The sequence below is a fragment of the Phyllostomus hastatus genome, unplaced genomic scaffold, assembly GCF_019186645.2.
Source record: "Phyllostomus hastatus isolate PE091 unplaced genomic scaffold, TTU_PhHast_1.1 phas_scaffold_28, whole genome shotgun sequence".
In the NCBI taxonomy this organism is placed as follows: domain Eukaryota; kingdom Metazoa; phylum Chordata; class Mammalia; order Chiroptera; family Phyllostomidae; genus Phyllostomus; species Phyllostomus hastatus.
Window position 1 is genome coordinate 19,234,051 of NW_025334022.1, and position 72,089 is coordinate 19,306,139.

Sequence of the window (72,089 nt, forward strand, 5' to 3'; positions counted from 1 at the left end):
AGTCAGGGCACATGCCTAGGTTGCAGGCCATGGCTCCCAACAACCGCACACTGATGTCACTGATGTTTCTCTCTCTCTCTCTCTTTCTTTCTCTCTCTCTCTCTCTCTCTCTCTCTCTCTCTCTCTCTCGCTCTCGCTCTCGCTCTCGCTCTCTCCCCCTTCCCTCTCTAAAAATAAATAAATAAAATCTTAAAAAAAAAGAAAACACTAAAATCAGAAGAAACAAGACCTAGGGTCTCACCCTTGCTGTGCCATTAACTTATTGTTGTTGTCAAAGGTCCCTTCCAGCACTGAATTCTGTGATCTCCAAAAGAAATTTAAGTCTTGCCAATGATAAAATGTTATAATGTATGAGTATGCCTCTGAATCTGAAATTTGCATGGAAAAGGTTTTAGAAAATTTAATTTGCAATCCATTATGATTCAGATCTTAAAACTTAGATCTGAACTTAATAAAGGAATAGTTTTTCTGATTAAGATTGATAAAGAGCCATGAGTGTTTTTTTCTGATTGGTGCCACTCACAAATGCAAACAAATCTGTTCACTGACAGCAAAGGAGGTTACATCTGCTTATATGCACAAGTGACTTGTGTTTTATTAAAAACCACAGCTTGCTCATAAGTTTTATAAATAGCATAAATAGATTTGCTTTTCTCAGAGATTTAAGAAGGAAATTATATTTATAACACTGGAATGGTGCAAAAGCATTTGATTTAACAGTAAGGAATTTTTACATCTCAAATTTCACAGGCTTTTGGTTTTTAGAAGAACTTCGTTAAATGGATTGTAACCATATATCCCCAACTTAGTCTGCATAATAAGCAATTCTATAGTCACCTTTCTCTATACAATTACAAGATATTACACAGAGTGACGTGGTGTCATTACTATTATGTATTTGTGGTAATTGAAGAATCTTAGTTATAGAGATTTCACTTCATTAGTCCAGTAGAGAACACTTGAATGAGAAAGATATGAGGATATGATGAATTATACTTTTATTTATATGACCTAATGGTTTTCTTAAAATAAGGACTAAAATGTACTGGCTTAGAACTATTCCCAGTAACAGAGTGACAACTCAGTATATTCCTTCTAGACACTTGTTTTTATAATGATACTAACTTTATTTCATTAATAAAGTTAAATACCCTGAAAGTTGTCCCAATAGTTGGCAACATTCAAAATAGCACCATCAGGGGCAGCTACCTTTGTCAATCTTTAGAAACAGTAATTTAATTTAAATGAATTCCCCCCTCAAATCTCATATTCCATGCCAGAAGTATTCTTTGTGGAGACTTTTTTAAACTAAGTTAGACAGATGGTTGTCTCTCTTTGAAAGACAAGGTAAAAGCCAAAATACAAATTTCCAAAATAGCATGCTTCTCTTACAAATAGGAATTTTGGGATTTTCTCTGTTTGGCATATATTGGCTGGAGACTTAAAACACCTTTTTAAAGAAAAATAAGAGTATAAGTCCAAATGTAAAATACAGACACATACATTGTTAAACCTGAAGCTCAAAGTACTATATGCATAATACTAATATGAATTACAAACTACTACAATCCAATCAAAATGTTATGGGTTCAATTACCTACTTCCAAAACAAGGTATGTTGAAGTCCTAACCCTCCCTTACATGTAATGTGACCTTATTTGGAAATAAGGTCTTTGCAGATATAACCAAGATTATATGAGGTCATAGTGGCTTAGAGTGAGACCTGAATCCAATAACGTGTGTCTTTATAAGGAAAAAAACTGAAGAATAGCATGCAAACAGGTAAGAAGGCCATGTGAAGATAGAGGAGTAAGTTGGAGTGATGTCACATGAAGTCAAGGAGTGCAAAGGATTGCCATCATCCTCTAAAAGCCAGGAGAGAGGCATAAGACAGATTCTCCAGCAGAGACTTAAAGCACCAGTCCTGCCAACACCTGGATCAGACTTCTCATTCCTGAACAGTGAGAGAATAATTTTTTGTTATTTTAAGCCACACAGTTTGTGGTACTTTGTATGGCAACCCTACCAAATTAATACACAAGATATTTAGTAGAACCATACTAAGGAACTGAGTGAGGAAAAAGAGAAAGAGAATTTAAGTTAAAGATTATATATGTACAATATTTGTTCACCTGTGACTGGCTTATTTCACTTACAATAATATCCACCATGTTCATATATGTTGCCAACAATGGCAGGATTTTCTTATTTTTTAAGGATAAATATATTATATGTATAGATGATACTTTGCTATTTTTTTAGTGTTTGTTTATTGATTTTAGAGAGAGAGGAAATGGGGAGATAGAGAGAAACATTGATTTGTTGTTCCTATTAATGCATTCATTGGTTGAATCTTGTGTGTGCCTTGTCTGGAGATTGAACCCTCATCCTTGGCATATTGAGACAATGCAACAAAGAACTGAACTACTCAGTTAGGGCTATCTGACACTTTCTTGATGAACAGTTGGGTTGTTTCCATATTTGACTATTGTGCATATTGTTGCAATGATCATGGAAGAGTAGATATTTCTTTGAGATCATGATTTCAATTTTTTTGGATATATACCCAGAAGTGGGATTAATGGATCATAGGGCAGTTCTATTTTGAATATTTTGAAGAGACTACATTATTGTTTTCCATAGCTGCTACACTGTATTACATTCTCACCAACAGTGTACAAGCTGCTTCATACCCTTGCTAACACTTTTCTCTTTTTTTAATAATACCCATCCTAAGAGGTGTGAGGTGATATCTTGTTGTGGTTTTCATTTGCATTTTTATAATTATTAGTACTTGTTGTGCGTGGGTCACCGGCCAGCAGTGACCATGGAACGCTGTGGATGGCTCATCGAAAACACGCGAGAAAAAACACATGCACAGAGACAGACTAGTTTCTGTGGGGAAGTAGGGATGAAATGGCCACCCCCCCTAGTGGGGAGCGTGCCGATTTACAGTCCATACCTGCTTTTATTGGGCTCATTCTGCATAATAATTCAGGTAAAGTACAGTACTTATTAGGGGGAAGTAAGGAACCATAGAAAACAAAGAACTCTGCCGGTCTATTTTGAGTTGGGGTCAAACAGCTGTAAGACTGAGGAACAAAATAACTTCCTCCTAAGACCCTTCTCATTCAACTGAGAGCATTCTAAACAAAGAAGGTTTCACAGTAATTTACATGTTCTTTCTTAGGCCTGATCACCCCGGGAATCCGCACTTCTCAGTACAGAGCTGCACCACCCTGTCATTGTTTCAGGCTTAGGTGGAGCAAGGGAACTAAAGCAACTGGGAGACAAGGAGGTTTTTTCCCAGACGCTGAGAACTCAGGCTCTGTCAAAGCCGAGGAGCGAGGGTCCAACACCCCCTTTTGCTGCAGCTCCCCAAGTCCTTCTTTTGGGGGGCCTCCCAAAGTGATTGTGCCTGTCTTAGGTCATTCCCCCCGTGGGGAATCTTACCCGTCTTTGGCTAACCAACCAAGCTTTTGGGGGTTCAGTCATGAATAAAGCAGCAGAAGCAGCATTCCTGCCAGGAAGATAAGCTTTTGTCTCCTTGCCGGCTTATGGTACCAAGGGTGTTCCCTTAGCCTTAGCCTAGGCGGGGGTTTCAGCTTCTGATACCAGTCAGGGCGGTTCCCAACATCTCCCCCTTTTTTAGTTTTTAAAATCAATTGTGGTTGTTAAGCCTGTGAAACCTACTTTTGCTGTTTTCAAATGCACATCAGAAGAAAAGCAACATCTACATACATCATAAGGCAATAATAGAAATATAAAGCAGAAACTAAATTCTATGGGTTGTGAATACCTAAATTTCTAAATTCAGTGCAAGAAAACATATTAAGGGAAAAACAAAAGTAATAGGTCTGATTACATTTCAATCTTTGTGAGAAATTACATAGATATCTGGAAAGGCAAATCACATGGCAGTTTGAGCATAATGCAAGTCTGACTTCTTACGAGAGGATTTCTTAACAGGTGCAGTTCTGCGCACCGACTCATCACCTACTTTCTTACGTGGGTGTTGAGTTTTAATTTTACGCCTGCCAGAGTGGTTTCTCATACCTTCTCCCTTGTTTTCAGTTAGGACTGCTAAGGGTTCCATAAAGGTGGCTACTTGCTGGTCTCTGATACGACCCTGGGAAAACAATTTGCAAATACACCGAAGTACACAAATCAGTATTACAATCACTAAACAACCAGCAGCTCCAAAAACCCAAATTCTCAAATTAATTCCATCAAACCATGTTTTAGGATTCAGCCAATTAATATTTTCATTAAGGGCTGGAAAAATGTCCTGTTTGGTTAAACGTTGAATGTCCTGCAGCTGCTGATGTAACTCCAACTGCAATTTATCAACTTGTCCTTTCAAGTTAGTGGAGAAAGCTCCCCTCAAGCGATGTTGTATATCAGTCCAAGTATGTTGGCTGGAATTCCACTGTAGCGGCGTGACGCACAGTCTGGAGAAACTAGGGTCACAGGTTAGGTGCTGACGAGTCACGAGAGCATCCTGGCGTTCGCCAATCCAGTCCAGTGCTGATTCAACTGCAGAAAGGCGGGTCAGGATCTCCTGATCTATTTGAGCCTGTTGGACTAATTCTAAAGTAGCACTGATTAAACAATAAGTGCAACCAGGTGTTAAACTGTCAGACTCATAAGGAGGGCAGTGCATTGTTAAATGCTATAATGCCATTTGGATTCATTCATTTTTGGTCATATTCTGGAGATGACAGATTTGGAGAGAGTTGGAAGGCACAATTAAATCATAACCACTATTAACAACTGGTCTTGTTAGATTTATGCAAAGAAACCTTATGTCATTACTTACTCCTTTAGAATGCCAAATTCTGGAGGGATCAGGTAGGGAGAAAAATATAAAGTATGAAGGAAAATCCTTTTCCTTCTGATATCCACCAAGCTTCTTAAAACTTTCACTTCCACATACCTTCTGCAACATTCACAAACTCTCTATTCTTTCTTTCATACACCTTCTGATATCCACCAAGATTGCATCTCCATGCCTTATACCTTCCATTACTAACACACACCACATAATTCTTTCTTAAAACATTTACTTCCGCAGACTTTCTGCAACATTCACAAACCCTCTAATCTTTCTTTCACACCCCTTCTGATATTCACCAAGATTGCATTTCCATGCCTTATACCTTCAATTATTAACTACCATCACATAACTTCTTTCCTAAAACCTTTATTTTTCCATTTATCTTTACAGTTTCCCATTTACATTCCTAGAGTGTGAAGTTTCAACCTTCCCTGGAATCCTCAATTTCCTTTTCAGAGCAGATACAGAGCAAACTCCATCCTTCTCTGTGGGGGTGAAGGTGGGGCCTCCGTGATCTGCTCACTCAATTTGCACACCGTTTCACTGTCAGAATCAGATTCCTCATCATCTAGTTCTGTTTTGTTTGTCCAAATGAACTCGAGAGGATTTCTGACAAGCCTCCAGGTTACAAAGGTGTGCACACCAATAGATATACCACTGTTTTGCAAAGATTTCAACCTTTCACCCACTTTTTCCCAAACATCAATGTCTAACGTCCCTCTATCAGGAAATGAAGGACAATATTTTCTTATAGATTGCAAAAGCTGAACCAGATGCTTTTCTTTCACCTTATATTTTGCTTCTTTAAAAACTTCTTGTAATATATGCAGAAAAGATTTCTGCCCTTTAGATAAGTTACAACCCATGTTTACCTTCCTTCCTTTTTTTAAAGAAAAAGCTTACTTTTTTTACTTTTAGTTGGCCAAAATAAATCACCTGATTACTTTTTTCAAGGCAAATCGTTTGTTCCCCCAAACTTGAGAATTAAATTACTATTTTCCCAATTATAGGCGGTCGCGAAGAGAGAAACGACCTAGAAAAGAAAGACCTACTTCCCTGAAAATTCAACGCATCCTACGACATGCCTGAGAAAGAGTACGGGGTCCTTGGCCCTTACCTGGGCTGGTTGTGCGCAAATCTACCCAAAGTTGATGCGTTGTCCACAGCGACGGCTCGTAGCCGCTGGTTCCAAGTGGTCTCAAACGGGGTCCCACCTCTGTGGTCCCGAATCGCTGCCCCACGTTGGGCGCCAGCTGTTGCGCGTGGGTCACCGGCCAGCAGTGACCACGGAACGCTGTGGATGGCTCGACGAAAACACACGAGAAAAAACACATGCACAGAGACAGACTAGTTTCTGTGGGGAAGTAGGGATGAAATGGCCACCTCCCCTAGTGGGGAGCGCGCCGATTTACAGTCCATACCTGCTTTTATTGGGCTCATTCTGCATAATAATTCAGGTAAAGTACAGTACTTATTAGGGGGAAGTAAGGAACCATAGAAAACAAAGAACTCTGCCGGTCTATTTTGAGTTGGGGTCAAACAGCTGTAAGACTGAGGAACAAAATAACTTCCTCCTAAGACCCTTCTCATTCAACTGAGAGCATTCTAAACAAAGAAGGTTTCACAGTAATTTACATGTTCTTTCTTAGGCCTGATCACCCCGGGGAATCCGCACTTCTCAGTACAGAGCTGCACCACCCTGTCATTGTTTCAGGCTTAGGTGGAGCAAGGGAACTAAAGCAACTGGGAGACAAGGAGGTTTTTTCCCCAGACGCTGAGAACTCAGGCTCTGTCAAAGCCGAGGAGCGAGGGTCCAACACCCCCTTTTGCTGCAGCCCCCCAAGTCCTTCTTTTGGGGGGCCTCCCAAAGTGATCGTGCCTGTCTTAGGTCATTCCCCCCGTGGGGAATCTTACCCGTCTTTGGCTAACCGACCAAGCTTTTTGGGGTTCAGTTATGAATAAAGCAACAGAAGCAGCATTCCTGCCAGGAAGATAAGCTTTTTTCTCCTTGCCGGCTTATGGTACCAAGGGCGTTCCCTTAGCCTTAGCCTAGGCGGGGGTTTCAGCTTCTGATACCAGTCAGGGCAGTTCCCAACAAGTACTGGTGAGCACCTATTCATATCCTGATGGTTGGCTATTTGTATGTGTTCTTTGGAGAAATGTTTATTCAAGTCCTTTGTCCATTTTTTTAATATCTTTAACATTTTTTAAAAGATTTTATTTATTTATTTTTAGAGGGAGAAGGGAGGGAGAAAGAGAGAGAGAGAGAAACGTCAATGTGCGGTTGCTGGGGGTCATGGCCTGCAACCCAGGCATGTACCCTGACTGGGAGTTGAACCTGCAGCACTTTGGATCGCAGCCTTCGCTCAATCCACTGAGCTATGCCAGCCAGGGCCTTTGTCCATTTTTTAAATAGTTATTTTGAGTTTTCTTGCTATTGAGCTATAGGAATTTATCTATTTTGAATATTAACCCCTTATCAATTCTATGGTTTGCAAATGTTTTTCCCATTCTAGAGATTGCCTTTTCAATTTGTTGATTCTTTTGTTGTGCAGAAACTTTTAATTTGACATAGTTCCAGTTGTCATGTTTCACTTTTGTGGCCTGGGTTTTAGGTATCATATCCAAGAAATCATTGCCAAGATCAATGATGCCACTCCTATGAAGTACCTAAAATAGCCAGACTTCTATGGAAAAAAATACAAAATAAATTTAAAAATATGTTTATAAACTAAAAAAATAGACTTGTAGAAGCAGCAAATAGAATGGTCATTCCCAGGTGCTGGAGGGAGGGGAAAAGCAGGCTTGTAATTCAATGAATATAAAGTTTCAGTTATGAAAGATGAATATGTTCTGGAGATCTGTGGCACAACATAGTCTCTATAGTCAACAATGTTGTATTGCAAACTCGAAATTTTTCTGAGAGTGTAGATCTTCTATTAAATGCTTTTACCAAGAGAAAAACAAAACAAAAGCAAAAGAAAAATAACAAAGAACCTTTTGGAAATAATAGATATGTCTGTTACCTGATGGTAGAGATTGTTTCACGGGTGTTTGCATATGTCCAAACTGATCAAATTGTATATATTAAATATGTGTTTTTTAAAGCTTTTATTTATCTATTTTTGACAGAGGGGATGGGAGGAAGAATACAGGGAGAGACACATCAATGCGTGGTTACCTCTCATGCATCCTCCACTGGGGACCAGGCCCACAACCCAGGTGTGTGCCCTGACTGGGAATCGAACAGCGACCCTGTGGTATTCAGGCTGGCACTCAACCTACTTAGCCACACTACCCAGGGTAAACATGTGGTTTTTTTTTCTTGTTCAGTTATATCAATTATACCTTAAAAAGCTCTTAAAAAGAAATAATATATTTCCATAATTAAAATATTTAAATATTTAATTTATTTTTTATTATTTTTTATTTTTTTAATTATTTTATTGTTGTTCAAGTGCAGTTGTCTGCATTTGTCCCTAACATAACCCCCACCCCAGTCACCACCTCCTCCCTCCCCTGATTCCACCCCCCCTTGGTTTTGCCTATGTGTCCATTATAGCTGTTCTGGAAAACCCTTCCATCCTTTCCCCCCAGTATCCCCTCCCACCTGCCCTTTGGTTACTGTCACATTGTTCTTAATTTCACTGTCTCTGGTTATATTTTGCTTGCTTGTTTGTTTTGTTGATTAGGTTCCAGTTAAAGGTGAGTTCATATGGTATTTGACCTTCACTGCCTGCCTTATTTCACTTAGCATGATGCTCTCCAGTTACATCCATGCTGTTGCAAAGGGTAGGAGCTCCTTCTTTCTTTATGCTGCATAGTATTCCATTGTGTAAATATATCATAGACTTTTGATCCATTCATTTACTGATGAGCACTTACATTACTTTCAGCTCTTGACTATTGTAAATTATGCTGTTATGAACATTGCGATGCATAGGTTCTTATGGATTGGTATTTCAGGGTTCTTAGGATATAATCCCAGCAATGGAATTGCCAGCTCAAAAGGCAGTTCAATTTTTAGTTTTTGGAGGAAATTCAATACTGTTTTCCACAGTGGATGCACCAGTGTGCATTCCCACCAACAGTGCACTAGGGTTCCCTCTTCTCCACATCTGCTCCAAGACTTGTTGTTTGTTGATATGCTTATGATGGCCATTCCAACCCGTGTGAAGTGGTATCTCATTGTGGATCTAATTTGCATCTCTTTGATGGCTAGTGATTCTGAGCATCTTTTCATATGTGTCTAGGCCCTCTTTATGTCCTACTTGGGGAAGTGTCTGTTTAGGTCTTTTGCCCATTTTTTAATTGGGTATTTCGTCTTCCTGGGGTGCATTCATGTGGGTTCTTTACATATTCTGGAGATCAAACCCTTTCCCAAGGTACCATTGGCAAATATATTTTTCCATACAGTTGGTTTTCTTTTCATTTTAATGCCATTTACTTTAGCTGTGCAGAAGTTTTTTATTTCGATGAAGTCCCATTTGTTTATTCTTTCCTTTATGTTCCTTGATCTAGGGGAAATATCAGTGAAAATATTGCTGCTTGGAATATCTGAGATTTTCCTGCATATGTTCTCCTCTAGGACTTTTATGGTATCATGAATTATATTTAAATCTTTTACCCACCTTTTTAAAAATTTTATTTTAATCATTGTTCAAGTACATTTTTCTTACTCCCATTCCAGCCCACCCAACCCATCCCTCCCCACTTCCCTGCCATTGCTACCCCCCCTAGGGAGTAAATGGTCCTTTGCCCATTTTTTAATTGGGTTGCTTGTCTTCTTAGAATGGGTTTGTGTAAGTTCTTTATATATTTTGCAGATTAAAGCCTTGTCTGAGGTATCATTGGCAAATGTGTTTTCCCATACAGTTGGTTCTCTTCTTATTTTAATACTGTTTTCTTTAGCTGTACAGAAGCTTTTTATTTTGATGAGATCCCATTTGTTTATACTTTCCTCTGTGTCCCTTGCTCTAGGGGACATGTCAGTAAAACAGTTTCTGTGTGAAATATCTGGGATTTTCTTGCCTATGTTCTCCTCTAGGACTTTAATGGTGTCACAGTTTATATTTAAGTCTTTTATCCACCTTGAATTTATTTTTGTGTATGGTGTAATTGGTGAATGAGTTTCATTTTTTTACATGTGGCTGTCAAGATCCCCAGTGCCATTTGTTGAAGAGGATATTTTTACTCCATTTTATGTTGCTGCCTCCTTTGTCAAATATTAATTGAACATAGAGACTTGGGTTTATTTCTGGGCTCTCTGTTCTGTTCCATTGGTCTATGTGCCTGTTTTTACGTCAGTACCAGGCTGTTTTGATTACAGTGCCCTTGTAATATATTTTGGTATCAGGTATTGAGATCCCTCCTACTTTGTTCTTCTTTCTCAAAATTGCTGCAGTTATTTGGGATCATTTATAGTTTCATATAAATTTCTAAAATGTTTGTTCTATATCTATGAAATATGTCCTTTGTACTTTAATAAGGATTGCATTGAATGTGTAAATTGCTTTGGGCAGTATGGACATTTTGATGATGTTATTTCTTCCAATCCATGAATATGGTACATGCTTCCACTGGTTTGTTTCTTCTTTAATTTCTTTCTTCAGTGTTGTGTGGTTTTCTCAGTGCAGATCTTTTACTTCTTTGATTATGTTTATTCCTAGGTATTTTATGTTTCCTGTTGCTTATCATATGGGATTTTTTTTCTGATTTCTGTTTCTCATATTTCATTGTTGTTGTACAAAAATGCCTTTGCTTTCTGAATATTGACTTTGTGTCTCACTCTTTTGAGAAATTCACTTATCAGTTTGAGTAGGTTTTTGTGGAGTCGATAGGATTTTCTATGTACACTATCCTGTCATGCAAACAATGACAGTTTTGTTTCCTCCTTTCTGATTTGGATGCCTTTTATTTCTCTTTCTTGTCTGATCACTGTGGCTAGGACTTCCAATACTATGTTGAATAGGAGTGGTGAAAGTGGGCATCCTTGTCTTGTTCCTGATCTTAGTGGAAAAGCTCTAAGTTTTCCCCATTGAGTATGATGTTGGCATAGGTCTCTCACATATGGCTTTCATTATGTTGAGGAATGCTCCCTCTATTACACTTTGGTCAGTGTTTTTATCATAAATGGGTGCAGTACCTTATCAAATGTTATTTCCACACCTATTGATGTGATTTTGTGATTTTTGTCTTTGCTTTTGTTTATATGATATATTACATTTATTGATTTGCATGTGCTGTACCATTATTGCATCCTTGGGTTGAATCCCACTTGATCATGGTCTATGATATTTTTAATGTATTGCTGGATGTGGTTTGCCAATATTTTGTTGAGGGTTTTAGAGTCTATGTTCATCAGCAATAATGGCCTATAGTTTTCTTTCTTTGGTGTGTCTTTATCTGGTTTGGGGATTAGGACAATGCTGGCTGCATAAAAGGAGTTTTGGAGTCTTCCGTCTTCTTGGATTTTTTGGAACAATCTGTGAAGGATAGGGGTTAGCTCTTCCTTAAATGCATTGTAGAATTCTCCTGTGAAACCATCTGGTCCAGGACTGGCTTTTGTGTGTTGGAGGATTTTTGATTACTGCTTCAATTTCATCAGCTGTTACAGGGCTGTTTATGCTTTCTGCTGCCTCATTCAGATTTGGAAGATTGGATTTCTCTACAAATTTATCTATTTCACCTAGGTTTTCAAATTTCTTGGTATGGAGTTCTTCATAATAATTTATTACAAAACTTTGTGTTTCTGTGGTATCAATTGTAATCTATCCTCTTTCATTTCTGATTTTATTTATTTGGGTCCTCTCTCTTTTTTCTTGATATGTCTGTTTAGAGGCTTTTTTATTTTGTTTATCTTTTCAAAGAACCGGTTCCTGGATTCATTGATCTTTAGAATTGTGCTTTTAGTTTCTATGTCATTTAATTCTGCTATGATCTTGGTTATTTCCTTCCTTCCACTTGCTCTGGGCTGTCTTTGTTGTTGTTCCTCAAGTGTTGTAGGCATAGGGTTAGGCTGTTTATTTAAAATATTTCTATCTTTTTTAGGTGGGCCTGTATCACTATGAACTTCCCTCTCAGGACTGCCTTCACTGTGTCCCATAAGTCATGGATTGTTGTGAATTCATTTTCACTTGTTTCCAGAAATTTTTTGATACCTTCCTTAATCTTATTCTTGACCCATTCATTGTTTAATAGCATGCTATTCAATCTACATGAGTTTGAGTGTATTGGTTTTTTTTTCTTTGAGGTTGGTTTCTAGTTTCAGTCCCTTGTGGTTGGAGAAAATGCTTGGTATGATTTCAATTTTCTTGAATTTGTTGAGGCTTGTTTTGTGTCTTGTCATATGGTCTATCTTTGAAAGTGTTTTATGTGCCTTTGAAAAGAATGTGTATTTTGCTTCTTTGGGATGAAAGGCTCTATGTATATCATTTAAGTCCTTTTGATATAGGACATTGTTCAATGCAGCAATATCCTTGTTGATGTTTTGTTTGGAAGTTCTATCCATTTTTGACAGTGGGGTGTTAAAATTCCCTACTATAATTTTGTTGCTGTCAATATCTTTGTTGAAGTCCTCCAAGATTTTCTTTATGTATTTGGGTGCTCCTATGTTGGGTGCATATATGTTTACATTGTTTATATCTTCTTGATGGATTCTTACCTTGAGCATTATGAAGTGACCTTCTGGGTCTCTTTGTGTCTATTTTTTTAAGTCTATTTTGTCTGATATGAGTATTGCTACCCCAGCTTTTTTTTTCTATACATTTACTTGGAATACTTGTTTCCAGCCCTTCACTTTCAGTCTATGTACATCTTTTTTTCTGAGGTGGGTCTCTTGTAGGCAGCGTATGTGTGGGTCATGATTTCTTATCCATTCAGCTATTCTATGTCTTTGGATGGAAGCATTTAATCCATTTATGTTTAAGGTTATTATTGATAGGTGTTTATTCATTGCCATTTTTTCATACCTGTGTTCCTCTCTCTTTCACTGGTTTTCTTCCTGCTCTTAAAGCAGACCCTTTAGCATCTCTTGCAGAGCTGGTTTCAAGCAGGTGTATTCTTTGAGGCTTCTTTAGTCTGGGAAACTCCTTATTTGGTCTTCCATTTTAATTGAGATCCTTGCTGCATAGAGTAGTCTCAGTTGCTGGCCTTTGGTGTTCATTACTTGGAATATTCCTTGGCAATTTCTTCTGGCTTAATGTGGTTTCCCCTCACTGCTCCATTATCTTCCTTTATTAGTTGTTGGTGGTTCCTTTGTTGGTGGGTTCTCTCTTCCATCAGGTATATTGGTGTTCACATTTCCCACCGACTCTTTTATGTGATCAGTTGGAGGCAGAAAGAAAGGTTGATTAAGACAGTGGGGGTGTATTCTATAGGATTGAAAGTACCAACCTCTAGAGAAGAGATAGGAGATTGTTTGGATAAGTATAGTGTTAACTGTACTTATAAAACTCTTGTTTTATAAGTAACAACTCTTGCTAATTGGGGAAAAGATAAAACTCTTGTTAATGGGGGGAAGGATTGTGAGTTGAATCCAGAAAATTGTGAGCTTGAGGGAGGTCATATTATGAGATATAGTGAGGGTAAAGGATAGAAAATAGGTGTAATGTAAGAGAATAGAGTTAACCACAACAGTAATAAAGTTCCAGAAGACAGTGTAATGAGCATAGATCTGGGAGGGGTGCTGTGTAGTATTTACAATTGTATGGAACAACAATTATGTACAATAATAGTAGAACAACAATCATATGAGAGAAACTATATGATCTGAATAACAAGAATAAGAAGTACACAACCCAGAGTAGTGTGCTATTGGGACACAAGTGAAGTGAAAGAAGGAAAATTAAAAATACACTATGAAAGAGAGAACAAGGAAAACCAGTCAAACAATGCAATTAAACAAACAAATAAAATGAAAAAAAAAAACTAAACAGAAAGAAGAGAAATAAAATATACTAATAAAATAAAATAAGTAAAAATAATGGAAAAATAATAACAATAATACAAATAAACAATAACATGCAAGTACTCTGGTACAGCAAAGTGAAATTTGTCTCAATTTCTCAATTGTTGGGATTAGCCTTGTGATCCCTCTTTGGGCCTCACTCTAGTACTTTCACAACGCCAGGTCTTATTGTCTCACTTGGGGAAAAAATAAAATGAGTAAAAAGAAAAAATACATAGAAAGAAAAGCTTCCTGCTGAGTTTAAACTGGCCAATCAAGTCTGCTGTTCTTCCTGGCTATAGCAGGCTGTGGGGGTTGGGTTTCACTTCTCTCCCTTCCTATGGTTTTGGGAGGATGGGAACCAAGTTGCATCCTCCACAGTTGGGCTGCACTCTTCACAGTTGCCCATCCTCCAGCCCAGTTCCTCAGTTCACTTCCAGGCCCCCAGTTCCTTTCTGTGCCCAGCCTATGCCTTCAATCTACCAGTTGTGCTGTCCCTGAGATGCACCAATTAACCACAACTCACACACCACCTTCCGCCTCCTTGCTGTCCAAAGTGCTAGACACTCTCAAAGTCTCTTCAGGGTAGTTCAGTTCCCCCACTGAGTTAAGTCTTTCTGGGGACTGCTAACTCCCTGAGCCCTGATGGATATTCTCCTCTGTGGGGGCCACCTCCTCGCCTCCTCCTTCCTCTTAGAGAGCCAGTCCAGCCCCATGAGGCCAGGGCGCTGCTGTGTGTGCCTGTGGTTGGAGCATCAGGGCAGGCTTATGGCCAAGGCTTCGCCTGCCTGTGGGGGCACAGCCCGGGGAGGCAGGGTCAGCTGCTGCAAGAGAGTTCCCTCATCAGTCACAGAGATTCTCTTTTTCAAACAAAATTCTCCTGTTCAAGCCTGCTGCTCCCACCAAGCGCCTAGCCTCTCATGCAGCTGAACCTCCCAACCAGACCAGAGACTGTCTGGGTCAGGGTCTGTCATGGCCCAACTCTTCTCCCTTCTCCAGGCATCACCCAGCTCCCCAATTTCTCTGGTAATGACCCAGCCCGAATCCATAGTTTCAGTGAGTGAACACTGTCCCTGTGCGTCTGCCACTTCATCTCTATTCCCCGCCCCCAAAACTTCAAGCATCTGGGTCCATTTCTCTGGTGCTGCTCTATCTTCCCTGTTTGGCAGGGGTGGAGCTGTTGACCTGGCTATCTTCCAAGACTCCTGTGTCAGGCCTGCAGGCACCAAGCCTGAGGCTGCAGCAGCTGTTGTCCCTGCACTGGTCCCTGGTACTTTACCATCTGAAAACAATCTCCTTACCATCAGATTTTTCAATATCCTCTACAATTTTGGCCCCCAACCTTCATATATGCTGGGATACCATTGGATGTTCACTCTGTTCCTTAGAAGATCCTCCAGGTGTTCCACCTGTGCTCAGGGGAAAGTGGACTCTGCTCCCACCTACCTCCCTGCCATTTTCTTCTACTTTATTTTATTTTTAGAGAGGGGGAGGAAGGAAGAAAGAGAGGGAGAGAAACACTAATGTGTGATTGCCTCTCACATGCCCCCAAATGGGGACCTGCCCTGAAACCCAGGCATGTACCCTGACTAGGAATTGAACCAACAATTTTTTTGTTTGCAGGCTGTCACTCAATCCACTGAGCCACACCAGCCAGAGTTAATTTTATAATGATCATTGTTTTGGGATGTTTACCAACAATTTTACTATATTGGGGTTGAAAGAAAAAGTGTTATAATTTATAAATATATTTTTATTTTGGGTGACCTTTGCCCTATACATATATACTTCATACTTATTGAGAAGTTTGGCAAACTCAAATTCATAGTCATCTATGAAGCATTTCTTACTTCCAATGATATAAAATTACTTGGACTGTGGAGAGGCTATGAAGTTGACCTAGAAAACCCAAGCCAAAAAGTAATTTGTCTGTGTCTGTCTATTCCTCTATCATCTTTCTTTCTTTCTACCTATCTATCTATCTATCTATTTATCTATCATCTATCTATCATCTATCATTTATCTATCATCTATCATTTATCTATCATCTATCATCTATTTATCTGTCTATCTATGTGAGTTTGGCGTTTTGTAATGCAGACTGTTCTGTATTTGGGGTAAGGCCCTTAATAGGGTTTCCTGTTCCACTTTTAAATGACCTCATGTAACCACTCTCCATATTTACCATGTTCTTGAATTTCCATCTGTAGATGTAAGAATATCATAGTTAATGTGCTAGCAAAAATTTATTGAGTGCCTGTTGTGGTCTAGATGCTTTCTAGGTGCTAAAGATCCCATGCTAAGGATCCAAGATTGACAGAGGGTAGACAGAGAGTAAAATGCAAATAAATCAGAAGATTTCTGATAAATAGTAAGAATAAGAAGAACTGGGTTACTTTGAGGGAGAGTGACTAGGTGACCAGTTTAGCCAGGGTAAGTGGGGAAAGCTTTCCTGGAGAGGTGGGGTTGAGACTTGAAAGACAAGAAACAGGCAGCCATGAAAATATTTGGGAGAAAACTCATCCAAATACAATTAAAAATGTCTATATCTGTATATTTCAAAGTTCCTGAAAAATAAATAAGCTTAATATATAAGACTACCCAGTCTGCCTAGAGCATAATTAATGAGGGAGATGGTGGAGGAACCTAAGAGTGGAAAAATAGGAAGATGCTACATCATATAGTAGCTTGTAATCCATGCAAAGGGGTTTGGATTTTATTTAAGTTTAATGGAGAGGCAGTGAAAGGTTTTAAACTGAGAAGCTTGATGTTTTCAAAAGATACTTTAAGTGCTATAAAGAGAACAGGTTGTGAGGGAAAATAAGTAGAAACAGGGAAACAAATAAGGAGAATATTGTAATAATCCGCATGAGCAATGATAGTGACTTGGACTGGGGTTTTCCAACACACAAATGAATCTGAAACATTTTAATGATAGAATTATCTTAGGAAATAGATTTTTGAAGGTATGACAGCACTTACTAATGAATGAGACCTGAAATTTGAAGGAAAGAGAAGAATTGAGGATGATGCCTACATTTTGTTTTTAGCTTCAACAACTGGGTGTTTATTCACAAGGAGAAGGCTCTTGGCAGGGAGCAGATTTGGAAGTGGAACGCTGTGGTCCTGTTTGGGATCTATCAATGCTGAGAGGTCTGTAAGACTCTTCAAGTGGCAATGTGAAGTAGGGAGCTGTACATATTATGTGATTTCTAAAGTTCAGAAGACCAGTTCAGGGCAGAGCTATATTTGAGAGGCATCAGCATGTAGATTTAAACTCATGTTGATGGGGGAACTCGGGAGTTAGAAAATTTTAGTTTTAGGTTAATAGTAAGCTTAGTAATGAATCCATGTAAAAAAAAAACTATTATTTCTGGAACTGAAGATATGACTCACCCTGACTCAGGCAACCACAGGCAATTTGACCTTCATGCCCAACTAAGACTGCAAGCAATCAAGATGGTTTCTGAGCCATTGTGTCCCGGAGTGGGCATGATCTGTGCCCCCCACCCTGGGACACAGATAAAGAATCACCCAGGACACAGATAAAGAATCACCAGTTAACAGATGAATGGATACTAGGGAAATTGCTAGACTGCAGCTTTTATGTGATTAATCTTTTTCTTGAGTTCCAAATCCCTTACCTACACTTTTTCCTCCTTATAAAATGGCTGCCTAGAAATGGAATGTAAGACAGTATTTTAGGGTACATAAGCCTCCTTCTTCTCAGATTGCCAGCCATCTAAATAAAGCACTCTTAAAGATTCAATCTCTGTCTCTGCTTATTGATTCTGGAGGTGACAGGCAGCATGAATGCCAACTTTTCCCATTTCAAAGTGGATGAGGTAGGGTAAGAGTATACAGAGGAAAGAAAAGAGTCCTGGAGCACTTCAACTTCTAAAATTCTTAGGAGGAATAGCCAGCAAAGGAGACCAAGTAAAAGTTTCTAGAGAGATAGAAAACTAGATGAAACTTTAAGAACAACAGTCTTGTTGTCCATGCCAAGTGCTGCTGATGGGTCAATAAAATTAGATCAGAGATTTCATTGTTGGCTTAGTCAAAATATAAGTCATTGATATCATTGGTGAGAACTTTTCCAAGACAAAGTTAAGTTAGTGAATATAGATAATTACAGCAGGTCTTCAAATAATGTCATTTCAATGTAGTTTCATGATAACATTGATGAGCAGCTCTTTGAACTTAACTCTTATTTATATCAATTAGCCTATTTTAAAATGGGTTTTATTGTACGTTGTTTTGCTTTAATTTACAGAGCCTATCAACAACATTAAGTGACAACTTATTGTTTTTGGAATAGTATTTCAATACTATGGTTGGAAAAATAAATAAAGATCAAGAAGTTGAGTAAGTGAGTAAAGACAAGTATTGGAAGAATTGTTATCATTGAAGGGGAATAGAAAAATGGAGAGCTTGTTTGTTTGTTTGTTTACTTGTTATATTTTTAAGATGGGTGATAATGAGGCCTATTTAAATGACAGTGAGGTTAGTTCATCAAAGGGATAGAAGCTGATAATTTAGTAGAAACCAGACATAACTGCAGGAGTAAGTATTTGTGAAGGTGAGAAGGGATGGAATTCAAGATACGAAGGAACACATTCTTAGGAGGATACTTCTTTATAACAGCAACAAGGCAGTAGAGTATGGGATTTAGAGTCAGTCTCTGGAGACAGACTTCTTGGTTTCAGATCTTGTGTTTGCCACTTGTTTTTATTTGTCTGTGACCTTGGGCAAATATGCTTTGTTTTCTCTTCACTGAAATGGGGATGATATGTGGTAGCTAAATAACCAAACTCATAGAAACAGAGATTAGATTGGTGGTTGCCAGAGCAGGGAGTGAGGGGTAGGGATGGGGGAATTTTTTGAACAGAGTCAAAAGGTACAAAGTTCAAGCTATAAGTCTTGGGGATGTACTGTACAGCATGGTGACTATAGCTCACAATACTGTATTCCATATTTGAAAGTTACTAAGAGTATAGATCTTAAAAGTTCTCACATGGAAAAAATGTCTGTAACTATCTGAGGTATGTTTAACATCATTTCATGACATACACATACATCAAATCATTATGTCATACACTCTAAACTTATACAGTGTTATATATGTCAGTTATATCTCAACAAAACTGGAAAAAATAAAAATGTGAATATAGTAATAGCCCATTGCTCATGGGGTTATAGTGAATATTAAATAGGTTGAAATGAGTGAAATGTATAGAAGTAATTGTTGGCGCATAGTAAGCCCTAAATAGATTCTAATTATTGTTGCTGCTACTGTAGTTATTATATGGGAACAGATGCCAGTGTGTTGATAAAATAGTTGGTTAGAAGATGAGGCAGTTGTCAGCTGACTGTACCCATTAAGTCTAAGAATGTGATGAAATTCTCAGAAGGATTAGTGAATAAAAGTTAAAAATTTGAGGATGAAGAAGATATTAAATGTTTGTTTTTTCTCCTGATTAAATACAACAAATATTAATGGGAGGGAAGTGGGGAGGGTTTGGTGGGTGGGCTGGATTGGGAGTAAAAGGGAGAAAACTGTACTTGAACAATGATTAAAATAAAATTTAAAAAAAGAATTATTATGAAAATAATCTTGTACTGGGAACTCTATATCATTGAATTGTTATGAGAAGTAAATGAGGTAATATCAAAGAAATACTTAAAACAAAAAGCACTATATGATTGAAATTATTATTTCAGTGACACGACTAGTCATAAAGTGAAATGTTCCCTCAAACAATTTGAGGTAGGGAATAATAGTAAAGGACATAAAGTAATTGGTTTGATTTTACTCCCTAAGTCATCAACATTTTTTTCAATGATTCATAGACACTGATTATATTAGAGGATGTCTTTTCTTATCCATATGGATTATATTTTTACTAATTTTGAGGCAAAAATTAAAGTCTACATATTCAACATTTATTTAGATAGCAAAGGATTATGGTCTCAAAATATGGAATATACTGATTAGCCTTTCAAGTTCTCTTGTACTCCACCTGTGATGATTTAACAGGGTAAGTTTATTTTATAACAAGACTTAGGTATTCATGTTTGTAGCAAAATAAAAATGCCATGTAAAATCCTGGCAAAGTTAGCATTTAGAAAACATGAAATCTTCCCATTCAGCTGGTCATTAGGCCTTTTCAACTGTCAGTGTCTCTTGCAATCTGCTTTAATAACAGCATAAAATTAGCTTTATATGGATGAGATACACTAGGGGGTAATATTTCAATGTAAATATCAAAAGCCCAAGAAAGCTAACTCAAACAGACAAATGTTCCCACTATCCTTCATGACACTCTTTAGCTATGAAGACTGGCAGTTGATTTGTGTAAAGTACTTTGAATCATCATATGGATATATTATAATTAAGTACTTACTGGAGTTCTGGAAAATATATTCAGGAAAATGATATAGATAGTAATATGTCATTAATGTACATTATTTGCCTTCACTTATATAGTTCAGTCATAACTGCTAAGAAAAATTCCAAATAATTGGATAAAAGTGATTATTAGTTCAAGTATTAGTTCAATGATTAGTTCAAGTATAATTATATCCATTCCCCCACCACTCTCCCCCACCAGAGCCATCCCCACTTCCACCTTTTAACCCTCTTTAGTTTTGTCCATATGTCCTTTATACATGCACCTGGAAACCCTTCTCCCTTTTCTCCCCATTATCTCCTTCCACCTCCACTCTGGTTACTGTCAATTTATTCTTTATCCCCATATTCCTGGTTATATTTTGCTTGCTTGTTTGTTTTGTTAATCAGGTTCCACTTGTAAATGAGATCATATGGTATTTTTCTTTCATCACTGGGCTTATTTCACTTAGGTTAATGATCTCCAGATCCATCCATGCTATCGCAAAAGGTAGGAGCTCCTTTTTTCTTTCTGCTGCATACTATTCCATTGTGTAAATGTACCATAGATTTTGATCCATTCATTTACTGAGAGGCATTTAGGTTTCTTCTAGCACTTGGCTATTATAATTGTGCTGCTATGAACATTGAGGTGCAAAGGTTCTTTTGAATTTGTGTTTCAGGGTTCTTAGGGTATAATCCCACCAGTGAGATTGCCGGGTCAAAAGGCAGTTCCATTTTTAGTTTTCTGAGGAAATTCCGCAGTATTTTCCACAGTGACTGCACCAGTCTCCCTTCCCACCAACAGTGCACTAGGGTTCCCTTTTCTCTATATCCTCTCCAACACTTGTTCCTTGTTGATTTGTTTGTGATAGCCATTTTGACTGTTGTGAAGTGTTATCTCATTGTGGTTTTCATTTGCATCTCTCTGATGGCTCGTGATGCTGAGCAATTTTTCATATGTGTCTGGGTCCTCTTTATGTCCTCCTTGGAGAAGTGTTTGTTCAAGTTCTTTGCCAATTTTTTAATTGGGTTGTTTGTCTCCCTGGAGTGGAGTTGTGTGAGTTCTTTATATATTTTGGAGATTAAACTCTTGTCTGAGATATACTTGGCAAATATGTTTTCCCATACAATTGGTTCTGTTTTCATTTTAATGCTGTTTAGAAGCTTTTGTTTTGATGAGATCCCATTTGTTTATTCTTTCCTTTATGTCTCTTGCTCTAGGGGACATATCAGTGAAAATATTGCTACTTGGAATATCTGAGATTTTCCTGCCTATGTTCTCCTCTAGGATTTTTATGATGTCATGACTTATATTTAGTCTTTTATCCACATTGAGTTTATTTTTGTTTATGATGTAAGTTGGTGGTCAAGTTACAGTTTTTTGCAAGTAGCTATCAAGCTCTCCCAATATCATTTGTTGAAGAACCTATTTTTACTCCATTTTATGCTGCTGCCCCCTTTGTCGAAAATTAATTGACCATAGAGGCTTGAGTTTATTTCTGGGCTCTCTGTTCTGTTCCATTGGTCTATCTGTCTGTTTTTATGCTAGTACCAGGCTTAAAAATAGAGGCCTTCTAATACAGTTTGGTATCAGGTATTTTGATACCTCCTACTTTGTTCTTCTTTCTCAAAATTGCTGAAGCTATTCAGGGCCATTTATGGTTTGTTCTGTATCTGTAAAATACATCATTGGTGCTTTAATAGGGATTATGTTGAATCTATAAATTGCTCTGGGTAGTATGGACATTTTGATGATGTTATTTCTTCCAATGCATGAACATAGTACATGCTTCTATTTGTTTTTGTCTTCCTGAATTTTTCTCTTCAGTGTTGTGTAGTTTTCTGAGTACAGGTCTTATACATTCTTGGTTAGATTTATTCCTAGGTGCTTTATTTTTCTTGTTGCTATATGAAATGGGATTATTTTTCCTGATTTCTGTTTCTGATATTTCATTGTTGGTATACAAAAAGTGGGAGAAGATAATTGGGGGAAAAGGGAAAGGGTTTTCAAGAACAATTATAAAGGACACATGGACAAAACCAAGGGGGTGGTGGCATCAGGGGAGAAAGGTGGGGATGGCTGGTGTGGAGGGGAATGTGGTGTGGGAAATGCAGAAAACTGTACTTGACTAACAATAAAGTAAAAAAAATAAAATAAAATAATAATTACTGTTAAAATGCCTTTGATTTTCTGAATATTAACTTTGTATCCTGCTGTTTTGCCAAATTATTATCATTTATTAAGTCAAGTAGTGTTTTGGTGGAGCCTATGCGATTTTCTATGTACACTGTCATGTCATCTGAAAACAATGACAGTTTTGCTTCCCTCTTTCCAATTTTTTATGGCTTTTATTTCTGTTTATTGTCTGATCACTGTGGCTTGGACTTCCAATACTATGTTGAATAGAAGTGGTGAAAGCAGACATCCTTCCCTTGTTCCTGATTTTAGTGACAAAGCTTTTAGTTTTTGCCCATTGAGTATAATGTTGGCTGTATGTTTTTCCTAAATACCATTTATTATACTGAACTTTGCTCCCTCTACTCCCACTTTTCTGAGTTTTTTATCATAAATGCATGCTGTACCTTTTCAAAGGCTTCTTTCCACATCTGTTGATATGATCATGTGATTTTTATATTTTCCTTTGTGTGATATATTATCTTCATTGATTTGAGAATATTGTACTGTCATTGCATCCTTTGTATGAATGTCACTTGATCATGATGTATGATCATTTTAAAATGTTACTGGATGTGGTTTTTCAATATTTTGTTGAGGATTTTAGCATCTACATTCATCAGTGATATTGGCTTGAAGTTTTCTTTCTTTGCTGTGTCTTTATCTGGTTTTGAAATTAGAATGATGCTGGCTTTGTAAAAAGACTTTGGTACTCTTTTCTCTTCTTGGATCTTGGAATATTCTGAGAAGGATATCAGTTAACACTTCCTTAAATGTTTTCTAAAACTTCCCTGTGAAACCATCTGGCCAGGGCTTTTGTGTGCCAAGAGTTTTTGATTACTGCTTCAATTTCTCCAGCTGTCATTTGTCTGTTCAGGCTTTCTGCTTCCTCTTCATTCAGTTTTGGGAGAGTATATTTTTTCTACAAATTTTTCCATTTCACCCTGGTTTTGTAGTTTCTTATCATATAATCAGTGTTTGTAATAATTTCTTACAATTCTTTGTATTTCTGTTGTATCAGTTGTAATCTCTCCGTTTTCATTTCTGATTTTGTATAAGGCTCTTCTCTCTTTTTTTCTTGATGAGTCTGCTTAAAGACTTGTCCATTTTGTTTATCTTTTCAAAGAATCAGCTCCTGAATTTATGGGTCCTTTGAAGTCTTCTTTTAGTATCTATGTCATTTAATTCTGCTCTGATCTTGGTTATTTCCATACTTGTACTAACTATGGGCTATCTCCGCTGTTGTTCCTCCAGTTCTTGTAAGCATAGGGTTAGGTTATTTATTTGAATTTTTTCTATCTTTTATAGTTAGCCCTGTACTGTTATGAACTTCCCTCTCAGCACTGCCTTTGCTGTGTCCCATAAGTTTTGGCCCATTATGAGTTCATTTTCATTTATTTTCAGAGATTTTTTATTTCTTCATTGATCTCATTCTTAACCCATTCATTGTGTAATAGCGCATTTTTCAATCTACATGAATTTGAGTGTTTTTGAGGTTTTTTCCTGAGGTTGGTTTCTAGTTTCAGTCCCATGTGGTCCCAGAAAATGCTTGATATGATTTTAATGTTATTGAATTTGTTGAGGCTTGTTTTGTGTCCTCTTTGTGGTCTATCTTTGAAAATGCTCCATGTGCATTTGAAAATAATGTTATTTTGCTTCTTTGCAATGAAAGGATGTATGTATATGTGTGTGTGTGTGTGTGTGTGTAAAATCAGTTAAGTCCATTTGATGTAGGGTAGGGGTGTCAAACTCATTTTCACTGTGGGCCACATCAGCCTTGCCGTTGCTTTCAAAGGGCTGAATGTAATTTTAAATCCTTAATAGTTAAGGAGTAGTTACATTTATACACTCCTAAAATTATTTCAGATGTAATTTCAACTCCTTAACTGTTAAGGAGTAGTTACATTTATATAGTCCTAAAATTATTTTGGCCCTTTGAAGGCAACTGCAAGGCTCACCTGGCCCCTGGTGAAAATGAGTTTGACACCCCTGATCTAGGGCAGTGTTCAATTCTACAATATACTTGTTGATATTTCATTTGTATGATCTATCTATTTTTGACAGTGGAGTGTTTAAATCTTCTAGTATAGTTGTGCTGCTGTCTATATCTTTCTTGATATCCTCCAAGATTTTCCTTTTATATTTTTGGTGCTTCTATGTTGGGTGCATATACGTTTACAATATTTATTTCTTCTTGATGGTTTCTTCCGTTGAGTACTATGAAATGTCCTTCAGTGTCTCTATTTGTGGCTTTTGTTTTGAAGTTTATTTTGTCTGATATAAGTATTGTTCTCCCACCTTTTTTTTCCTGTCTTTTGCTTGGAATATTTTTTTCCAACCCTTCACTTTCAGACTGTGTCCATTTTTTTTTTGAAGTGGGTCTCTTGTAGGCAGCATGGTACAGATCATGGTTTTTGGTTTTTGTTTTTTATTCATTCAGGTACCTTATATCCTTTGATTGGAGCATTTAATCTATTAACATTAAAGTTATTAATGATAGGTATTTATTCATTTTCCCCACTTTGTACCTGTGTTTCTCTCTCTCTCTCCCTCTCTCTTTCTCCCTCTCTCTCTCCTTCCCTCCCTCCCTCCCTCTTCTTATAGCAGTCCCTTTAGCATATCTTTCAGTGTTGGATTGATAGAGGTGTATTCTTTCATCCTTCTTTTGTTGGGAAATTCCTTATTTCACCTTCCATCTTAATTGAGAACCTCACTGGTAGAGTAGTCTTGATTGCATGCCTTTGCTTTTCATTACTTGGAATATTTATTACCATTCCCTTCTGACTTGTAGTGTTTCTGTTGAGAAGTCAGCTGCTAGACTTGTCAGAGTTGTATTCATATTTTTTCAGTCTTTTTTGTGCAGCTGCTGTACCTGATTTTTTCTTTCTACCTTGTCTTCCAGCTCACTAATTTGGGCCATGGCTTCATTCAGCCTGCTTGTAATTCCTTCTAATGTGTTTTTTGTTTCAGAAATTATATTATTCATTTCTTCCTGGTTCTTGTTTTATAGTTCATATTTACTTCTTCTATATGAACAACATAAATACAAGTTCAGAATTCTCTATCTGATATTTTGCTTACCTCCATTTCATTTAGTTATTTTCCTAGGGAGACTTCCATTCCTTTTGATTGAAGGTTCTTTCTTTGTCTCCCCATTTTACATTAGTCTTTTTGTTTGTTCCTGTGATTTCTGATGCTGTGCCTTGTTAGCTGTCTTTGTAGGGTGAACTTCTATGATAGGATTTCTGTGGGACTCAGTGTACTGGTTTCTTTGATCTACTCGTCTGGATGTTCTAGGGTTGCCATTTCATTTTGTTTGTGTGCATTTTTCTTGTTGTACTTTGATTTTACATTTTGGTGGCTCCTTTTTTGGTGGGTTCTCTCCCCCAACAGGTTTACTGGAATTTACAACTCCCACCTTATCTTGTATGTGATCAGGTGCTCATCGAAATTTAAATGGATTAAGACAGTGGGAGACTATTTTATGGGATTTAAAGTACCAAAACAGGTAGGAGATCCTTTGGAGAAGTACAGCAATAACCACGATATTTCACCCAACTAGTCACTTTTTATAAAAGGTGAAAGAAAAATAAGACTCTTATTAGAGGGGGAAAAGAATGTGAGCTTACTTCAGAAAGCAGAGCACTTATGCAAGGTTAGATGGTGAGACATAGTGAGAACAAGGGATAGAAACTTGGTGTAGTGTGCGAGAGAATTAGTTTAATCGCAACAGTAATAAAATTCAGTAAGATAGTGAAATAGGCCAAGACCAGGGAAGGGTGCTGTGTGGGAATTGGAAAAACAATAATATGACAAGAAATATATGACCTGAATAAAAAGAATAAAAAGTAAAAGACCAAGAGTAGTGTGTTATTGGAATATGAGTGAAGGAAGAGAAAATAGAAATGTAATATGAAAAGGAAAAAAATTAAACCCATCAAGCAATTAAATCAAAGAAACAAAAGAAAGAAAACTACATGGAAGGAAGAGAAATAAAAAAATAAAATTATTTAAAACATAATAACAAAAATAAAATAAAAATTAGAAAGTAAAAAATAAAATTCAAGTTCTGTAGGATAGCAAAGTGAATTTTGTCTCACTTGTTGGTGTTAGCCTCCTGATCTCTCTCTGGATTTGTCTTTGATCTTTCAGAGATCCCAGTCTTATGTTCTTAAGCTTGAAAAAAAAAAGAAAAAAAAGCCTCCTGCTGGCTTTGAACCTGTCAAGCGTGTTCTGCTAGTCTTCCTGGATGCTCCAAGTAGAGGGGCCCTGGGCTCTGTTTTTGCCTTCCCATCATCCTGTTCCATCTCCTTACCATCTGCTTTTAAACATCCTCTGTAATCTTTGACTTCCAAATTTCATATAAATTGCAATTTTGTTGGCTATTCACTCTGTTCTTCAAAAGATTGTCTAGGTGTCCCAGATGGGTGCATGAGGAAGTGAATTCAGCTCCCACCTACCTTGCTGCCATCTTCTACCACCCAGAAGTCTATCCAGTAATTCTTGCTCCCTAAAATTAGTATAATCTTAATGTATGATACTGAGTTATATACATATTTCTACACTTGTACACATAGACACATACAGATTCTCTAGGACATAAATATGTCACCTTAAAGAGGACAAGACTGTGATGCTCAAGTAGAATTTGAGTCAGCTTTTTATCTCTTGAGTTAGGGAATTCCATCTGGGAACTTTAATATTACAACACCTAATGTCTTTTATTCTCTGGTAACAAGAATGTCTTCATCCTTGGATAGTTTCACACCACAATGGAAAGTTTGTTGCCTTCATGAGATGTAATCATTGGAGTGCCTGGTGGATAGAAGCCTAGTCAGATTCTCCCCAGACTTTGTTTATGTGTAAGCATTTATAACAGTTCTACATGAAAGAATTGTCTAAGCAGAAGATTATTGGCAAAATGGTGAAAAACTGTAAACAAACCAGGGAAGTATGAAGGATATGATTCTTCATTAGCAGAGAAAAAAGGGAGGACCCTATCATTTGTGCCATTTCTAAGAATTTCAGAGTCTTTGCAACAGATTAACTTGAGGACTGTCAATAATTAAATATTCCTGTTAAGCAAAAAATGGAATCTACTAGACTTCAAATCTGTCCAAAGACTTGGTGTTTGGTTGAACACTTCTAAGGTGCCACCTGTGTCTCAGCTTATAACTTGGCCAGGCCCATGATGCCAAACACACATGAGGGTGGTGAGTTTACCATCTACTGAAGACTCTAGTGCTGGCTTTATTATAGCTGCTAATGATGAAATGGGCAATAACCAGATTCCACTGACAGTGAGAAGGAAACAGTCATCTGGAATTTACATGTAAAAATCCTAAGTGAAAATTGTTCACTAATAAAATATGAACTAAACATCAGATGGGATTTCTTTATTTCTTTTGATTTTTTCATAAGCCCATTGCCTACACCCCAGAGAGTTGGCAAGAAATTCCAGAGCAGAATTTCTCATTTCCCATCAATTTATTTGTGTCCCTTGATGATTATGCTCTTGTCGTAAAACCATACTCATTTTGTGGCTGGGTATAATTAAATATTTGTCTATAAAGTCATTTGTGTTTCTGTATAAACCACATATCCTAGCTCCTGGTAAGTACCAGAGTGAACTAAGTGAGACTTGAAGGGCAAGCATTCTTGCTTATCTATGATGCTCAATAATGGCTCTTGAAATACTTCAATGATTGAGATTTTAGGCAAGTCAGAATAAGGAAGGCAGAGCAAAGATAGTATGTCAATAACTCCATTTGATGGCTGAAAAATAGGACACACAAAAATGGTTATTTGTCCTATGTATATTATTGGTCACATTCAAACAAGCAGTAAGAAAACATAGGTCTTATTTTCGAGTGTTTTCCTTAACTTTATTCTGTCTTTTAATATCTGATGGCAGCATAACTATAGCTTACTTCTACCCCTGATTTCTCAGTCACAATTCAGGAGGCTATCCTTTGTCAAAAATACATCTTAGTTTTAATGATTTAGAGAATATGATGATGCCTTATGAATCCACCATATGAATATGCCTTACAATAAATAAACCCTGATATAAATTCTACAAATACCACAACATGCCAATTTATTAATGAATGATTTAAGGTCCCCTACTAAAAAGTGATTCTTATGAATATTTCAATGATCTGGCCACATGCCACCCAATTGATGATTTAGCTGATATAGCTGATAAACTAGATGTTCCCTTGCTTCCCTAAGGATTCCTACTAAGGCTATGAACACTGCCCAGTATTGCTTGTTTGGAGTTATACTTCCATATATCTTGAGTAAGTGATAAGCATGTATAAATATTGAGAAGATTACAGACCTTCCAATTACATAGCACATAAATTTTAATTTCTTAAAATTTATCATATAATTCTAAAGGAAGTAAAGTGCCATTTCTGTTTGTCAACTATACCTCTAACTCTTTCAAATAATCAGGGTTATAAAATAAAAACAAAAGCTTGATTTTGTGAGCATTTTGGGTTTTTTTTTATAAAGTATATGCCACATGCTTAGAAATTTAATCAATAGGTGATGATTCACTTATTTCTAAATAATCAAAACTGATTTTGGAAAAGCCTTTAGATATTCAAAAACTTTCTGTTCTTGTTATAATGATACAATCTGTCCTATGGAAAATAGGTTATTATACTTCTTAAATAAATATGATTACATCAAAGATTGGGTTTGAAACTTTGAATTTCTCATTTTGGGGGAAGGACAAGGCAAAAAAGGAGGTGTTTTGGACATTGTAGAAAGAGCACTCCCATCCATAAAAAATATTCCAGTAGCTAGAGAATGTCTAAGTGAAAAAGTAATTGTAAATGGACATAATTGGTATAAACATGTAATACAGCATGAATACTGGTGTTTGTTCCAAGCAACCAATATTCAAGATCATAAAGAAAACTGAAGAACAGATCAAAATACATTTAATTATATTTTGTCATGGATAGTAAAATAGCTTAAGACATGGTCTTTTGACTATGGAAATGCTTTTTGTGTGGTATGAAGAGATACTTTTATATATTATTTGCCAGAATTTTAAACATTTAATGGTCAAAAACATAATAAATTCAGTTCATTTATTTCCTGGACAATCAGGTAGATTCTTTCTAGCACACAATAAGGAAATAAACTTCTGCATGGTTTTACCGAGATTTTCTTCCAAGGTCCTTCCAAGAAACAGATCTGGTGTGGAAGTTCTTCCCCTAGTCTAGCAGCTTCTATTCTGTTAGGTGGTCCTAAACACATTAAGTATTATGATGTAGAATTTCAAAATAGTGAAAGTAAGTCACATACAGAAATGCAGATGGTCCATGGTTTTACCTTCAGAAGCCCCATGTTAGTAATACACTTAAAAAAGACCAGTCTTTCAAGAGAGCATTTGCATTGAACCAAATCATAACAACAAAAACATAATGACTATTAGTTCTCAGTGATTAAAAAAATCACAGGTGCTGAGATGTTGGGAACCACCCTGACTGGTATCAGAAGCTGAAACCCCCGCCTAGGCTAAGGCTAAGGGAACGCCCTTGGTACCATAAGCCGGCAAGGAGACAAAAGCTTATCCTCCTGGCAGGAATGCTGCTTCTGTTGCTTTATTCATAACTGAACCCCAAAAAGCTTGGTCGGTTAGCCAAAGATGGGTAAGATTCCCCACGGGGGGAATGACCTAAGACAGGCACAATCACTTTGGGAGGCCCCCCAAAAGAAGGACTTGGGGGGCTGCAGCAAAAGGGGGGTGATGGACCCTCGCTCCTCGGCTTTGACAGAGCCTGAGTTCTCAGCGTCTGGGAAAAAACCTCCTTGTCTCCCAGTTGCTTTAGTTCCCTTGCTCCACCTAAGCCTGAAACAATGACAGGGTGGTGCAGCTCTGTACTGAGAAGTGCGGATTCCCCGGGGTGATCAGGCCTAAGAAAGAACATGTAAATTACTGTGAAACCTTCTTTGTTTAGAATGCTCTCAGTTGAATGAGAGGGGTGCAAGGAGGAAGTTAGTTTGTTCCTCAAAGTCTTACAGCTCTTTTACCCCAACTCAAAATAGACCAGCAGAGTTCTTTGTTTTCTATGGTTCCTTACTTCCCCCTAATGAGTACTGTACTTTACCTGAATTATTATGCAGAATGAGCCCAATAAAAGCAGGTATGGACTGTAAATTGGCGCGCTCCCCACTAGGGGGGGTGGCCATTTCATCCCTACTTCCCCACAGAAACTAGTCTGTCTCTGTGCGTGTGTTTTTTCTCGTGTGTTTTCGTCAAGCCATCCACAGCGTTCCATGGTCACTGCTGGCCGGTGACCCACGCGCAACAGCTGGCGCCCAACGTGGGACAGCGATTCGGGACCACAGAGGTGGGACCCGGTTCGAGACCACTTGGAACCAGCGGCTACGAGCCGTTGCTGTGGACAACGCATCAACTTCGGGTGGATGTGCGTGCTAACAGCCCAGGTAAGGGCCGACGACCCCGTACTCTTTCTCGGGCATGTCGTAGGATGCGTTGAATTTTCAGGGAAGTAGGTCTTTCTTTTCTAGGTCGTTTCTCTCTTCGCAACCATCTATAATTGGGTAAATAGTAATTTAATTCTCAAGTTTGGGGGAACAAACGATTTGCCTTGAAGAAAGTAATCAGGTGATTTGTTTCGGCCAATTAAAAATAAATAAAAGGAAGCTTTTTCTTAAAAAAAAAAAGAAGGAGGGTAAACATAGGTTGTAACTTATATAAAGGGCAGAAAGCTTTTCTGCGTATATTACAACAAGTTTTTAAAGAAGCAAAATATAAGGTGAAAGAAAAGCATCTGGTTCAGCTTTTGCAATCTATAAGAAAATATTGTCCTTCATTTCCTGATAGAGGGACGTTAGACATTGATGTTTGGGAAAAAGTGGGTGAAAGGTTGAAATCTTTGCAAAACAGTGGTATATCTATTGGTGTGCACACCTTTGTAACCTGGAGGCTTGTCAGAAATCCTCTCGAGTTCATTTGGACAAACAAAACAGAACTAGATGATGAGGAATCTGATTCTGACAGTGAAACGGTGTGCAAATTGAGTGAGCAGATCACGGAGGCCCCACCTTCACCCCCACAGAGAAGGATGGAGTTTGCTCTGTATCTGCTCTGAAAAGGAAATTGAGGATTCCAGGGAAGGTTGAAACGTCACACTCTAGGAATGTAAATGGGAAACTGTAAAGATAAATGGAAAAATAAAGGTTTTAGGAAAGAAGTTATGTGATGGTAGTTAATAATTGAAGGTATAAGGCATGGAAATGCAATCTTGGTGAATATCAGAAGGGGTATGAAAGAAAAATTAGAAGGTTTGTGAATGTTGCAGAAAGTCTGTGGAAGTAAACGTTTTAAGAAGGAATTATGTGGTGTGTGTTAATAATTGAAGGTATAAGACATGGAGATGCAATCTTGGTGGATATCAGAAAGTGTATGAAAAAGAATAGAGAGTTTGTGAATGTTGCAGAAGGTCTGTGGAAGTGAAAGTTTTAAGAAGCCTGGTAGATATCAGAAGGAAAAGTATTTTCCTTCACACTTTATATGTTTCTCCCTACCTGATCCCTCCAGAATTTGGCATTCTAAAGGAGTGAATGATGACATAAGGTTTCTTTGCATAAATCTAACAAGACCAGTCGTTAATAGTGGTTATGATTTAATTGTGCCTTCCAACTCTCTCCAAATCTGTCATCTCCAGAATATGACCAAAAATGAATGAATCCAAATGGCATTATACCATTTGACAATGCACTGCCCTCCTTTTGAGTCCGACAGTTTGTTAACACCTGGTTGCACTTATTGTTTAATCAATGCTACTTTAGAATTAGTCCAGCAGGCTCAATAGATCAGGAGATCCTGACCCGCCTTTCTGCAGTTGAATCAGCACTGGGCTGGATTGGCGAAAGCCAGGATGCACTCGTGACTCGCCAGCACCTAACCTGTGACCCTGGTTTCTCCAGACTGTGTGTCACACTGCTACAATGAAATTCCAGCCAACATACTTGGACTGATATACAACATCACTTAATGGGAGCTTTCTCCAATAACTTAAAAGGACAAATTGATAAATTGCAGTTGGAGTTACATCAGCAGCTGCAGGACATTCAATGTTTAACCAAACAGGACATTTTTCCAGCCCTTAATGAAAATATTAATTGGCTGAATCCTAAAACATGGTTTGATGGAATTAATTTGAGAATTTGGGTTTTTGGAGCTGCTGGTTGTTTAGAGATTGTAATATTGATTTGTGTACTTCGGTGTATTTGCAAATTGTTTTCCCAGGGTCGTATCAGAGACCAGCAAGTAGCCACCTTTATGGAACCCTTAGCAGTCCTAACTGAAAACAAGGGAGAAGGTATGAGAAACCACTCTGGCAGGCGTAAAATTAAAACTCAACACCCACGTAAGAAAGTAGGTGATGAGTCGGTGCGCAGAACTGCACCTGTTAAGAAATCCTCTCGTAAGAAGTCAGACTTGCATTATGCTCAAACTGCCATGTGATTTGCCTTTCCTGATATCTATGATAATTTCTCTCAAAGATTGAAATGTAATCAGACTTATTACTTTTGTTTTTCCCTTAATATGTTTTCTTGCACTGAATTTAGAAATTTAGGTATTCACAACCCATAGAATTTAGTTTCTGCTTTATATTTCTATCATTGCCTTATGATGTATGTTGCTTTTCTTCTGATTTGCATTTGAAAACAGCGAATCTTCTGATTTTTCTTTAAGATGTTGCTTTTCTTCTGATTTGCATTTGAAAACAGCAAAGTAGGTTTCACAGGCTTAACAACCACAATTGATTTTAAAAACTAAAAAAGGGGGAGATGTTGGGAACTGCCCTGACTGGTATCAGAAGCTGAAACCCCCGCCTAGCTAAGGCTAAGGGAACGCCCTTGGTACCATAAGCCGGCAAGGAGACAAAAGCTTATCTCCCTGGCAGGAATGCTGCTTCTGCTGCTTTATTCATGACTGAACCCCCCAAAGCTTGGTCGGTTAGCCAAAGACGGGTAAGATTCCCCACGGGGGAACAACCTAAGACAGGCACAATCACTTTGGGAGGCCCCCCAAAAGAAGGACTTGGGGGGCTACAGCAAAAGGGGGTGATGGACCCTCGCTCCTCGGCTTTGACAGAGCCTGAGTTCTCAGCGTCTGGGAAAAAACCTCCTTGTCTCCCAGTTGCTTTAGTTCCCTTGCTCCACCTAAGCCTGAAACAATGACAGGGTGGTGCAGCTCTGTACTGAGAAGTGCGGATTCCCCGGGGTAATCAGGCCTAAGAAAGAACATGTAAATTACTGTGAAACCTTCTTTGTTTAGAATGCTCTCAGTTGAATGAGAAGGGTCTTAGGAGGAAGTTCTTTTGTTCCTTAGTCTTACAGCTCTTTGACCCCCAACTCAATAGACCGGTAGAGTTCTTTGTTTTCTATGGTTCCTTACTTCCCCCTAATGAGTACTGTACTTTACCTGAATTATTATGCAGAATGAGCCTAATAAAAGCAGGTATGGATGGTAAATCAGCACGCTCCCCACTGGGGGGGTGGCCATTTCATCCCTACTTCCCCACAGAAACTAGTCTGTTTCTGTGCATGTGTTGTTTTTTCTCGCGTGTTTATCGTCGAGCCATCCACAGCGTTCCATGGTCACTGCTCGCCGGTGACCCATGCACAACAGTGAAAGGCTTGAAGTCTGCATGACCAGCATATTTTCCCTCTGCAGACACGTATATTGAAACCAAGTTATAGTCATAAAGTTGCTTGGTGATAATGGAATAAAAACAAAGAATATTAGATAGATGAATTTTTAATATTATCAAGCTAAGAAAGATAGTCACAATAACATTGATCTTATCAATGGAAGTAAAATTCTTGACTCTATTCGCAGCAATACCCTGTACCCATTTTCACAATAGAAATAGCTATAAATATAAAAAGGCTACTTTTAAAGGTTGCTTCTATGATTCTTATATTACTTTCAAATAATTAGTTATAAGGCAAGATTGCCACTACCTATAGCTTAAATATGCAATGATCAAGGAAGAAAAGGTTCACATGAATAAATAAATTCATGTAGGCAGGTCAGGAGAAAAAAAACTGGAAAGAGAGAGAATGATTGAATTGTTTTGGTAATACAGTTTTTTCAAAATACCTGTATGCATGTATATTTTTAATGATATTTTTTTCTTTTTTTAAAGATTTTATTTATTTATTTTAGAGAGAGGGGAAAGGAGGGAGAAAGAAAGGGAGAGAAACATCAATGTGTGTTTGCCTCTCACACACCCCCTACTGGGGATCTGGCCCTACAACCCAGGCATGTGCCCTGACTGAGAATTGAACCACAACCTTTTGGTTTTCAAGCCTGCACTCAATCCACTGAGCTACACCAGCCAGGGCAAAACACTTATATTTTTATTTGTTTTATATTCTATATTTTAAAAATGTGTAATTTTACACTGTTGTCAAACAAATTGTGACTAATGTTTCATTATTGAAATAACATTTCATGTACTTTTGACAATTCCATTTGATAGGAGTTGAAACTCATTTTTTTCTTTTTGGACAATTTAGGAAAGAGTGCCTGACCCATTATGATTCTCTGATCTATATTATGGAATGGTGATATACTCAGTCAGTTGATACATAAATAATTATTCCATGCCTACCATGTGCTTAGCGGACTTCCATTCAAGGCATTATAGAAGCACTATAAAATATGGTTCTTGTGTGAAGGAGCTTATGATCTGACCTGCAAGAGAAGACACACACATATCTAGCATTAAGAATTATACATGACAATGTATAATTAAATATTATGGTGTATGATACTGTAGGGGTTTAGAACAAGTCACCACAAGATGTGCCTCTGTGTTATGCAGATTATTTTGAACTAGAGACAACTGAAACCCTGTAGGCTCAGGAGAAATTTCTGCCTCACCCCTTGCCCATTCCCTTAACTACCTAGAAGAATTTGAGTTAAGGATCTGCCCAGAGTAAAAGATTATTAGAGATACCTTCTTATGACTTACCTATAGGGCAGGACATCCTTTTAGTGACTAAACATCTGCTGTTATTATTCTGCAATAATCTTTTGAAGTCCCAAGGCACCTTACCTCATCTTTTGCTCAGAATGCCATATATACCACATTTTAATTTTCTGTACCTGAACCTTTTGTGTATGGGGTTCCCATCATATGCATGTAATAAAATTTATTCATTTTCTCTTGTTAATCTTTCTCATGTAGATTTAATTGCCAGCCAAAAGAATGTTGAAGATAAAGGAAAGTTTCTTCCTCCCCCACAATATATATTATAAGTGCTTAAACATCAGTGCAGGCTGGAATACCTAGGGAAGATGACATGGATGACCTGGAACTTGATTTACACTATAAAACCCGAGTAAGATTTGTATAGATTCAGGAAATAGGAAGGGAATCACTAATATGAATCTCATTTTAGTCATAAAAGTCTGTATATTTGTCCAATATGCCTTTTCCTGTTATGGTTTGCATATGGTGCTCCTACGATGCAGAAATGTAAGTCTTTACATATTTAAAGTTTTAAATCCTTTGTTTTGCAACTTATTTCACTGTTCTTATGCTTAGAAGACCCTTTCATAGTTAGTGAGTTGAATATTAACTTAACATGACTTTTCTTAATCCTTACCCAAGGATATGTTTTTATTAATATTAAAGAAAGAGGAAGGAAGAGAGAGAGAGAGAAACATGGATGTGAGAAAGTAACATCCATCGATTGTCTTCTGCACACACCTAGACCTGGTATTGGGCATGAAATCTAGGTATGTGCCCTAACAATAGATCGAACCTACAACCCTAGTAGGTATTTTCTGTCACAGGAACTATTTCTAAATTACAAAAAGTAATGTACATTTTAGTTGGATCTCTGTTATCTATTTAAAAACTGCATGGAAATGATTATTTAACATTCTCCCTTCAAGATTTTATCAATTTTAATGACTAAATTCTACTTTCACGTTAAAAAGTTCAGCACTTATCATTTATTCAGCACTTAAAGTCTAATGATGTGATAAAGTACAGTTCATACAAATAGTATAGAAAATGTAACTGATGGTTAATTAAGATAACGCCCACAGTACTGAATAGTGTCATCCTTTGGCACAAATACTAAGGTGAAGGAATGTCACTATTTAAACAGCAGAAAAGTAATTTATAAACATCATACTTATACTATGGCCTAATTCACAGAAATACCACTAGATGACAAAGACAAGAGGGGTATAAAAGAATGGTGTTGCCCTGGCTGGGTAGCTCAGTTTGTTGGAGCATCATTCTGTACAACAAAAGGTTGCAGGTTCTATTCCTGGTCAGGTCATGCACCAAGGTTGTGGGTTTGATGCCTGGTCAAGGCAGGGCTCATAAGGGAAGCAACCCATAAATGTCTCTCTCTCTCTCTCTCTCTCTCTCTCCCCCCCATCTCTCTCTCACTCCCCTTTCCTCTCTTTTTAAAATTACAAAAGAAATGATTCTCAGGTAGGATTTTTGAAAAAGAAAAAAAGAAGAATGATGGTCTCATGCCCTCAACTCAATGCAATAGATGCCCTTCTGTCCTGAGGCAAAAATACCCTACCTTTACTTTAGTTTTATCATTTATATAATGAAGAACACATCTCTGCTTTAATTACTTCATATGATTTTAATAATTGAAAATTGAAACAAAAAATAAGAATATTGACAAGCAGTGTTATATAAATGTAGGAGAAGGTTTAAAAAGTATACATACAAAACACACAGAACAGACCTAAGTTGCACTGTATTGATTTGAATGATGGTTTTAGTCACTTAGAAGACTTATGCTTCATAATAATTTTCTCAACTACCCTTCAGTATGTGTTCATAGATACATATATGATTAGGAAATATGGTAAAACTGAGAGCCTTTAAAGTTATCCATTGCTGAAAAAAAATGTAAACTCAGTAGGGACTTGTAAAATACATTTCCTAGGTCACTTGTAAGATGGATGCCCCAGGTCATTTCTAAGATTTAAAATCTCCCATTTTAACTCTGGCTCTGTATCTCAGTTGGTTGGAGCACTGTTCCAATGTGCCAAAGTTATGGATTTGACTTCTGGTCATGGCACATACAAGAAGCAACCAATGAATGCACAAGTGGAACCATAATGTGATGTTTCTCTCCCTCTCTCTCTCTCTCTCTCTCTCTCTCTCTCTCTCTCTCTCTCTCTCTCTCTCATTAATAAAATATTTAAAATCTTCAAGTTTAGTCAAGAAAGAATATTTGAAATAATTTTAACAAACATAGATTTATGTTACCAAGCAAGGGCCTGCTGCTCCATGCACATAGGAACCAAAACTATGACACTGCCTTTTGTGAAAAGAAAGAGTTATTTATTTAATGCTGAGTCCCTTAACTTTTAAGGGTTAGGGAGAACAGGGTGGCATGAGGTAATGCTAGCAGGGCAAGTTTTGATAGGAGCTTGACCAATTATGGTATAGGGTTGAGGGGCAAGAGAAAGCACAAGGGAATTCCAGTCCATTAGGGTTTGATCCATCAGTTCCATGTTTGTCCACATTTGGTCTAGGTACTGGATTTTCCTTAGTGAAGGATTTCTCACTCTTTAAAGGACTCTTGTGGCCACAATTTCCACATGTAAATTTTGTAGACTGAAATTTATTGGTTCTGGGGTCATTTTGGGGACATAAGTGGCACATGTGCAATACTGTCTAAAATAATGCAAAGCTTGCATTAATCATCAATCTGTGATCTGTGAGCTAATGTTTTGTTTACACATCCATTATAAGTTGTAATATTGTGATTTTTAAGAAACCAAAGCACACCTTTCATATATATATTTGGTCTTCATCCACAGTGCCTTGCTGACAGCTCACCAAACTTTTGGAATTTCCCTAGTGATAAGAGTAATAGGATCATCTTTTGCTATAATATTTGGTCTCCTGTTCTGAGTTTCTGAAATCATTTCAGAGCCATAAAGGGAAAATGGGTACCTTGTTTCATAACAAGTCCCTTTCCACCACCACTGGATTTATGTTATTGAAGGCAACCTTTGAAAAGCACCTAAGGATAGACCTTGTTGCCAGGGGAACCAACCTAGAATAGTGGCTTGGAACTTTCAGTCCCAGCCTCTCATTTTCGTTAGGGTGAGGGACTAGAAGTTGAATCAAATGCCAATAACCAATGAGTTAATCAATCATGCCTAATGAAGACTCTATTTAAAACTCAAAAAGGAGAGGTTCAAGGAGCTTCCAGGTTGAGAAATTAGAATATGTTTTCATACCAGCAAGCTGGAGCCCCAAGCTCTCAAGAAAACAGAACCTCTTTGTTTAAGACCTTGCCCTGTGAATCTCTTCTTTTGGCTGTTGGTTTGTATCATTTTTTTTTGTAATAAATTCTTGGACACAACTAGGGTGTCAGAGAATTGCTTGTAGGGAAGCTTCCACACACATGCACATTGGAATCGGGTCCAGGTACATAATAAAGAATAGTAATTTAAAACAACTAAGTATCTGATATTTACAATAAGCCTAGTTTTGATAGATTGGTTAGTGACTGTATTTTTTAGCAATCAATTCTAATAACAACAACACGAATAGTTAAGAATGATAATGATCAGTGAACTGGTATAAATATGGCATTTGGAAATTTGTAATGTATTATGAGGCAGATATTACATAATGAGGTTTAATAAAAGTTTTTTGAATTAATGAGAATAAATAAATGCTAGAGATTCTCTTCATCTCTCTCTATTTTTAAATTATAAGTTACCAACAGAACTTTATTTTTTTCTTTTCAGCATCCTGTTTTACAGCTTCCTTGGCTCTTTTTGCCTGGATACTGAAGAGTCAGGCATTGGTACAGGCCATGCAAAGACCAGCAAAGGCCTTGAAGTTTTTCTTCTCCTCTGTGATGACCCTGGCTTTCTCCTTCTTGTAGACATTCTTTATGGGCCTCACTGGTCCTGTCAGCTGGGTGACAAACTAGAGCTCTTCAGTAGAACTGTCTCTCCTGTTGGGTGCTAAGGGCAGCCAGAGAAGAGTATGAGTTTGCAGTAGTATTCCTTCAGCTATGACAAGTGGGCCTACAGAAAGTTGGTGGTCTTGTCCCACCTCCTTGGATCCACCAAGATCCTAATGATCTAGACAGCTGTTTTGTAGATGCCGACCACCCTTAACTCCTCCAAGTTGAAGCCTCTAATGGGGGGAACTTCGTGTATCACTTCAATATGGGGTATTTCCCTATGGGCCACATGGGTCTGGAGGAAAGGCAGAGGGTAATGTGGTACATTTTGGCTTTCTGGGTTGTGTATCTGTGGTCTTCCTGGTTAAACCACTTGGTAACATGCTGCTGCCAGTCCTTGTGGAAGTGGGGCTTTTGGATCATGCTGTTTTGACTGAGTGCCATGGCTGCTGCCTACAGGCCCAACTTCTCTGAAAGAGAATGGCTACCCGGAAGCTCCCTTCATTCCATTTAGCAATTTTGTTTCTGTTTTCACATGTTATATTTGTCAATGTAAGAAACATTCAAACCTGTAGAGAATTTTTGGTGAGTTTATTAGAGCCAAACTGATGAGAATTGCTGGAAAGCAATTATCTCGATGGATTGAGAAATGCTCTGGAGAATGGCAGTTTAGGACCTTATTTTATGTTATAATCAAAAGAGGAGACATAAGGGGGTTACACTGGTGATAGATTAAGGAGGTGTAAAAAAGCAAAGTTGGGGAATCTCTGGGATAAGATAAAAGGTAAAATGATAGACACATACCTTTTTTTTACATAGGGGTGTAAGAGATAGTCAATAGTCAACAATTAGCATGATATAACAATGAGGGGATTTGTGGTCTCAGCTTGTGCCCAATGGGTTTGGAAAAAAGGGAAGTTATCTTGACATTTCAAAGTTACATTATCATAGATGCAAAAAGGCAATAGGCAGGCTCAGTTAAGGTAAATATTGATCTTTGTTAGGGAAAAATACCGGCCTAGGACATGACTACCCACTATGAACTGCTTTTAGTTAATAATTTTTAATTTTAGACCATTATTTTTTATTTCTTTAGGATTCTGAGCATATAAGACTGCCTCACAGGCCTCCCCTGAGCTTGTAAGATTAATATGTAGCCCCTTTTCTTCCACATATTTATATTTTCTTTCAATACATAGTACTCATATAACCTCAAAAATACAAGCACATGCAAGTACATGATCTCACGGGACCAGATGTATTTTGGAATTCGGAAATGTTAGATTTTAGAAAAGTGATCTGGAGTATATGAGGTCTGTCCAGAACAAGTCCAACCTTGTCATCTTATTAATAAGATGACAACAGTGTGCATGACATCGAAGTAAACTGACAACCACAGAGAGTGGACTGGACAGTGCATGCCTGAACGATGTCGGCTTCAATGTACTAGTAAGTGGGGGCAGTAGATGCCTTTAAGTGAGCATATGTACTGTGTGGCTGTCTCATTCAAAATGAGCAAGTAGAACAACAAATCTGCATCAAATTTTGCATTATGCTTGAACATTCTTCTGTGGAAACTATTTGGATGATTCAGAAGGCCACAGCTACAGGTACTTGGTGATTAGCAGCTTGGGCTCACTCATGCATCACTTTTTGTGCAGTTTTTTTTGCAAAACATCAAATTACCCAGGTGACTCAGCCCCACTACAGACCAGATTTGGCTCCCTGTGACTTCTGGCTATTCCCAAAACTAAAACCACCTTTGAAAGGGAAGAGATTTCAGACCATCCATGAGATCAGGAAAATACGATAGGGTAGCTGATGGCAATTGGGAGAACTGTGTGGGGCCCCAAGGTGCCTACTTTGAAGGGGACTGAGGCACCATTGTCCTATGTACATTGTTTCTTGTATCTTGCATCTTCTTCAATAAATGTCTCTATTTTTTATATTACATGGCTGATACCTTCTGAACAGGCTTTCATACACTGCTACTGGACAGAAGTCCAAATGGTTCTGAAGCAGCACTCATCTAAATATCTACAGTAAACAGAATACAAAGTTTATGAAGCATAAACCCCAGTCAGTTAAATTTAAGTTTTACTGAACTGAATAAGTTGGCTACTAAGTTTGGAAAAACTCAGTTTTCAGAGTATTTTGGATTTTGGAATTATAGATGAGGGATAGCAGACCTATTCTAGCTCTTATCAAGGTTAATTTAAATGACAATTATGACAAATATGACCATGTAGTCCTCCTTCTAGTCTGAAGTTGTTGGTTTTTGTTTGTTTGTTTTGGTTTTTAACTGTTTTTTGTTTGTTTTTGTTTTTGTTTTGGTTTGGTTTTTTAGCTAGAGGAAAAAGACCTTCAGTTAACATAAGGGTCATTTGTATTATGGAAGGGATGGTTTGGAGTGGTATTGATGGAACAAAGATGGGCAGAATTAGAAGCAACCCTTTTCATGAGAGGATGTCAGAAAACTACGTGAATGCCTCCTTGTGAAATCCAGAGACTTGGTGAAAGGTATTTTCTCCAGAACACACCAAGGATCAATCTAGCACCCCTGTTGTGAGACCGAAATACAGGACTTTGCACCTCAACATTTTACAGCTTTAAGGAGCATAAGGAGGCTGCATTACCAAAGGTGAGATTCCCTGCTCATGAGGGTTGATTAGTAGTGCACAGAAACAAAAGGACTTAAATTAACATGAGGAGAAGACTTGTCCTGTGGGTTGTGGGTAGGTCAGGGGAGTGGGGGTGGATCCCAGGAATTCCCTGAAGTAAATGGGGCTGAAGTTGGTTGGAGCTGAAGATCTAACAGTAGATGGGTGAATGTAACAAGCTTGTGAGATTTGAGTATTAGTGTTATGATCAAATGCACATTGAAAAGTCCTGGGAGAAATCTAGTTACACTTATATTTCATAGGGTTACTTATATTTCAGAGTTAAAAGTGCAATTTTTATACCATCATTAGCTAAAGTTATTTTAAATTTATTATTTTTAGGGGGTATGGGGTGATTGGCATGGGATCATTCTGCTATTTGTTTAATTAATGATAATTTTAGAAAAAAATTCTAGAGAGCCAAAGGTATTTTACACTAGGCTCCTATACACACACACATGCACACAACTAACCAACCATACAGCAAATGTTGTCACTATATTTGACATGGAGGTCAAGAATGAGGGATGGACTTGTGCAGCAACTATGTGATTGTTAGCTCTTTAAAATTACCATTTGAGGCCCTGGTAGGTTAGCTGAGTTGTTCAGAGCAGCATCCACACATGCCAATGTTGTAGGTTCTATCCCTGTTCAGGGCACATACAAGAAGCCATAAATGAATGCATAAATATGTAGAACAACAAATCAATGTCTTTCTCTCTCCATGTCCTTTTCTGTCTAAAAAACAAACAAAAATCAAATAAACAAATAAAATTATCATTTGATTTTGTTACTCTGTCAATATTCATCCTCTAACAAACATCAATGGCCCATTTTGTTGGTGGTAGTTTTACCTCATAATTAAGTAGAGTTAAAGGAAAAGAAACATTTCAAGAGGGAAAGATCAGGGTCATTTCCACAATATCCTAAATAATACAAATGAATGATAAAAGACATGGAACTATTTTAATATAAAAGAATAGAATAATTTGAGATTTTAAATGTAATATTTAAAAAATTATTGAAATGAAAATCACTATTTATGTTCATTTGCAGTTATTAGTTTAATATGAATTTATAATGCATATTAATTTTATTCCCTATAAAAGATTTTAGTATCAGCAATTATACTCTTAGAGCTATTTAATTCAATTAAAAAATCAAATGTGCTAATTTTTGCTGTAAGCACCAAATATATCTTGGATGAAAGTTTTTAAATTAAGGGAACAAGTTAAACTCAAAAAGGCATAAAAAGGCATTTATATTTTAATTTAATAAAAAGTCAATAGAAACAACCTTACAGAGATATATCAATTTACAACCACAAAAACCAATTTTAATGTCAGGAAAATAAACTGCCACAACAAAAAATGTATTTAGGAAACAGTGGCTTCACCTTTAAAAGTTTAATCATGCATTCGTTGCGTGCAATCATTTCTTAAAACTCTGTCTTAATTTGTTCTCAATAAGCCACTAATTGTTCTTATCATTCCTCTTTAAAGCTTCTTATATTGTTTTTTCTCTTTCTACATTATTGCCATTAATAAGGGATTTCAGCTGAGTAAAGGAAAGAACGGCTAAAAATTCCGTTGATTAATTGTTAACCAGAGAGTATTGTGGATTCTTTTGAAAGGTATATGTGGTATGGTAACAGATTAGAGTGGGAAAAGAAAGAAAGAAAATAAATGTAAATATTAGTGAACTCATTTCCCCTGCAGAAGTATTGATTTTATTCATCTTACTTGATAGATAGGGTGACTAACCAAAAAAGCCAAATCCAAAGGCATCAATTAAACAGGAAACAGGAATGTAGTAGAGAAAGGGTGAAATGATGAATGTTACTTTGTTAAAAGAAGAAACACAAGCCCTGGCTGGCGTAGCTCAGTGGATTGAGTGTGGGCTGTGAACCAAAGCATCTCAGGTTCGATTCCCAGTCAGAGTACATGCCTGGGTTGCAGGCCAGGTTCCCAGTGGGAGCCATGTGAGAGGCAACCACACATTGATTCTCTCTCTCTCTTTCTCCCTCCCTTACCCTCTCTAAAAAATAAATTAAAATAAAAATAAAAGAAGAAAAAATATACAATCCTTCTTCATGAGCAATCCAACATTTTTCTTCTGGTTCTCAAGAATTCCTAATAAGCATTTAATAAATGTCCATTTAGCTATATGAGAAAAATCATGTTTAAAATCTTGGTTCACAGGTCATCTTTCAAATATCTCATCTTAATAAAAAACAACTTGACCAGATATCAGATTCCCTATACAATCGTTTAAAGCCTTAGCTTTAACTTCCTTTTTGTTAAAGTATATTTTATTGATTGTGCTATTACAGTTGTCCAATTTTTCTCCCCTTTATCCCCCCTCCTCCCTGCACTCCCCACCCTCCAGCATCCAGCCCCTCTTAGTTCATGTCCATGGGTTGTACATATAAGTTCTTTGGCTTCTCTATTTCCTATAATATTCTTAACCTACCCCTGTGTATTTCATGCCTAAGGATTATGCTTCTTATTCCCTGTACCTTTCCTGCCCCCATTCTCCATTCCACCTCCCCTTGCTAACCTTCTATGTGATCTCCATTTCTGTGATTCTTCTACTATTCTAGTTGTTTGCTTAGTTTTTGTTTTCTAGGTTCAGCTGTTGATAGTTATGAGTTTGTTGTCATTTTATTGTTCATAGTTTTTTTATTTTCTTCTTTTTCTTAGATAAGTCCCTTTAACATTTCATATAATAAAGACTTGGTGGTGATGAACTCCTTTAACTTGATCTTAGCTGGGAAGCACTTTATCTGCCTTTCCATTCTAAATGATAGCTTTGCTGGATAGAATAATCTTGGATGTAGGTCCTTGACTTTCATTACTTGGAATACTTCTTTCTAGTCCCTTCTTGCCTGTGAGGTGACTTTTGAGAAATCAGCTGATAGTTTTGTGGGCACTCCTTTGTAGGTAACTGTCTCCTTTTATCTTGCTGCTTTTAAGATTCTCTCCTTATATTTAACCTTGGTAATGTAATTATGATGTGCTTTGGTGTGTTCCTCCTTGGGTCCAATTTCTTTGGGACTCTCTGGGCTTCCTGTACTTCCTGAAAGTCTATTTCATTCTCCATATTGGGGGAGTTTTCCTTTGTTATTTGTTCAAATAAATTTTCAATTTCTTGCTCATCCTCTTCTCCTTTTGCCACTCCTATGATTTGGATGTTGGAGCACTTAAAGTTGTGCCAGAGGTTCTGAAGCCTCTCCTCATAGTTTTGAATTCTTGTTTCTTCATTCTGTTCTGGTTGTATGTTTATTTCTTCCTTTTAATCCAAATCACTGTTTTGAGCCCCAGTTTCCTTCCCTTCATTGTTGGTTCCTTGTATATTTTGCTATATTTCACTTTGTGTAGGCTTCATTCCTTCCTTCATTTTGCTACTGAGCTCAATCAGTTCTGTGAGCATCCTGATTACCAGTGTTTTGAACTCTGTATCAGAAAGGTTGTGTATCTCCTCATCCCTTATCTGTTTTTCTGGAGTTTTGATCTGTTCTTTTATTTGGGCCATATTTGTTTGTCATGGCACACTGGTCTGGATGAATGTTTCTTTAACTCCTTGGTTGTCAGAGTTCCATGTAGATTGCTATTCTGGCAGTTCTGGTTGCTTATTGTTTTTAAATTGGTTGTTGTCCTTTCGGTTGAGTAAGGAAGCGTTTTTACCTATGCCTCCATCTTGACCAGAACTCCTCCTAGCTTTAACTTCCTAATAGCTGTACAGAAGCACTAAGAAATTTCATTATGAGAAATAGCAAATTTATGACAAATTAGTACATCATATATATTTCTCCAGTAACGTTGAGAACAACTTATATGAAAATTTCACCACAGATACTGGTCTCAGTAGAGAGCATATTATTCAAACTGCATGTAATGCAGACTTATGCTAAAGCCATTCTCAGAGAGATTCCATGATATTAAAATGTGGAGGTTTGTGAAAATTGTAAAAATTGTAGAATGAAAGTTGAAAATGCAAATATTTACAACTGTTGGTGTACTTGCCAGCTGTCATATATATACATATCGAAGTTTCAAAATGAATTGGAAGCGATAAAAAACCAAACACATTTATTTAATATATAAGGCTAGTCATTCCATTTATCTCCATTGAGTAGATTATCTATTCTAGATAGTTGTGCTAAAAGGCATTTTTGTAGCAAAATTGTGTTATATTCCAAATGAAAATAAAAGGAAAAATAAAGACTTGTTGAATTTTTATTGACCATATTTGGGAAGATAGAATTTATTTAAAAGAAATATATAGCCCTAGTTGGTGTGTCTCAGTGGATTGAGTGCTGGCCTGTGAACCAAAGGATTCCCGGTTTGATTCCTGATCAGGTCACATGCTTGGGTTGTGGGCCAGGTCCCCAGAATGGAACATGAGAGAGGCAACCACACATTGATGCTTCTCTCTCTCTCTTTCTTCTTCCCTTCCAAATAAATAAATATTTTTAAAACATATAGAAGTACAATATGTACACAAATTACAGTGTCAATAATATCTTAATATTTGTTGAACTGATTTAAATAGCATACATTTAATATCTTAGCAAATAAGCAGTATTTGTGTAGCTTTATTGATTAAAAAAATCGTATTTCATCTGACCACATTCCTGATAGGTAAGAAATATGAGGGAGTGAGAAGTGAACAATCTGTTTGCAAAATCATCTTTATTAGTGGGAAAAGAAGTGTAATTTGGATGACATTCCAGACTCATTATTAATAACAACAACTCTGTATTTAGTTCCTATTCTGTGACAGAAAGTTTATAATATTAGCTTAGATAACTATTGCAATACACCAGTTAGGTATCTCTGTTATTATTGTTACCTCTAGTTTACAAATTTTGCTATAGAAGCTCAGAGAGATTATGTGATTTGACCATGGTTACACAGATAGTAAATGGCAGAGTTTGGATTCAGACCCAGATGTTATTCACTTAACAAAACCTGAAAAACAGTACCTAAGTTCTTCCCTAAACATCAAAATACTAATCTTGGGGATTGGATATAATCCAGGGCTAGTTCACTTATAGACTGGGAGAGAGCATGAGAACTTCACCCTTTTGAATTTTTCCACTGTTTAAGGAAAACTGAGCAAAAGTGTCATAATCTTCTGATTTGGAAATGTTTACCTAAAATGAAGCAAAACCAGCAAAATTCCTGGACTGTTCTTTGTCATATGAGCAAACACAAATAAGAAGAAAAAATTCATTTTGAGATTGTTGATTATCATAAAGTATTTTGTAAAGAGTTGAACATAGTAAAAAAATGCCTTTTTCAAGAAACATTGAGATGGTCAGAGATAATTTGCTCTTTAAGTTATAGAGGTACCAATTACCTCCAGTGGTTTTTAGCAGCTGGAGATATTTCATGTCATTTAGACATGGCTATTTGTCAATATACTCAGAAAAATAAAACTAGGCTTTATTGCTGTGGATGATCACCAATTACAAAAAGCAGTAATTACAAAAGACAGTTAGTGTTCAAAGATTGTTGTATGTACCCCATCTCTTTTAATGAAAACATATTATCATTTTCTTTGTATTTCTCATTTAAAATTGCAACAATAGCTCTGGATATGCCTCTGCAGTAATACACATAGAAAAATTTGCACCAGATAATGTAGATGTTTGACTATTTAGTCAAATTAGTTCTAGTGTGATTAGTACTGTTGTACAACCTTATTTTATGGAAAAACAATCCATTGAGGAAAAAATGTTAAGAACACGATGCTTTCGCTCACCTTTGGATCTCTTACTAGCATTTTAGGTTGAATAGAGATTTTAATAATTTGGGAAGTTTCTTATACATTTATTGTAACATGATGATCATTTAAAATTGGACTGAGAAAATCTTACACAAACAAAATTTACCATCAATGGCTATTATCGGGAAGAAAAATTTCTGCTATATCCTTCTAAGTTCCTCTGCTGCATTAAGAATTAAATGGACATGAGAGATTAACAGGATAAAAATTTAATTTGCTAGGTACGAGGGCTTCATAAGAATGTGAGAAACCCTAGCTAGGTAGCCCAGATGTTTGGCGGATCCTCCTGGTAGCAAGGTTTGGGGGTTGATCTCAGGTCAGGGCACATACAAGAATCAATCAATGAATGCATATAAATAAGTAGAACAACAAGTGGATCTCTCTCTTCTTCTTCTCCCTCTCTAATATCAATAAATAATAATTGAAAAAGAGTTTTAAAAAATTTGAGATCCACAGGTGGTCAGGCAATTGAGTTTATTTGCTATTCTGAACTAAGGAAAGGGGTATTGATGTTGGTGGCTTGCTTAGTGGGAATAGAGAGGTGGGGCTGAGAAAGGAAACTGCCCTGAAGGAGGGGTAACATCACTTGCCCTGGTAACCAAGCTGGTGCACCACTGGAGAAAGTCATGATGCTGAGCATGTGTGAAGCTAGCTAGAATGATTGACAAGGGGAAAAGCCTTCCTACCTCCTTCCAGTCCCTGATTGAAGGTGAGGTCAGAGAATGTAACCACACATGTACTGTAAAGGTCAACGTGGCTGCTGGGGGAGGTGCTGTCCTGCCAGTCTAACTTTGGAAAAGGACAGGATTTGCTGGGAAATCTGGACGCTCTTAGAGCTCTGGAAAATTTAAACAGAGGGAAGAGAGAAATGAGTTATTTTCCTCTGGGACCCATCAGCACAGATATGCATGCTGGAGCATTTGAGGGATACGCTAGTCTTGGAAGCTGTGTAACAATGACAGGACCAGCCTCACACATGAGCCCAGAAAGAAGCCTGAATCTGGAGAGCAATCTTCTTAGCAACCTTGGGATCCAAAGGACAGATAAGGATGGAGCAGGATATCTGGGCATTGCTTTGGGTTTTAGTCTTTTTGGGAACAGATGGACTTTGTCTGGGTTTTCCAGAAGAGATGAGCTTAGACCTGGGGAGTACCCAATCTTCCCATATTGTGCAACCTTTTAATAAAGACCTTTCCTTCCCTGCCAACCTTTGTCTTTGGAATTTGCCTGTGGGTAACAGTGAACAGCTAAACACCATATTTGTTTGGTAACAGTAAGAGTTTGGGACTTCAAAGGGGAGGAAGGTATTTTACATGGAGAGGATAAACAAATGTTTGCTGAATCATGCAGAGACAATGAAGCTACAGAGAGGACTTGGGTCTCCAAGCCCTGCCAAGTACCCTGCCTGTATTCTTTGTAGTTATCTTGTGATTACTCCTCTCCCAGAAACAGGCCGTCTATTTAAACTTCTTTAGGCAGTTAAGGGGGAGGTAAAATGTTCTTCCTCAGTTTTATTCATTTCTTAAAAATAATCAGCCATGCTGATTATTGGCAAAAATGATCTCATGTCAAGGAGGCATATTTCAGGGTGGCAAAATCTTGCTCCCCTATACTTTCTCCTTACCACAAATTCTTAAATTATGATTTATTTACTCGTAAATTAGGGTGACCCAAAATTCCTAGTTCTCACCCAAATCAGTCCATGATGTAAATATGACCAAACATCATGATCAAGCTTTAATCATATGCTTATGCCCAAATCTATTTGTAAAGTTTGTAAGATGTTCAGTACAAAAATGATGGAGCTGGGATGAACCTTTACAATGACCTCGTGACAGAGGAGGAAAATTAGGTCCAGAGAAGAAATAGTTTACTCATGATGACAGCTAGTTTGTGACAGAACTAGAATTAGAGCCCAAAACTTTCTTAATTAAAAATGTAGTCTCTGTTGCACCTCTTCAATTTTATCTGCAGATAAGGAAAACAGATAATTATCTCTTTCCTAAGTACTGCTTTAAGTAATGCACTAATGAAAAACATTTCCTGAGAATTTTCAAGTATGTAGTCTTGAGAGAGAAAGGTATTGAGACTGTCTGGACAGAATATTGAACTGAACCCAGGTGGCTTGGGATGTCATCATTGAAGATGATCACCACTCTGTGAGAGTCCTTCATCAGGGCTGACCAGCAAGACTGGAACTTTTGATCACCATCACAATCATATAGCTCAAATTTATACCCTGTGTCTTTGTTGTAGCTGGTAACTTGTGTGTTCCAAAATTCCAGAATCCTCATCCTTGGGTTGGGTTGTATACAGTGATGTGAGAAGATTCTATCAGACTGTTGGTCAAAACACTTTGTTAACACTTGCAAAGGCCTCAAAAAAATGATTTTGTCTTTTAGAATCTCCTTCTGCCAATGACAGGCCCGCCGAAGCCCACTCCAGCCTTGGGTGTATATATTTGTACATCTGGTGTCTTCTTTCTTGCAGTCCATTGCATAAAGAATTGAAATAAATCTTAGAGCTTTTAAGAGGGTGGTGATGTAGGTGGGAGCTGAACCCACTTACTTGTGCACTTAACTGGGGCACATAGCTAATCTTCTGAAGAACAGAGTGAACAGCCAATGCAATCCCAGTTTATATGAATTTTGCAAGTCGCGGGTTGCAGAAGAATTTAAAAATGGATGGTAAGGAGATTTTGTAGACCGATTGGAAGGTGTCAAGGCCCAGTGTGGCTACCACAGAAGCTTTGGAGGAGAGACAGGTTAGTGATTATAATTTCACAGCTCCCTCCCCTCCCAAAATAGGAAAGCCAGTCACACGTCAGGAGGAACCTGGGTGCTTGAAGTTACTGGGGGGATAGAGATGCAGAGTGAGACCCACAGCAGACAGTATTCCTCAGCTCAGACTGTGGTTGCTAGCTGGGAGAGTACCAGAGAAATTAGGGAGCTGGGTGACACCTGGATATGGGAGAAGAGTTGAGCTGTGAATAACTGTGACTCAGATAGTTTTGGGAGTGGTCAGAGAGTTGGGCTGTGTGCAAAGCCAGGTTATTGTTAGGTACAGCCACCTGTAAACAAGGGAAATTGTCTAAAAAAAAAAACAACCCTCAGCCACTGTGCAAGTATCTCTCATATGCAGTGGCTGGGCAAGTGAAGAGGAAGAAGAGGGGCACAAACTGCTCCAAATCATGATACCTCACAGACTGATCAAAGGGGAGCACCAGTGACTCAGAGGGATAGCAGTCTGCAGAGAAACTTAATTTAAGAGGAGAACTAAACTGCCCTGAAGGAACATGGCACGAATGCAGCACCCAGGCCAGCAAAGAGAGGGAACAAGTATGAGTTGCTTCCACTGGGTGCACCTCAAGGACTAATCAAATTTTACAAATGGTGGCATAACAAGATGGATCAAAGGTGCCAGCCTCATGAATATAGAGAGTATGGACAATGCAGCACTCTGAAGGCTTGTACTGGAGGCTGGGCACTTGTGAATATTATACTCCAGACTGAGCCATCATCTTTGCAGAAGCACAGGGAAGGAAAAAAATGAAGTCCAGCACCCCTCTGCCTGGAGCATCCAGGAAGACCAGCAGAACCCACTTGGCAAGTTTAAAGACAACAGGATGCTTTTTTTCCCTAACTGCGAGACAATAAGACCTGGAGCTCTGAAAGGATGAAAGACAGATTCAGAGACAGATCAGAACACAAAAGCCAACAACCGACAGAAATTTCACTTCATTATCCTACAGAATTTGCATCATAATTTTTTACTTTTTATTTTTATTTTTTGTTTTGTTATTTTATTTTATTTATTTTTTATTTCTTTTCTTTCCATTTAGTTTTTTTGTTTGACTTTATTGTTTGACTGATTTTCTTTGTTCTCCCTTTCATATTGCATTTCAAATTCTCTTCTTTCACTTCATGCATATTCTAATAACACAGTACTCTTGTTTTTTTACTTTTTATTCAGATCATATATTTCCTGTTATTCTACAGATCATATCTATCCTGTTATTATTGCTATTCTACATCCAACACAGTACCATTACCTACCCTTAATCCATTTCATTACTTCCTGAGCTTTACTACTGTTGTGGTTAACTTGATTCTACACTCCTATGCCAAGTTTCTATCCCTTAATTTCACTATATTTCACCATCTAAACTTGCATAAGCGCTCTGCTTTCTGGAGTAAGCTCACATTCTTTTTCCCCTGTAATAAGAGTCTTATTTCTTTTTCACCTTTTAAAAAAGGGACTAGTTGGGTGAAATATCACAGTTATAGCTGCACTTCTCAAAACGATCTCCTGTTTTTTACTTGTTGGTACTTTAAATCCCATAAAATACTCTCTCACTGTCTTAATCCATTTCACAGTTTCCCAGCAGCTAATCACATACAAGATAAGATGGGAGTTCTGAGTTCCAGTAAACCAATTGGAAGAGAGAACCCACCAAAAAAGAAGCCACTAAGACATAAAATCCAAGCATAACAAGAGACCCCAATAAACAAAACAAAAAGGCAACCCTAGAACATCCAGACAAGGAGATCAAAGGGACTATATCAGTGTGTCCCACAGAAATCCTACTATAGAATTTCACCCTACAAAAACAGCTGGCAAATCACAGCACCAAGAGTCACAGAAACAAACAAAAAGACAGAGAAAGATGGTGGCCTTGCTCCAGGGAACGTGATTCTCGGCTTCTGTGCAGGGGAGGGAAACTCGAGGATCGGCGGAGGAATAGAGCAAGTGGCCTAGGCTATGGAAACACTTTTGAAAACAGGACATCAAAAATTATAGGGGACGTTGAAAAACCAGAAGGTAAGGAGACTGCTTCAGGACAACAGGGACCCAGGGATCAGCTCGGGGACCAGGGGGGTTGCAGTCCCCAGGCCTGGTGCTCCCAGGCCTGCCTCAGAGCACCCAGGAGACTGGAGTCGCTGCTCCCTCCTGGGACTACGGGGGTTGAGCAACACCAGGGGAGACCTTGTGGCTTGAAGGCACAGAAAGGGGAGTTGGACTGGGAGACAATCATGCAGGGGCTGCAAGCACCCACCCATAAACCTGGGAGAAGTGAGTGCCTCCAGCCGGCAGGACCAGGGGTGGCCTGGAAGTGCACCTGCACCCCCAGCCCGGTGGGAGTGTGGATAGGTGGAAAACCTAGACCTCGCAGCCCCGATCAAGGAAAGGGTGTGGGCGTTCTCAGGTTTCTGGAGTCTGCGGTGGTGAACTGTGGAAGCACATGCCCCCTCAGGAATGGGACGTGGCACTTAGAGTGGTCCTAGAGCTCAAAACTGAAAAATTTGGTGGATGGGCGCACCCCTTTATGATCCCCAGAGATTGCACCATGAATCCAGAAGAGTTGTGGGTGTTTTCCAAAAACATAGCGCCACCCACGGTGATATTTGGAGGAAGGGCACGTCTCCTTGCAATCCCCAGAGCTTGCATCCTGAAACAGAAAAGATGCAGGAGCCCTGGGGGCCCCAGAGCCCGGGAGACCCTGGCAGTGAGCATCGGAGAGTGTGCTCGGGAGCGCCCAGGGTCCTGTAGGGGAAAGTCAGATTGTCTCTGGGGAGAACACCCAGCTGGCGCTGGGGATAGTACCTGAGAGACTTACTGAGATTTGGCTGGGAAGAGTGATAAGCATTTCAAACGCCCCTCAGCCTGCTGAAGCCAGCAAGACCAGAAAAACTGGTCTGGCCAGTTAGAAACCAACAAGAGGTTGTTTTGTTTTGTTTTGTTTTGTTTTGTTTTGTTTTGTTTTGTTTTTTGGCTGTTGTTGGTTGATTGATTTTATCTTCTGTTTTAAGTGATTTTTTATTTTTCAATTCTTATTATTTTTATATCTCTCAATCCCTTGTTTCTCTTCCATTCATCCTAGTATTATTCCTTCCACTCCAAATTGATCTCCCCTGCACGCCATCTTCTGCTTTTTTTACCTTTTTTTTTGAGCTTGCAAGTTACTGCAAATTTGTATTATCTTTTTCTCACTTTTCTGACATTTTTTATTTTAATAGTCTTTTGCTATTCTTTTCCTTTCTGTATAATCTTCTTTGCTTTGCTGGTTATACTGTCATTTGATAGATTCCCCCTGTTATCTCAGTCACAGTGTGTTGATAATTTACTATCCTTCATCTGTGTTCCATTAGTACACCTCTCAAGGTTCTATACTCCTTATTCTTGTTATCTAGATCTCATAGATTTAGCCACAAGACTGTTGCTTTAATATTATTGTAAATAAGACTTAGTTCATACAATTGTAAATACTATTCAACACCCCTCCCTGATCTCAGCCCACTTTGCAATTTCCTGAACTATACTATTGTGGGGGTTGTCTCTATTCTTTTACACACTACTCCTATTTACTAATCTTTATTCCAACCCTACCTCAGAATCTGACCTCCCACAGCCTCCCAGCTTTCTTGATCCAACTAACAATGTTTTCATCCCCAATAAGAGTCCTACCTTCTTTCCATCCTTTCTAAAACATGGCTAGTGGGGTGGAGGATCATGGTTAACACTGTACGAAGCCAAAGGATATCCCATCTCTTCTCTACTGGCTGCTAATGTAAATATCATAGTATACTGTCTTGCTATCTTAAACCATTTTGCCTTACTCCTCCAATTGATCACAAAAAAAGAGTAGAGGGAAGTTGTGAACACCAGCATACACGAAGGAGACTGCACCACTGAATCTCACAGGTATTCTACCACAGAAGTTTACACCATAATCACAGGGAACCAGAACCGATCAATTTAAGAAACAGAGGCTATCAAGACAAATCCCATGAAAAATGAGAAAACAAGGAAACAATCCCCAAATGAAGGGAAAGGAGGAAGCCTCAGAAAAAAATGCTAAATGAAATAGAGGCAACTCAACTATCAGATATTGAGTTCAAACAATGATTATCAGGAAGCTCAATGAACTCACAATGAGCCTGCAGAAACTACAGGGAAGCTGCAACGATCTCACTGCAAACTATATCAACATGAAAAAGGAAATAGAAACCCTCAAAAGGTCCAAGAGGAAAAGAAGAATGCCATTTCTGAACTGAGGGACACAGTAGAAGGAATGAAAAGCAGGATTGATGAAGCAGAAGATCGGATTAGCGAGCTAGAGGACAAAGTAGAAAACAACACCCAGAAAGACCAAGAAAAAGAAAAGAGGCTCAGAAAGAATGAAGAAGATTAAGAGAAATGCAAGACAATATGAAATGTAATAATATCTGTATAATAGGGATACCAGAAGGAGAAGAAGAACAAGGGATCGAAAACCCAGTCGAAAAAGTAATGAAGGAAAACTTCCCTATTTTGATGAGAGAAAAAGTCACACAAATCCAGGAAACACAGAGAGTCCCAATCAAGAGGAACCCAAAGAGGCCCACCTCAAGGCACATCATAATTAAAATGGCAAAATTTCAAGACAAAGAGAGAATCTTAAAGGCAGCAAGGGAGAAAAAGGAAGTAACATACAAGGGAGCCCCAATAAGGCTAACAGCTGACATCTCAATGGAAACACTCCAAGCCAGAAGAGAATGGCAAGAAATATTACAGGTAATGAGAACCAGAGGTCTGCAACCAAGGCTACTTTATCCAGCAAGTCTCTCAATCAAGATAGAAGGCTAAATAAGAAGTTTCCCAGATAAAAGAAGTCTAAAAGAATACACCTCCACCAAACCTGCTCTGCAAGACATTCTAAAGGGACTGCTTTAAGGAAAGGAAGGAAAAGAGAGAGAGAGGAACACACGTAAATAAAAGACAATGACTAAGTACCTATCAATAATAACCTTAAACATAAATGGATTAAATGCTCCAATCAAAAGACATAGAATAGCTGAATGGATAAGAAAAAATGACACACACATATGCTGCCTACAAGAGACCCACCTCAGTATAAAAGACCTGCACAGGCTGAAAGTGAAGGGCTGGAAACAAATCTTCCAAGCAAATGAATAGGAAAAAAAAAGCCAGGGTAGGAATACTCATTTCATACAAAATAGACTTCCAAAAAAGGGCCATAAACAGAGACCCAGAAGGTCACTTCATAATACTCAAGGGAAGAATCCACCAAGAAGACATAAATATTGTAAATATATATGCAACCAACATAGGAGCACCCAAATACATAAAGAAAATCTTAGAGGACTTCAAGAAAGGTATGAACAGCAACACAATTATAGTGGGGGATTTAAACACCCAACTATCAAAAATGGACAGATCGTCCAAACAAAATATCAACAAAGATATTGTGTCATTGAACAGTACCCTAGATGAAATGGACTTTACTGATATATACAGAGTCCTCCATCCCAAAGAATCTAAATATACATTCTTTTCAAGCGTACATGGAATATTTTCGAAGACTGACCACATGACAGGACAGAAAACAAGCCTCAACAATTTCAAAAAAATTGAAATCATACCAAGCATTTTCTCGGATCACAAAGGACTGAAGCTACAAACCAACCCCAAGGAAAAAAAAAACCCAAACACTCAAAATCCTGGAGATTAAATAGCATGCTATTAAACAATGAATGGGTCAAGAATGAGATTAGGGAAGAAATCAAAAGGTTTCTGGAAACAAATGAAAATGAACTCACAACAACCCAAAACTTATGGGACACAGCCAAGGCACTCTTGAGAGCGAAGTTCATAGCAATACAGGCCCACCTAAAAAAGTTAGAAACATTTCAAACAAACAACCTAACCCTATGTCTACAAGAACTCAAGGAACAACAACAAAGACAGCCCAAAGGAAGCAGAAAGAAGGAAGTAACCAAGATCAGAGCAGAATTAAGTGACATAGAAACTAAAAGCACAAATCTAAGGATCAATGAATCCAAGGGCTGGTTCTTTGAAAAGATAAACAAAATCAACAAGCCTTTAAGCAGACTCATCAAGAAAAAAAAGAGAGAAGACCCAAATAAACACAATCAGAAATGAAAGAGGAGAGATTACAACAGATACCACAGAAATACAAAGGATTGTAATAAATTACTATGAAGAATTGTATGCCAGGAAATTTGAAAACCTAGGTGAAATGGACAAATTTCTATAAAAATATAATCTTCCAAAACTCAATGAAAAAGAAGCAGAAAGCCTGGACAAACCAATAACAGCAAAAGAAATTGAAGCAGTAATCAAAAAACTCCCAGCACACAAAAGCCTGGGACCAGATGGTTTCACAGGAGAATTTTAAGAACATTTAAGGACGAGCCAATCCCTATACTTCACAGACTATTCCAGAAAATCCAAGAAGTCAGAAGGCTCCCAAACTCTTCTTATGAAGCCAGCATCATCCAAATCCCCTACACCAGATAAAGACAGAGCAAAGAAAGAAAACTACAGGCCAATATCACTGATAATCATACACACTAAAATCCTCAACAAAATATTGGCAAACTGAATCCAGCAATACATTAAAAAGATCAAACACCATGATCAAGTAGGAATTTCCCTGGGGTTTCAAGGATGATACAACGTTCACAAATCAATAAAAGTAATGCATCACATAAACAAAAGAAAAGACAAAAATCACATGATAATATCAGTAGATTTGGAAAAAGCATTTGATAAGGTACAGCACCCATTTACAATAAAAACACCCAGCAAAGTGGGAGTAGAGGGAGCATTCCTCAACATAATTAAGGCCATGTATGAGAGACCTACAACTAGCATCATACTCAATCCAAAACTCTGTGGTCAATTAATATTAAACAAAGGGGGCAGAAGCATAAGATTGAGTGAAAATACCCTCTTGAACAAATGGTGTTGGGGGATCTGGACAGTTAAATGCAAAATATGAAACTTGATCTCCAACTCACAACACATACAAAAATAAATGCAAGATAGAGAAAATATTTAAATATAAGCCGTGACACCATTAAAGTCCTAGAGGAGAACACAGGCAGGAAATCTCAGATATTTGACACAGCAATATTTTCACAGATATGTCCCCTAAATCATGGGATGTAAAGGATAGAATAAACAAATGGGATCTCATCAAAATAAAAAAGTTTCTGAACAGCTAACGTAATTATCAGAAAAATGAAAATGGAACCAACCATGGAAAATATACAGGCAAATACATACATACATGGGGGAAAATATTTTCTGGAAAATATACAGGCAAATGATACCTTGGATAAGTGTTTGATCTCCAAAATACATAAAGAACTCACATGACTACACTCGAGGAAGACAAACAACCCAATTAACAAATGAGCAAAAGACTTGAACAGCACTTCAGCAAGGAGGATATACAAAGGTCCCAGAGATATATGAAAAGATCTCCAGCCATCTCTAGCCATCAGAGAGATGAACATTAAAACTACAATGAGATACCACTTCACACCAGTGAGAATGGCCATCATGTCCAAATCAAAAAACAAGTGTTGGAAAGGTTGTGGAGAAAAGGGAACCCTAGTTCACTGTTGGTGGCAATACAGACTGGTGTAGGCACTGTGGAAAACGGTACAGAATTTCCTCAGAAAACTAAAATGGAACTGCCTTTTGATCCAGCAATCTCATTGCTGGAACTAGACCCCAAGAATCTTGAATCACCAATTCCAAAAAACCTATGTGCTCCACTGTTCATAGCAGCACAATTTACCATAGCCAAGTACTTGAAACAGCCTAAGTGCCCAGCAGTAGATGAATGGTTAAAAAAACTATGGTACATTTACACAATGTAATACTACGCAGTAGAATGAAAGAAAAAACTCCTACACTTTGTGACAGCATGGATGGAACTGGAGAGCATTATGCTAAGTGAAGTAAGCCGGGTAGTCAAAGACAAATACCATGTGATCTCACCTATAAGTGGAACTTAATCAATAAACAAAAAATGAGGAAAATAGAACTAGAGACATTGAAATAAACAACAAACTGACAATAACCTGAGGTGGGGGAGGGGAATAACATGGGAAAGAAAGGGAAGGTTTGTCAAGGAACATGTACTAAGGACCTATGAACAAAGTCAAAGTGAGCAAGATTGAGGGTTCGAGGTGTGGTGAGTGAGCATGGAATAGCAGTGGGGGAAAATGGATACAACTATACCAGAAAAACAATAAACACATAGACACAAAAAGAAAGTCAACAAGAAGACAGTTACCTAAAATGACACACTAGATATCAATAAAATACAAGAAATGTATTTTATTGATATTTTGAGAGCATTTCACCCCAAATCAGCAGAACATACATTCTTTTCAAGTACACATTGAATGTTTTCTAGCATAGACACTCGCTATGCCACAAAACAAGGCTCAATAAATTTAAGAAGATTGAATTTATATCAAGCATCTTCTCTCACCACAATGCTATTAAACTAGAAATCAATCACAAGAATAATACTGAAAAACAGACAAAGACATGGAAACTAAACAATGTGTTATTAAACAATGAATGGGTTAACAACTAGATCAAGGAAGAAATCAATAGATACCTTGAAACAAATGAAAATAAGGACACAACAATACAAAATCTGTGGGACATTGGGAAAGCAATCCTAAGAGGGAAATTCATAGCATTACAGACCTATCTCAAAAAAAGAAAGAAAAGTAAAGTTCAAATAAACAATCTAACTTCACTCTTAAAATGAAAACAAAACCTACATTTAGTAGAAGGAAGTAAATAATAAAGATCAGAACTGAAATAAATGAAATGGAGTCTAGAAAATGATACAAAAATCAATGAATCCAAGAGCTAGTTATTTGAAAATATAAGTGAGTGTCAAATCTTTAACCATACTCATCAAGAAAAGAGAAAGGGCTCCATTAAATAAAATGAAAAATGAAAGAGAAATAACAGCTGACACCAAAGATATACAAAGGATTCTAATGAAACACTATAAACAATTATATGCCAATAAAATGGATATCCTGGATAAGATGGATAAATTCCTAGAAACATACAACCTTCCAAAAGTAAATCAGGAAGAATCAGAGAATCTGAATATACAGATTATACCCAGTGTAATAGAAACAGTAATCAAAAACTCCAAGAGACAAAAGCTGTGTACCGGATGGATTCACAGGTGAATTTTACAAAATATTCTGAGAAGAACTAATATCCTTCTCTAACTATTTCATAAAATTCAAGAGGAGAGAAGGCTCCTAAACTCATTTTACAAGACTAGCATTATCCTACTTCCAAAACCAGCTAAAGTTACTACAAGGAAAGAAAATTATAGGCCAATATCACTGATAAACATAGATGCTAAAATCTTCAACAAAATATTAACAAACTCAATGCAGCAATGCAAGAAAAGACCATACACCATGATTAAGTAGGATTTATTCTAGGAATGCCAAAATGGTAAAACATTTGCAAATCAGTGCATGTGATTCACCACAAACAAAAAGAAGAATAAAAACCACATGACTATATCAATAGATGCAGAAAAAACTTTTCATAAAATTCAGCACCCATTTATGATCAAAACTCTCAGCAAAGTGGGAATAGAGGGAACATACCTAAACATAACAAAGGCCACACATGGCAAACTCACTGTCAGTATCACACTCAGTGGGCAAAAATTGGAAGTGTCCTCCTTAAGATTGGGAACAAAACAAGGCTGTCCACTTTCATCTCTCTTATTCAACATAGTACTGGAAGTTCTAGACACAGCAATCAGATAAAAAGAAGAAATAAAGGCATCCAGATTGTAAAGGAACAAGTAAAACTGTCCTTGTTTCCAGATGACATGATACTGTACATAGAGAACCCCCAAAATGCCACCAATAAACAACTAGAACTGATAAATGAATTCAGCAAAGTAGCAGGATACAAAATTAATATTCAGAAATTAGTTGAATTTTCATTTGCCAATAATAAATTAACAGAAAGGGGAATTAACAATTCCCATTCACAACTGCTTCCAAAAATACCTGGGAAAAAACTTAACCAAGGATGTATAATACCTGTATTTGGAAATTTAGAAGACACTGAAGAAGGAAATTGAAGGTACAAATAAATGAAAGTATATACTGTGTTCAAGGATACAAAGAATTAACATATTAAAATGCCCATACTACCTAAAGCAATGCTGTAGATCCAGTGCAATTCCTATCAAGATTCTAATGACATGTTTCACAGACCAGAACAAATATCTCAAAACTTTTTATGGAACCACAAAAGGCTTCACTTAGCAACAGCAATCCTGAGTGAGAAGAACAAAGTTGGAGGAATCATGCTACCTAATATGAAACTATACTACAACACTGTAGTAATCAAACCAGTCTACTAGTGGCACAAAAGCAGACACACTGATCAGTAAAACAGAAGAAAGCCCAGAAATAAACGCACACCTTTATAGTCAACTAATATTCAACAGAGGGAACAAGCACATACAATGGACTAAAGATAGTTTATTCAATAAATAGTATTGGGAAAATTGTACAGATATGTGCAGGATAATGAAACTAGACTAGTTTCTTACACCACACACAAGAATAAATTCAAAATGGATGAAAGACTTAAATATTAGACCCAAAACCATAAAAATCATAGTAAAAAACATAGGCAGCAAAATCTTGGACATTGCTCACTAAAATATTTTATGGGATATCTTTCCAGGCAAGGGAAACAAAAGGAAAAATAAACAAATGGGATTACATTACACTAAAAAGGTTTTGTACAGCAAAAGAAATTTGTGAACAAAATAAAAAGACAACCCACAGAATGGGAGAACTTATTCGCCAATACATCCGATAAGACGTTAATATCCAAAACTTATCAAGTACTTGTAAAACTCAACACCAAAAAAACAAACAACCCAATTAATAAATGGGCAGGGGACCTGAATAGACACTTTTCCAAAGAGATGGCCAATAGGTGTATGAAAAGATTCTCAATGTCACTAATCATGAGAGAAATGCAAATTAAAAGCACAATGAACCCTGGCTGGTGTGGCTCAGTGGATTGAGTCCTGACCTGTGAACCAAAGGGTTGCCAGTTAGATTACCTATCGGGTCACATGCCTGGGTTGTAGGCTGGGTCCCCAGTGTGTAGTGCATGAGAAGCAACCACACATTGATGTTTCTCTCCCTCCCTTCCCCTCTCTCTAAAAATAAAGATCTTTAATAAAACACAATGTGATACCATCTCACACCTGTCAGAATGCCGATCATCAATGAATTGACAAACAACAAGTGTTGACAAGGATGTAGAGAAATGGAAACCATTTTGTAATGTTGTTGGGAATGTAGACTGTTGCAGCCTCTGTGAAAAACAGTATGGCAATGACTCAAAAAAATAAAGATGAATTTGCCTTTTCACCCAGCAATCCCACTTCTGGAAATATGTACAAAGGAACCCAAAAGTCTAATTTAAATGAACATAAGCACCCCCATGTTTTTGCAGCATTATTTGCAATCACCAAGATTTGGAAGCAGCCCAAGTGTCCATCAATAGATGAGTGGATAAAACAACTATGGGCCATTTACACAATCGGATTCTACTCAGCTATAAGAAAGAAGAAAATTTTACCCTTTGCAACAATATGGATGGACCTAAAGAACATTATGCTAAGTGAGATAAGCCAGCCAGAGAAAGTCAAATACCATATGATTTCACTTGTATGTGGAATCTAATGAACAAACTGAACCAACAAGCAAAACAGAGACAAACTCACAAATGGAGAATAGATGACAGCTAGTGGGGGTGTTGGTAAAGGGGAGGGATTTAAGAAAAAAGAAAAAGGATCCATTGACATGGACAACAGTGTGGCAATTGCTGGGCATAGGGGAGTATAAGGGGACTAAATGGTAATGGGAAAATATAATAAAAAGTAAATTAATTTTTTAAAATACTCCAAAACATAATAGTTTATTATGGCTTAAAACAACATTATTGTTGGTATTAGTAGTAGTAGTTGTAATGGTAGTGGTTGTTGTCCTAATAGTAGTATATTTTATGAATTTGTGGTTCAAAAATTTGACAAGACCTTGGAAGTGGTGTTCAACTCTGACTGACTTGGGCAGAATTCTAGGCAGTTTATGCTGGAGAATCTACTTAAAAATGGCTTTTTAACACTTATATGTGTCCTAGTGCTCTTTGGTTTCTCTTTCTTCCAATAGGGGTCTCCATTTTTCAGGGCTTCTCCATATGTCTTGGGTTTGTCACAGCATGACAGTCTCAGACTAATCAGAATTCTTATATTGCATCTGGCTTTCCCAGAGCAAGTGTTCCCAGATGCACAGAATTCTATGACCTGACTTCAGAACTCCTAGAATTTCACTCCTCCAACATTCAACTGGTAAAGCAAGTTTTTAAGCCAATCTCTATTCAAGAGAAGGGAAGAAATAAACTCCACCTCTCAATGAGGGAATTATATAAACAGTATAGGGAGGAAAGGAATTAATGATGGTTATCTTCTAGACAAGCTACCTACCACACATCTCCAAGCTTCTGAGGGCAGAATACTGTGTTGTGTTTATCTTTGTTTCTTCAGTGCCTTGTACAGCACTTAGTATATCATTGGGTTTAGCAAATGAATAAGTGACTATAGTTCTCACTTTTAAGTAGCTGATTCAAAACCCATCCCAAATGGAGTTATTGAGTTTATAGTTGCCTGCTATATACCTCTACTTGGCATCTCTTGCTGGTATTTCAAACTCTACAGCCCCAATGTGGAGTTCATAAAAATAGCTTTTTTTCTAGGCTTTTTTAAAATGTTATTATTGTTCAAGTATAGTTGTCTGCATTTATCCCCCACCACTCCCTCCCCACCCCAGCCATCCCACCTCCGTCCCCTGCTTACCCCTCCTTTGATTTGTCCATATGTCCTTTATAGTTGTTCTCTAGGACTTCTTAATATCACTATTCTCCCAGTCATCATCTCTCCAGAGCTAATTCATTAACTTCTGTCGCTTCTACTCTTCTCTCATCTGTCCTCTCCAGTTCTATGGCTACCGCAGCAGTTCACACCCTCCTAATTCCTTTTTTAAACTATTATGATAGCCTTCTCATTGTTTTCCTGATCCCCAGCCCTGAGTCATCTAACTGTAAGATACCTGGTACATTACACATACTATAAACATTGCCAATTAAATTTTGATAATGCGCCCTGGCTGGCATAGCTCATTGGATTGAGCACGGGCTGTGAACCAAAGTGTCGCAGGTTCGATTCCCAGTCAGGGCACATGCCTGGGTTGCAGGCCACGGCCCCCAGCAACATCACATTGATGTTTCTCTCTCTCTTTCTTTCTCCCTCCCTTCCCTCTCTAAAAATAAATAAAATCTTTAAAAAAATTGATAATGCACAGCTCTGATCGCATCACCCATCAACTCCATACATTGTGGGTAAAATATAGTTAGTCGGTCATGTATGCCCATTTTTTTGTGAAAGTCCTATTTGCTGTTCAATTGTAGGTGAACACTTAAGGCCTCCCTCAACCTTGTTAGATAATAAGTGACCCTTCTGCAGGTGCCAATAGCAAGCTGTAATCACCACACTTTGTAGCATGATTTGCTTCACTCTGAGTCTCTGTCTCTTTTTGTCTGTATCTCTCAGACTCTCTCTGTCTCTGTCTTTCTCTGTGGCACTGTGTACCTGTTTGTGTGTTTAATTTCATCCTTGAACATTAAAGGAGGGACTATATCATGTGTCTTTATACCTCCAGAGCCCAACATGGTACCTTATACATAATAAAAGTCTAAAAATATGTGATGAATGGTGGTCTATTATCACCTCTGCCTGGATAAATCATTTATAATGGGATAGGCATTAGGGAAAACTGAATTGGAAGAGGTATTATTTTGAAAACTTACATTCTCATCTTTCAGTGTCACATTTTCATGACCTTTGCCTTACCTTTTCAGGTTCCTCAGTAGTTGTTCCACTAGATTGGGTTTCTAAGAATATCCATGAACTATATTAAACTACATTTAAAATAATGTGTGTGTTTTGTGTTGTGTGTGTATGACCAGGACCAAAGGGTTAAAAGCCATAGCTCTGGGTTTATCTTTCCTTTCTTATTAAAATTAACATTAGCTATGTTTCATTGTCAAAGGATTTATGAGGTCATTAGCTTGCTTATTTCTGATTAAAAAAATCCCATTAAAATTTTTATTGATATGTAATTGACACAAAACATTATATTAGTTTTAGGTATACAAAATAATGATTTGATATATGAGATCTGTCCAGAAAATGTCAAGCCATTGTTAATATAACAAGAATGGTTTGCATGATGTCCATGTAACCCAGCAACCTAGGAGAGTGGACTGGAATGTGCATGTGTGAACAATGAGGACTTCACTGTATTAGTCAGTGAGGGCAGTAGGTACCATTGAGTGAGCATGTGCTTGGTTAGGCAGGTACCCACCCAGCTCCATCAGCTCTGCTTCCATCTTCTCCAGGTAGGTTTCCCAGAGGGTCTTGTCTTTCTTACTCCAGCTCTTACTCCAAACCACATGGCATCTCCAACTCCAACCTGCATGACGTCTCCTTACACATCAGAACTCGTGGTAGACCAGGGCACCTTCTCTATACCCTTTCAAACCATGAGACACCTTCTTCCTTCTCTGTCAGCCTGCCCTTATTTTAAATGCTCAGCGTGGAACTTCCTATGTGACTTCATACCCAGCACCTCCTATGATGTGCTACTTTTGTCACTTTCCCCATATCTTTTACCTTCTTTTGGATGCCATCTTTAGTCAGGGCAAGAGTTCTCAGTGACACAGGGGCATCTGGCTCCTTCCTCTTGAGCAGGTACTGTATAAGTTCCCTCTGCTATGTCATGAGTCCCTGACTGCTCCCAGTCACATACACCTTTGCTCCAGGGTGGCAGCACAGCTCTTTACTTGCCATTGTTATGCAAAGTATCTTAAAAGCTGTATTGTCCATCCACTTTACCCTTCCCTCAACCCAGGTTTATGGGGGTTTTCTTCCTATTTGGGGGCACCTCCAGTCTGCATCCTATTATAGTAGAAGGATTTTTTCCACTGTTTCTGCTACCAGAGTAGAAGAAACATCATCCTACAATTGCTAATGACTTGGTTCAAACTGCTACCAATAAACCAAGTTTCTTCAAGAAGGTCATAACCAGAGATGAATTGTGGGTCCACAGCTACTCATATGATCTGGAAACAAAGGTTCAGTCATCTTACCTCCATGCCCAAAGAAGGCATGGGAAAGTTGCAGCAAGATTAAGACCATATTAACTATGTTTTTTGATCAAGTATGCCCCTCCAGGCCAAAGAATTAATGAGTACTACCTCAATATTCTTTATTGGTGGCCATAGCTATGGGAAGCTGGTGATTGGCAGCTTCATCACAACAATGTGCCTACTCATGCATCATGTCTCAAAACTCATGCAGAGTTTTTTGTGAAACATCAAATCACCCAGGTGACTCAGCCCCCCTACAACCCAGATTTGGTGACCTATGACTTCTGGCTTACCCAAAATTAAAATCACCTTTCAAAGGGAAGAGATTTCAGACCATCAATGAAATTCAGGAAAATATGACAGGGCAGATGATGGTGATTCCAACAAAAGATTTTGCAGTGTTTTCAACAGTGGAAGAGATGCTGGGGAAACTGTGAAGTTCCAGGGTGCCTACTTTGAAGGGGGCTGAGGTGTCATTTTCCTATGTACAGTTTTTCTTGTATCTTGTATCTTCTTCAATAGATGTCTCTATTTTTCATAATGCTGGCTGGATACTTCATGGGCACACCTTCTTATGTGTATATTGCTAAATGATCACAATAAATATAGTTAACATCTATCACCACACAGAGTCATAGTTTTTTCCTTGTGATGAGAACTTTTAAAATCAATTCTTGTAGCAACTGTCAAATATACAAAACAACATTATTAACTATAGTCACCATGTTTTATCTTACCCTGATGACTTCTTTGATAACTCGAAGTTTATACCTTTTGACTATCTTCATCCATTTTGCTCACCCCTTCCCCTTTGATTCTTGCAACCACCAGTTTATACTTTGTATCTATGAATTTGGTGGATTTTCTTGGTTTTCTTTGTTTTAGATTCTACATATAAGTGAGATCATATGGTATTTGTCTTTCTCTGATTTCACTTAGCATAATACTCTCAAGGTTCATATATGTTTGTCACAAATGGCAGGATTTCCTTCTTTTGTATGGCTCAATAATATTCCATTATATCTATGTATACTACATTTTCTTTATTCTTTCAGTCCTCGAATGGACACTTAGGTAATTTCTATGTCTTAGCTATTGTAGATAACTCTGTAATGAACATAGGAGTACAAATATATAATTTCAAATTACTCTGTTATTATCATTATTGTATTAATATAACATCATCTTTGTTTTATGGGGAGGCATGGCCTAAAAGGATCCATCTTTATTGGTGGTAGTTTGTAGTGTTAGTATATTATGTCTAAGTAAGTGAGATTTGAATCCCTGCTTTATCATATAATAGTTATCAATTTCTCATTTCTGAATCTTAGTTTTCTCACCTAAAAATTTGGAAAATAATAACAATCTTAGAATTTTTATGGAGATTAAATTGGATAACATATACAAACCACTTAGCAGAGCTACAAAACAGTACATTTCCCTGTGAGAACATGTTAGTTCTCACTGGGGTTTTTAGGAATGTATTTGGAGCCTGAATTCCCAAGCATCAGCTTAGGGAAAGTTATTTAACTGTGCTGTGCCACAGACCTTCATCTGGAAGATGTGAGGATTGACTAAGAAAACAGATATTACGACCTTAACAAACACTCAACAAATGTTAGCTAGCTACGGATAATGTTATAGAAGTTAAGATTGGACTTTACATATTTGTCTGCCTTTTTTTTTTTTACATGTAATCTTTGTAATTTAACATAAAGGTCAAAATCTTCTAATCAGTGTCTTGCAAAGATTTTGGCACAGTGAGGAATGAGTACAAATAACGAAGAACGGCACTTCTACAGGCATATTTTTTAGCTTTTAGCAGAAATTGCAAATATAATAGAATGTTTCATTTGTCATTCTCTTTGGTGCTTAAATCTGAATCATTTAAGCTCTCATTTAATGTTGACTTCTATTCACTTTTGCCTTTGTGAGAACAAACATTTAAGAAGACATGACTGAAGGAAATTGAAAAGGAAAGGTGGAGGAAAGTCAGAGAATTTCAAGACTTGCTATAATCCTAAGAAAGTTTCCCGAATTTTTTGAATTCATTAGTGTTAATTTCTAAAATTAATCACCTCCTTTTTTTCTTTCTTTTTTAAATTTTTTATTTAATCATTGTTCAAGTATAGTTTTCTGACTTTTACTCCTATCCCAGCCCACCCCCCAGCCCTCCCCACCTTCCTCCCATTTTCACCACCCCTAGTTTTTGTCCATGTGTCCTTTATATTTGTTCCTATAAACCCTTCTTCCCCTTTTCCCCTGATTCCCTCCCCTCTCCCCTCTGGTCACTGTCAGCCTGTTCTCTATTTCAGTATCTTTAGTTGTATTTTTTGGTTTGTTTGTTTTGTTCTTTGGGTTCCTGTTAAAGGTGAGATCATATGATATTTGTCCCTCATGGCCTGGCTTGTTTCACTTAGCATAATGCTTTCCAGTTCCATCCATGCTGTTGCAAATGGTAGGAGCCCCTTCTTTCTTTCTGCTGCATAGAATTCCATTGTGGAAATATACCATAGTTTTTTTATCCATTCATTTATTGATGGGCACCTAGGTTGCTTCCAACACTCGACTATTGTAAATCGTGCTGCTATGAACATTGGGGTGCATAGGTTCTTTTGGATTGGTGTTTCAGGGTTCTTAGGATATAATCCTAGAAGTGGAATTGCTGGATCAAAAAGAAATTCCATTTTTAGTTTTCTGAGGAAATTCCATTCTGTTTTCCACAGTGGTTGTACCAGTCTGCAGTCCCACCAACAGTGCACTAGGGTTCCATTTTCTCCACAACCTCTCCAACACTTGTTGTTTGTTGCTTTGCTTATGATGGCCATTCTGACTGGTGTGAAGTGGTATCTCATTGTGGTTTTAATTTGCATCTCTCTGATAGCTAGTGATCTCTGAGCATCTTTTAAGTGTCTCTGGATCCTCTATATGTCCTCCTTGGAGAAGTGTCTGTTCAAGTCCTTTGCCCATTTTTAAACTGAGTTGCTTGTCTTCTTAGAGTGGAGTCTTGTAAGTTTTTTATATATTTTGGAGATTAAAGCCTTGTCTGAGGTATCATTGGGAAATATGTTTTCCCATAAAGTTGGTTCTCTTTTTATTTTAATACTGTTTTCTTTAGCTGTGCAGAAGCTTTTTATTTTGATGAGATCCCATTTGTTTATTCTTTCCTTTATGTCCCTTGCTCTGGGGGACATGACAGTAAAAATGTTTCTGCGTGAAATATCTGAGATTTTCCTGCCTATGTTCTCCTCTAGGACTTTAATGGTGCCACGGATCATATTTAAATCTTTATTCACCTTGAATTTATTTTTGTGTATGGTGTAAGTTGGTGCTTGAGTTTCATTTTTTTTTTTTTGCATGTAGCTGTCCAGTTCTCCCAACACCATTTGTTGAAGAGGCTACTTTTACTCCATTTTATGCTGCTGCCTCCTTTGTCAAATACTAATTGACCATAGAGATTTGGGCTTATTTCTGGGCTCTCTGTTCTGTTACACTGTTTTTATGCCAGTACCAGGTTGTTTTGATTACAGTGGCCTTGTAGTACAGTTTGATATCAGGTATTGTGATCCCTCCTACTTTGCTCTTCTTTCTCAAAATTGCAGCAACTATTCAGGGTCATTTACAGTTGCATATAAATTTTTAAAGTGTTTGTTCTATATCTGTGAAATATGCCATTAGTACTTTAATAGGAATTGCATTGAATCTGTAAATGAATTATCTTCTTTAACTAGATTGCTTTGCTAAACTTCAGGAGACTAATTTTGTTTTTCTCAGCTTTAAAAAGAAATAAAAATTGTATATGTAATGTGTAAAATATGATGCTTTGATATTTTGGTATACATAGTGAAATGATTGCCACAAAAAGCTAATGAATATATCCATATCATTATATAGCTACTATTGTTTGTGTGGTGAGCGTAACTGAAATCTCTTTCAACAAATTTCTCAGCTTAGTTTTGAGGCTTCCATGATTATAGCACGGTTTTATTCTGGTGGTTGTTACCATCCTTATTACTATTCCTTTCTACTCTTGTATGTGATTCACATTACAATACTCACTAGGGCCAACAAAACGTGTCTCCCACTGATATATTACAAGGAGCTACATTACCATAGTAATAACACTGAGTTCCTTTTTTCATTTTTGTGGGAAGTTACACAATAGCATTTCCTTCTAAAATAATTCAGGTTATATATTTCTTTCTGACTCCTCTTTCTCACCTACAAGGTCTTCTATGTCTTGCTCGTGACACTCTCCTCACACTTGTTTCTTCATTAGAGCTTCTTTGTCCAACCTTCTGTCTCTCCAGTGTACTGAGCACTTTCCCTCTTTGGTACAATAAATTCTTTTCCTCCTATCTGCAACACTGTTCTTTATCTGGCTAACATCTTATTTTCCTTTTTGTTTCAACTTAAATGTAGCTTTCTTATGGAGGACTTCCTTGATCCTTCAGAATAAACTGCATTATCTGCTTGCCCAAGTTAATTCTTGAATTTTTATTAATAATTGTTTTTAATCTAGCATGTTACTTCTCTTTTACACAACCATAAACATTTTGTCAATGCACAAGATTCTCGGGCTGTTCATGAAATTGATAGTTGAAAGAAGTTGTATGCAAAGCCAGCATGTCTACGACCCTCAAAGCACCCTGCCTAGATCGTTTTATTTCCCCTCATAGACCTAACCAAAGAAGTAGATATTTTGCTGTTTGTGCAGATCAAAGATTCTCCCTGTCTTGTTCATGGTTCTATCCCTGGCTTGTACCATAGGACCTGACACTGTGGCAGGTTTCTATAAGTAATTATTGAATGAATGAATCAATGAATGAGGTCTTGGAAGTATTGCAATCTACTCCACTGTTCTTGGGTTTATACTGAGGGCATCTGCTGTTTTCAAAGGTACTTATATAATTTACATGAAGTGTAATGCCTTAATGAGAGATTTGCTGTCATCCTTTCTGCTTATGGGGAAAAGTCCTAATTTTACATTCATATGATTCAGGCATATGTAAGTGAGTAAAAAGGATGAATAAATATATTTAATATATAATAAAACCTATTTTACACAGGTGTTTAAAATATTTAAGATCTTTCGTTTCCATTTAGCTCAAGTCCAGTTCTCAGCTAATATAATTTATCTTCTCAGTATTTTAATTAAATTTGCAACAACAGGAAGTGGGAAACACATGATATTAAAAGAAAAAAAAAGCTTTTCACTGCTGTGTGTTCCTCCAGCAAGGTTCTGCAATGTTTATTAAAGCATTGAAAACTCCTGCAAAGCCTAAGTAGTAGGTAAAAATTAACTGTTAAAGTATAGATTTTGGAGTCAGATCTGAGTTTTAACTTCAGATCCACCACTATCTATTGTGTGACTTAGGAAAAGTTACTTGACTTCTTTAAACCTCAATTTTTACATTGGTAAAATGGGTTTACTAAAGTTTGCCTTGCATGCCCATTGTTAAAAAGTATGAAATTATGTGAAAGATTAAAAAGAGTCTAGCATTTTATATAAGAGCTAGTAGGTCTAATTACAAATGAGGGAAGACAGAAGAAAAGGAAAAATAGGAGAAACACTTAACAAAAAAGATGAAAGAGAAAGGAGCATTTGGTTTGGAGCAGAGCTGGTTTAAGAGTTGAATATTCAGTTACTGAAGTGGAAGGAGGTACAACTGGTTAAGCTATAATAAATTAAACTGTAAAAGGTTTCACTAGATTAAGTTTCTAGAAACCATTGTTATATATGCTGAATTGGGTTTGCCTCCAAAATTCACATGCTGAGGACTTAACCCCCAGTACTTCAGTATGTGACTGCATTTGGAAATAGGATCTTAAATGGAGTAGTTTATTCAAATTTATGTCATGTGGGCAACAACTGATCCAATGAGTGGAGTCTGTATAAGAAGAGGAAAACGGAATACGAGGAATGCAGGAGAAGGTGGCCATCTGCAAGCCAAGGAAAAAGGCCTCCGAATGAAACAAATCCTGCTGACATCTTACCTTGGACTTACAGCCTCCAGAAATGTAAGGAAATAAATTTTATATTGTTTAAGCCACCCAGCCTGTGATATTTTGGTATGGCAGCCCTAGAAACCTAATACAGTCACAAAGGTTACTTGATTTTTAAAAGAAACCCATGAGGGACAATGAAAATATTTACTATAGTGCTTAGTTCTTAAGAAATGTTCCATAAA

At 37.5% G+C, this 72,089-nt stretch overlaps 1 pseudogene; it reads right to left on the reverse strand.

The window, feature by feature from the left end:
* Positions 1–15,855: 15,855 nt before the first annotated feature.
* LOC123805063 lies at positions 15,856–39,775 on the reverse strand (annotated as a pseudogene).
* Positions 39,776–72,089: the final 32,314 nt, after the last annotated feature.